The sequence below is a fragment of the Cannabis sativa genome, chromosome 5, assembly GCF_029168945.1.
Source record: "Cannabis sativa cultivar Pink pepper isolate KNU-18-1 chromosome 5, ASM2916894v1, whole genome shotgun sequence".
Taxonomy (NCBI): Eukaryota; Viridiplantae; Streptophyta; class Magnoliopsida; order Rosales; family Cannabaceae; genus Cannabis; species Cannabis sativa.
The window spans coordinates 1,783,652-1,855,740 of record NC_083605.1 but is presented as its reverse complement, the minus strand read 5'-3'; the positions used below and the strand labels follow the sequence as shown (position 1 = coordinate 1,855,740).

The following is a 72,089-nucleotide window of genomic DNA, read 5'->3' as shown; positions in this document are numbered from 1 at the left end:
GTTGAGCAACCAAAAGGATTCGAAGATCCTCAATTTCCAGACCATGTATACAAACTTGAAAAAGCTTTGTATGGTCTGAAACAAGCTCCTCGAGCTTGGTATGAAAGGTTGACTCAATTTTTACTTTCTCATGGCTATCACAGAGGTAGTGTGGATAAAACTCTTTTCATCAAACATATAAAATCCGATTTTATCATTGCTCAAATTTATGTTGATGATATAGTTTTTGGTTCTACATCTAACCATGAAGTGTAGGTATTTGTTGATCAAATGAAAAGTGAATTTGAAATGAGCATGGTTGGTGAGCTTAACTTCTTTCTGGGTCTACAAGTGAGACAAATGGAAGGAGGTACATTTGTATCTCAAAGCAAGTATGCTAAGAACCTTGTCAAGAAATTTGGCCTTGAATCGGCTAAGCAGGTAAGTACTCCTATGAGCACCACTCTGAAATTAACAAAAGATGAGAATGGAGTAAAGGTAGACACTACACTCTATCGTAGCATGATTGGAAGTCTCTTGTATTTAACTGCTAGTCGTCCTGATATATGTTACAGTGTGGGAGTGTGTGCTAGATATCAAAGTAATCCTATGGAATCTCATGTATCAGCTGTAAAAAGGATTATTAGATATGTTAATAGCACTCCTGATTATGGAATTTGGTACTCGAAAGATACCAATTCAAATCTTGCTTGTTTTAGTGATGCAGATTGGGCAGGAAATGTTGATGATCGAAAGAGCACAAGTGGAGGGTGCTTCTTTCTTGGGAATAATCTAGTATCTTGGCATAGCAAGAAACAGAATTCCATCTCCTTATCCACTGCCGAAGCTGAGTACATAGCTGCTGGCAGTTGTTGCACTCAACTATTGTGGTTGAAACAAATGCTGATTGATTATGGGTTTGATTTGGGTGTTTTGACTATTTTTTGTGACAATACTAGTGCCATAAATATTTCCAAAAATCCTGTTCAACACTCTAGAACAAAACACATTGATATAAGACACCACTTTATTAGGGAACTTGTTGAAAATAAATCATTGCAATTAGAATATGTTGATACTGAAAAACAATTAGCTGATATTTTCACAAAGGCCCTAGATGCAAGTCGCTTTGACTCCCTCAGAAAGTCTTTGGGAGTTTGCATTGTTTAATTTTATCTGTTCATCATTCGTGTACAATAGTGTTGTGTGATTCTTCTTTAGCTCTTAATCTTCTATCATTGTATTTTGACAAAACATGTTTATGCTTTTGGAATATAATTAGTTAGGATCTCTGTCTGATCATACTTGTGATGATGTGTTAAAAGATTCTTGTTACTCTTTATTTGTGTCTGGGATTAAAAAATGTTATTATACAGAGTTGAGCAATTTTTGTTTCATTCTTGTCAGGCCCCTTGCTGGAATAGAGCTACCCATACTGAGGTGTGAAAGCCATCTGATGAGTAAGCTGGAACATTGTAATTAGCAACTATGATGAGGATGCACTACCATAGAAAAGGGCTACCTTCAGTATGGTGTGAAAGCATCCAGTTGCGGGATCAATTTGAAAAAGGCGAAAATGAAAAATCTTGCCAAGGACAATGATCCTATTTTCACTGCACACACTTATGTCTGACAAGTGTGTTCAACTCTGTAAGTCTCCTCTATTAAAATTAAATTAATAATCCTGGTTCACAATTCTCAGTAACATGCATATCTTTTTCCTCAACATCAATTAAGTATGATCATTTCATGAGATTCTAATTAGTTATTTTCCTTGAAAGCATAACATGTAATCTACTTTGTCAATTGTCAATGATATTTGATTTCTCTGCTTGATTCGAATCACATATACTCACTGTACACATTATTTTATTTTCGGTTTTATTTTTAATATAAAAAAAATAAAAAAATAATAAAAAGAGGGAGACGTGTGACTTGCTTCATGGGTCAAGGAAAATCTTGTGCATATATGGTAAGTATCAACATTCATTCTTTCTTTGATTTATTATGATATTTTTCCAAGTAAAGATTAATCTTTATATGGTAATGTGTCTTTATTCTTGAAAGATTGCTTTATTTTTGGAAAAATTTGTTGGCATTTCTAGTTTCCTTTTATTTGATTTTTTTTTAAAAAAAAAAAAAGGAAAGGGAAAAGGAGTTGTGAAGTGGGCGGTTTCCTCTTTTAGTTCATGGGCTGGCGGTTACCATTTGAATTTTCAAAATTGGTTTCCTCTTTCTTATTTTGATTCCATGGTTATATAAACCAAATTTTGTCACTTATTTCACCACCTACCCGAACCCTCTTTCTTGTTTCTCTATCAGACACTATTCATCTTCTCTTTCAGTTTCAAAATGGTGAGAACCAAGAATCTAGGGCACTCTAAAAAATTAGAAGAAACCGTTCCAACTCCTTCTAGTGCTCCCCGCCGCCTCGCTCCTTCTCCTGCTGTAGCAAAGCCTGGAGATTCATCGCTTCCCCAGCGTGAATCTCAAGCCGTGAAGTCAAAACGTCCACCCAAGCAAGTAGCTCGCAAATCGGTAAGGCCCTATCGAACCTGGACTTCATCTTCTGAATCCTCGAAGGAATCTCCTCCTCCATTGGTTGTTCCTCCTCCTGCTGCATCAATGGCTGGCACCACTCCAACAGGCCCTTCCACTCGAACTCGAGCCCAGCAAGCCTCGGCTGAGAAAGAACTTCAAGCCTCTCAATCTCGAGAGAAGACTGCTCCTCCAGCCAAGAAGAAACTCAAGACTAATCCTCCCTCGGCTTCCTCGAGTTCCAGTTCAGAAGAAGAGGATCCAATGGAAGTCTCTTCGTACAACCGCATCTCCGCATACCGAGAAGGACGGTGAAGACACGAACTCGAGCGAACCTCCTCGTTCAAAACCGCTTCGCGGCAAAGGCCTCCGCCGCCGCTAAAGGCAAGCAGCCCATGGAAGATCCTCCATCTGGTAATATCCCTTCTTCTATCTCTGGCTGTCCAACTTTTTACTATCGAGACAATGAGCGTGACTGGAATCTTTATGCAACTCGTAAGTTTGAAAGTGAGAGGAATTATGATTTGCATGCCCATCGTGTATATGGTATTGTAAAGTTCATTCAATTTCATCAATGGGAACACACTCTCACTGGTTTTATTGGATTCATTGCTAACATTATTAAAGAGTTTTATGCTAATCTTACTGATGATTTCCTTGATGAGAACTCTAGACTGTATAGAAGAGTGTATGTTAGGGGTCACTGGTTCTCATTTTCTGAAAAGGACATTGCTCTGTGCTCGCAATTGCACCGAGAATGTATCCAATGTCTTGTGATGTCCATGGATCGTGACTTGATGCACTCTGAACTCACTGGTGCTCGTTCAGAATTGAAACCAGGGGAGAGTCTTCGAATTACTCACCTCACTTTTGCTCATGCTTCCCTTATGCGGTTTGCACTAAGCAATTGGGTTCCAAATTCGAACAAGACCGTGGTGTCTCAAGAAGTGGCTACACTCCTATACCGCATCACCTCTGGAACTTCCATTGATCTAGCCTCTCATATTCTCAACCAGATTGTCTCCTTTCGAAGAGGTAAAAAGCCAACCTTCAAACTTGTATTTTCAAATCTCATCTATAAGGTTTTATCCTCTCAGAAGAATGTGGCCCAAGCACATGAAACCCTTGAGCCTCCCATCACTGGCCCTACATTCCAACCTTCTGAATATTTTGATGGTGTGTTCCAAAAACGGCCAAAGGCTGGTGCTGCTGCTGCTTCTGCTGGTGCAAGTTCAGGCTCTGCTGCTGCAGAGCTCCTGGAAGTCAAGTCTGAACTTCAGAATGTGTACACCCGTCTTGAAGCCATGGCTGATGTCCAGCATGACATGTCCAGGCAACTGTCCACCTTGATTAAACTCTCCAAAAATTAAAGTGTTATAGTTTGTTTCTTTTTCATTAAACTTTGGTTAATTTTTTGTTCTTTGTTTACTTTGGCACTCCGATAAACAAAAAGGGGGAGAGATATTATTTTTTTGTTGTTGCCCAACTCTGGACCCTTTTTTTCAGGGGGAGTTGTGGTTTGTTAGTACTTGTGAACTTAATGTTTAAAGTTAGCATGTTATTTGTTTTTATTGTGATATTCGATTATGTTACTCAGGGGGAGTAGTATATTTTGCTCTTGCTAACTTTGCATTGCAGGTACTTTATGGTAAAAATTATTTTGTTCATCTAAAGTGCCAAAGGGGGAGATTGTAAAGTCCTTTTTTGGCAAGTTAGGTGACAAAATAATTTTTCCTTTTTATGGTAAGATTGCTATGTATTTATTTTCGAAATCTTACCTCTTTTATTCGGTTATTAGCTGCCATTTTCCTTGTTTGGAAAGTTGCACTTTCAAATTTGAACTTTCCTTTGTTGAAAACTTCTCAAAAGAGAAGGAATTCTCTTTTGGAAAGTTGTCTTTTTTAGGGAAACCTTGTTTATTGCCTTTTCCTTATTGATTTCGATTGTATCTTGATACAATCAGAATATCTAATCTGTTTTTGGCAGGAATCAAGCATTGAAAGAAGATCGGACCCGATTTTAGTAAGTTTCCCGTTTCTGGGCAGATTTGCTTCGTTAGCAACCGAATCTGATGTAGCAGATCGTGTTTCTTTTGGAAAGTTTTTGTACAGCTGCTAATTCGAACTTGTGGTTGCCTCTTTGGTTTCTATGATCTATAAATAGAGCCTAGAGAGCAACCATTCGAATTACCTCTTCCATTATTCATTTTTTTGCATTTATCTTTTGTGTGAAGAGAGTGTTTCTTTGTTTTGTGAGAGCCTAGTTGTTCACCTAGGTTCTAGTTGTTCTATTTCTGTTCTTACTCTATCCTAGAGGTTGTGAAGAACTACTTGACTGAACAAGAGATTGGTCTTCGGGAGAAGACTTGTTTAAGCCTTACTTCGGGAGGAAGTAAGCACTTGGTCTTCGGGAGAAGACTTGCTAAAGCCTTACTTCGGGAGGAAGTAAGCACTCACACTTCAAAGACGAAGGGAGTTCGGGCTTGAAGGTGTTTCAAGAAGTCAGATTCATAAAGTGGATTACAAAGGATTGCGGCAATACTTTAGAGGGAGTCTAAACTTGTTTAAGTCAATTGTCTTTGTAATTTTGATACTTTATTAATTGATTTCATTCTCTGGGCGTGGCCCCGTGGACTAGGAGTGTTCGGGAGAACACTGATACCACGTATAAATCTCTTGTGTCAAGTTATTTATTTTTCTGCAAATATTTTATATTCTGCCTGTTCCGTTTTGCTGTAGCAGAATTACTTTCTGCTGCTGCAAACGCTTACAGTTTTTATAATTTCGTATATACAACTGACATTTGCAAAAACACGGTTTTTCATAAGTCTTTGTTTTTCTGATGATCTCATGTTGTTTAGCAAAGACAACAAGCAATATGTTCAGGTGCTTAAAGAGATTCTTGATGAATTCAGTTCTACAATTGGTCTCTTTGTTAACACCAACAAATCCCAAATCTATTTTGGAGGGGTTGGGGGAGAAGAGAAACAAAAGATTTTAAGGGAGATGGCTCTCACGGAGGGCACTTTCCCTCTAAAGCACCATGGGGTTCCTTTAAGGCCTACCAAATGGAAAGCTGAAGATTGTGGAGGAATCATAAAGAATATTAAGTAGAGACTTTTCACTTGGGGAAGTAGACATCTATCCTTTGCAGGTAGAGCTCAATTGATTCATTCAGTATTACTTGGACTTCGTAATTACTGGATGAGCATATTCATACTTTTGCACCGTATTACAAATGAGATTGAAAAGCTTTGCAGAGGTTTTCTTTGGGGTCTAAATGGAAATATATAGAAGCAAGATACATGTGGCTTCTTGGAAAAAGTGTGTCTCCCAAAAATATATGGGAGTTTGGGATTCAAAGATGGAATCAAATAGAATCAAGCTATTCTTGCTAAATACATTTGGGCCATTTTAGCCAAAAGAAATATTCTATGGGTGAATGGATCAATAATGTGTATTTAAAGAATACTTTCATTTGGTCCTATGATCTTAAGCTTGATTCAAGTTGGTATTGGAACAAATTATGTCGCTTGAAGGATAAGTTCTCGAACAAGGACATAATGGTAGCTGGAGCAGGTGGGAAGTTTAGAACAAACTGGTTGTATAACAGCTTAATTCCTCAGCAGCAGTTCCACTACAACAGTAGCATGTGGAGTTCTTTGAACGTGCCCAAGCATCGGTTCATGCTTTGGCAAGTTGTGAACATTCAACTCTTGACTCGTGATAAGCTCGAGCAATTTTACATTGAGTTAGATACTAAAGAGTGTCATGTGTGCGGTTTGACAGATGATTCTCAGCAGCATCTTTTCTTTAGTTGTTGTCTGTCGAGAAGAGTTGCAGACCTGGTTTTTGAGTGGCTTGGCAGCAGGTATTGGCCTACAGATTTTGAAAGATGGCGAGGTTGGCAAGCCTGGAAGTCAACGAGCAGGAAGCAAAGGATTAATGTTGCTATTTTGGCTGCTGTGATTTATAGCTTATGGATCAATAGGAATAGATGCATATACAACTATTATTCTTATTCGGTTAGAGCAATTGTAAATGAAGTGAAGAGAGTTGTCTTGTATAGATTACAATACTTCAAAAATAAAAATAAAAAAATTGAAAGATTATGAGAGAGTATACATAGAGAGGATTTGAAAGTAAGTCGGTAGTGGTCCCTTTGTTTTGATTGGATTGTTGGTTGTAATTGTTTGTGATTAATGAAGCAATTTTTTCTTGATAAAAAAAAATCTTAAAAACTATAAAAATATTTAAAATTTACAGTCGTATTTTTGCATTTTTTATTGTTATTTTTGTGTATTTCTAAAAATAATCATTTTTCTTTATTTATTTATTTACTCCATATACTATTTTTTTCTTAAATTTATGGTATGAGTTGCTCCGGTGGTTACTTTAGTAGTTTTTATGTATATGTGGATTTTGGTTGCGATTTAAGTTGCTCCGTTAGTTATTATGGGGTTTATATTTGAAATTTCTTCAAAAAAAAAAAAAAAACTATTTTAAAATGTAAAAATGAAACAAAAAAAAAACCATTATTTTTATTACTTAAAGAATTTTCTTTCTTTTTCTTTTTTTTTGGTTTCATACCTTAATGTTGCTTCTTATTAGTCAACGTTTATTAGTTTTTTAATATTCGATCTAGTACTTCTTCATTGAATTATATTATTTACTTGTAATAGGATTAAATATTAATTAATACAGTAGAAAAACAACACACAATTATAATAATATACTTAACAATTTATTTATTTTGTTTCGAAACAACAACCACAATTAAAATAAATAACACTATATATAATATCAATTAAAGGTCATCATAAAAGTATTTCTTGAAAGGTTGAACATGTTCCACAAGAAGACAAATGAAAATCAATAGAGACACATTTTCATGATCACTACATTTATTCCTAAGTATCAAAACACCACCATCAATTTCATCATAACCAGGCCCAAAATGGATCTCTTTTCCCCAACCAAAATCAATACCCTCAAACGACAAGTTCATCCAATTTGTCACACTCATAATAGGATTCCCAATATATTTCCCACCTCCATTAGTTGAAGATTTATAAGAGTATTGAAACTTGGTCAAATCTTGTTCACCTTTTAGAAACTCAGTTGCTGACAATATATAATTGTTTGTAACCATATCAATTACGGAGCGTATTTTACTCGCTCCGTAACTTAACGGTTGAGATAATAACTCTCCCGCTTTACAGCTCGCCATTACGTTGAGAGCTCCGTTACCAAAGTAAGAAATTGGTAACGGAGGTTGAAGACGTTGACGAGAGTCAATTGCCACGAGACAAGCTGTGAGTTGTTCGTTTAAGTGCTTTCTTGCCTTAATCGAACATCTCCAAATATGAGATGTTAAGGCCTCGTAACACGTGTAAGGTCGCGATGATGATTTTTTGATCATCTGACCATTGTGATCATTATTCGCCTTGTTCTTAAGTTTCTGGACTTGTTCTTTTGTAAGCTTTAAAATGAACACTGTTGTTTCCATCTTCTTAAGCTCTTCGGCGTTAGGTTGTTTCAACAAAAACGGCATACTACAAAAGTCGTTTGAGTGATCAAACTGTAGCGGGTTTGAACCACAACAATTTGATCCAACTCCAAAGGCCTTTTTGTCAAAAAAAGGTACCTTTTGTAACGGCAAGCCTTGTGCGACTCGAGCCCACTCGGTCATGAAATTGGCGCCGCTTAGTCCATCCACCAAGACATGTGAGGTGGTAAACCCTAGGCTTAGACCGCCACAACTTAATTTGGTAAGTTGTACAAGACAAATAGGGCGTTCGTGGATTGGGAGAGACTCGTTTATGTAGGGAATAAGATAACGATTAAACTCAGGAGTTGGAGTAAAGTGATCTTTCTCGAAATGAGAAAGATCAACATTCAGCTCGGCTGCAACGAAAAGAGCCCCATCTTCGTTGCAATCGAGCTGGAAACGACCGTTGCTTAAGCTGTGCAAGCGCCCAGCTAGTGGATAGAAGTAGACTAGAGTGTGGCTCAAGGAATCGATTAGGGTTTGCGTAACGGTTTGGAATGGGGTTGAGGTTGGGGCGTAGAAATAGATAACATTTGTGTAAGTTGTGTATCCGATATGATCCCATTCCGACAAGGATTGATTCCCTTTCCAAGTTGGTTTTGCAGGACTCACCATTAGCTTTTGCTTTATTTTCAACTCCATTGGATTTGGAATAATGATAGTTAAGATTTGTGAGAAAAGCTTATTAGGGTATACGTATATTTATATTAATGATAGTTACGTATTCATAAAATTTGAAATAGTCAACTATATCAGATGAAAAAAAAAATAGAGGAGCGGGTGGTTTGAATCATAATTTTATATGTTTAAACTATCAAACTTTCTTTTTGAAAAAAATATGTGAATTGTATTTTATTAATTAAGATTAACTAATATATTTACTTAAAATTTTGTATTGTATTAATTATACGGCCATAATTTCTAATACAATATTAATTGTATTATTTAAAACATAAAAAATTATTTGTATTAGCTTGTAGTCTTGTACTATAATATTTAGAAATTGTTCGAGTTGGGTCGGGCCTAGCACAGTCGGGATTCAGGGTCTGGAACCAGGATTGAGTCTGGGGTTTGGCTCGGGGTCGAGGTGAGAGCCTGAGTCCGAATCAGGTACTATTTTATATAATTTTAAAAAATAAAGGATCTAAATTTATTATTTAACAAAACAGATCGATAATATCTACTCGATAATTTTTGCAAAACACATATATAATCCATAATGGTGGATGATATTTTCTATTTTAAATTTGTTTCCATTCCACTTTCTTTGATTTGTTACTATATATACTTTTTTAAAAGGTTTTCTTGTAAAGATGGAAATAACATGAATTAGGAGTTACTTCTTTGAATATTTAAGTTTATTGTCTAGTTGCTTTGTATTTCTTATTCTCATGTCCAACACAACATTTCAAAAACTAAAAAGATAAGTTGTCTTCTTTTATTAATAGACAAATTTTTGGGCGTTCCATATATATAATTTAGGAAATTTTTGTTTTAGATTGAAGAGTTTTTTGTTAGACCTCTTATATGTTTCAGAGTCTAGAAAGTTTTTTAGTTTAATTCTTTTTATAACCGTGTATGTTGTAACTATTTAGGAGCACTTGTAAATTTTTAAAAAATTCTAAATAATTATAATGTAAAATATGTAAACTATTTAGAATTTTTTAAAAATTTACAAGTGGTCCTAAATAACTATAATATACACGATCATCAAAAAAAAAAAATTGGACTAAACTTTTTTCCTAAATACCGAAACAAATAGAAAATTTACCAAAACACCTTCTTAAAAAGGTGTACTGTAGACTTACCCTATAATTTATTTCTACTTGAATTGTATGTTTATATATTGCTGGATTTTTATGTTTCTCAAGTTTTATTTTCTAGTTTTTAAATGATAGCACTCTTTTGTTGGTTATAGATTGGCAACAAGTCTTTTAAATAGATTAAAGTCAATAGATTAAGTCTTTTAAATAGTTTTTTTAATGATATTCTTGATGGGATGTTTCGGTAGGTCTCTTATCTATTTCAGTATTTATGAGAGTTTTTTAATCTAATTTTTTCTTTTCATAATATGTTATAGCTATTTAAATCACTTGTAAATTTTTAGAAAATTCTGAGTAGTTTACAATATCAAAAATAAGATTTACATATTTTGTTGAACACGCGACTGTTTTTTCTTATACTTGTAGTAAGTAATTGGTTAAACTTTATTTTTGGCACTGTGAACTATTCAAAAAAATTTAAAATTTACAAATAGTCTTAAATAGCTACAACGTATGCGATCATAAAATAATAAGACTAAAAAACTATATCCTAAATGTCAAAACAAATAAGAAGTCTACTAAAAAATTTTATTTTAATAAGTTTTCAAAATGTATAAGTTTTTAAAATAATTTTATGGATGTGTCTTGTCGTATGACATGGTATGAGTGTTTGATTTTCTCTGGTCTGAGTGTACGAATGTCTTAGCTGGTTTATGTTTGTTTGTGTACTGTGTCGATCAAAGAAGTTATTCTAGTATTGGTGGTCTTTTAACTGTTTTCTATTGGCTATACTACTGTCTAGCTTTTGTGTCTGTTGTCCTGAAAAATGAATACCGATTCCAACTTGGAAGACCAATATGCAGCCCTGAACATTGAAGAAGATGAGGAAGAGGGATTACTCTTTGAAGGGGAACATGATGAGGCCTTTGAGATAGACGATAGATGGTGTTTGGTGGGACGTTTTCTCACCCACAGATCGATTGATTTTCAAGCGATGCAAAATAAAATGGCACAACTATGGCAACCGGGGAGAGGAATGTATGTGAAAGAATTAGAAAACAATTTGTATTTGTTTCAATTTTACCATGAAGTGGACATTGAACGAGTTAAGGAAGGAAGCCCATGGACTTTTGACCGAGTTCCTTTGTTATTTGAGCGACTCAAACAAGGCGAAAATCCCAGATCAGTACCACTTAATCGAATTGATTTCTGGGTACAGCTTCACAATTTGACAACGGGTTTTATGTCGGAAACAGTGATTCGGGGACTGGGTAGTTATCTTGGGGAATATGTCAAATCGGATCCTAACAATTTTGTTGGTGTATGGAGGGACTATCTGCGGATTCGGGTAAAAATCAATGTCACTCAACCACTAAAAAGGAAAAAGAAGTTGATTAAACAGGGAGGAGTAAGTTGCCACGCTCTGTTCAAGTACGAGGACCTTCCAACCTTCTGCTTCATCTGTGGAGTTCTTGGACACTCCGAGAGGTTTTGCGATCGTCTCTTTGATACTCCCTATGATCAGTTAGATAAGCCTTATGGCCTAGAGATGAAAGCACCCCCGAGACGAAGGAATTACGCTGCTGGTGCGAGATGGTTGAAACCAGGAATTGCCACGAAGACCGGCGGTGCTTCTTCCTCCGGCCACTCTACTGTATCCAATTCCATTAATGCTGTATCTTCGACAGCCAAACAAAGCAGCAAATCAGGGTACGGTCAACATGGAATAAATCAAGCACAAAATGTGGGATTCAATCAAAACAAATCAATTAGTGCAGCCAATCAAGCTACAAGAAATATGGAAGAGAATTTCCCACTATTGAAGGAGAGGCCGAATAAGGAAAGTGTGGGAAAAGAGCAATTTCGAACTGAAGAAGGGGGAACTGATATGGCAAATCCAATTAATAATGAGGAGGCTCTTCTTATTATAGAAAATAAGAGAAGGAGAATGGGCTTTGCCAATCAAAGTGGGCTTTTGGTTATGGAAAACGTGGGACATGTGACAAATGTGGAAAATACCACTGGGCCTACCGATTTAATAGATGTGGATATGGACGCTGAAGCAAATGGTAGTACAAAAAACTTGTTTGGGGCGGGTTCTGGATCACAGACCCGCCAGGAATTATGAATGTGTTAAGTTGGAATTGCCGTGGGCTTGGGAACCAGCGGGCTTTTCAATTCCTTAAGGAGATTGTGTCTCAAAAGAAACCCAATTTTATTTTTCTTTGTGAAACAAAAAGTGACAAAAGTAAAATGCAAAGAGTGGGTCGTGCTTTGGGCTTTGAAGGGATGTTCATTGTGGAAGCCCAAGGAAGTGCTGGGGGCTTGGCTATGCTCTGGCGGTTTCAAACAGAGGGTCGACTGCTTGGTTACTCAACTAACCATATCGACATCATAGTTTCTTCACCAGAGAGAGACGAGTGGAGGCTAACGGGGGTTTATGGGGAACCAGTTCGAAACAGAAGGCATTTAACTTGGGATCTCCTTCGATTCCTATCAAGAGACTCTAATCTCCCATGGTGTGTAATCGGGGACTTAAACAATGTGATGAGACAAGAAGATAAAAGAGGAGGTCGACGTTACCCGCACCAGTTGATAACTGGTTTCCAACAAGCATTGACGGACTGTAATTTACAAGACATGGAATTGACGGGTTATCCATTCACATGGGAGAAAGGCCGAGGCACTCAAAACTGGGTCGAGGTGCGGCTTGACAGAGCGTTGATCAACCCAACTTTTTCCCAGGTTTTTCCTCTTGTTGTTCTCACTAATTTAGAATTATCATCTTCTGACCATTGCCCAATTCTATTGGAACCCGACATTGTTCAACAATTCACTCCTGGCCGTACCTTTAAATTTGAAAATGCCTGGTTCAAAGAGCCGTTGTGCTTTGAGATTATCCGAGACTGCTGGGCTGCTTCAGTCGACAATAATTTAGCAACAAAAATAAAGAAGTGTGCCGATGTGCTTGGTCCATGGGGAAAAGAAATCACAGGTAGTTTTAAACTGAGAATTAGAAAGTGTAAAGTTGAACTTGCCAACCTGAAAAACAAGAGAGATTCTCACTCGGTTCAGAGATATAGTGAAGTAAAAAAACAATTGTTTAAAGTGCTTGACCAAAGAGAAGCTTTCTGGAAACAACGTTCAAAACAGTTATGGTTGAAAGAGGGGGATCAAAACAGTAGCTATTTCCACAAAACAGCTACTACTCGAAAAAGGCATAATCAGATTGATCGATTACAAGATGGCCATGGTAATTGGGTAGATTGGGAGAATGGATTACCAATGGAAATTACTAGTTATTTTAATAGTCTTTTCCAATCGGCAGGAGGTACTTTTCAAGAGATCATTGATTGTGTTAACACCTCCATTCCTGAAATAGCTCATGAAGAATTCCGCCAACCAGTTACAGAAGAAGAGGTCAAAAGAGCAGTGTTTCAAATGCACCCCGACAAAAGCCCAGGCCCAGACGGAATGACACCAGCTTTTTACCAAAAAAGTTGGTCAATTGTAGGCAAGGATGTAACTCAAATGGTTCACAATTTTCTTGCTACTGGTGAGTTTGAAGAGGGCTGCGCTGATGCTAACATTGTCCTAATCCCGAAGAACAAGAAGCCCGAGAACATGACCCAACTTCGGCCAATTGCTCTGTGTAATGTGTCCTATAAAATCATAACTAAGGTTGTGGTTAATCGCATGAAGCCTTTCATGGACAGAGTAGTGTCGGAGAATCAAAGCGCCTTCATACCAGGTAGACTCATTTCAGATAATGTGCTTATTTCTTTTGAAGTCTTACATTACTTGAAGAGAAAGCGGAAAGGGAAAGATGGTTTCATGGCGTTAAAGCTTGACATGAGCAAAGCCTACGACAGAATAGAATGGAATTTCCTTGAAGCCATGCTCCGTAAGCTAGGCTTTGAAAACTGGTGGACTAGGCGTCTAGTGAAATGTGTTTCTTCAGCATGCTATACAGTGATTCATGGTAAACACGAAATTGGCCCCATCATTCCTTCAAGAGGCATTAGACAGGGAGATCCATTATCCCCCTATCTTTTTATCCTATGTGCTGAGGGCCTTTCAGCGATCCTTCGAAGATACGAAGCACGTGGTTTACTTCATGGTTGCAAAGTTGCAAATGGTGCCCCCCGGATATCGCATATGTTATTTGCGGATGACAGTTATCTTTATTGTAAGGCAACTATGGAAGAAACTACAAGAGTACAAGAGGTGTTGAGTAAATTTGAAGAGGCTTCAGGTCAGAAAGTTAACTATTCTAAGTCTTCTATTTTCTTCAGCACTAACACAACCTTGGCAACTCGTAACAATATTAGCCAAAGACTCGGCATGACTATAGCAGGGACGAATAGTCTATATCTTGGACTTCCCAGCACTATATCTCGTAACAAGACAGCCGTTTTTGGTTACTTAAAAGAGCGTGTTCGAAAACGAATTGAAGGTTGGGAAACAAAATTCCTTTCTCGGGCAGGAAAGGAGATTTTAATAAAAACCGTGGCTCAGTCTCTACCAAGCTATGCTATGAGCGTGTTCCTAATTCCAATCGACATTACTCGTGAGATGGAGAAAATTATGACAAAGTTTTGGTGGCAATCTTCTAACAAGTCAGGGAAAGGGATCCATTGGCTTTCTTGGGACCGATTATGTACTCACAAGAAACAAGGGGGTATGGGTTTTCGTCACCTTCGCGACTTTAACTTGTCTCTTCTTGGCAAGCAAGGTTGGCGACTCCTAGTGCAACCTGACTCTCTCGTGGCCAAGATTTTTAAGGCTCGCTACTACCCCAACAACTCTTATCTTGATGCCTCTCTAGGTAACAATCCTAGTTTTGTTTGGCGTAGTGTATGGGAAGCTCAACAACTTGTAAGGAAAGGGCTTCGTTGGTGTGTAGGGGATGGAACCGAAATCAATGTTCTTCACGAACCATGGCTGCCTTGCTCTGATAATCCTTATGTCTCTACTTCTCATCCTAGTTTAATTGATGCTAAAGTCCATAGCCTAATGAAGATGAATGACACAGGTTGGGATATGGAAATTTTAGAAGATTTATTTGAGGAAAGAGATAGAAGATTGATAGTGCAAATTCCCTTGCAACAATCGGCTGCTAAAGATACATTGACATGGGCATATGAAGCTTCGGGTATATACTCAGTCAAAAGTGCCTACAAGCTCCTCCAACAAGTTAATGGAAGATGGGATAATGATGTAGATGCTGCATCAACTTTCTGGACTACTATGTGGCGTCTAAAAATCCCTCCAAAAGTGAAGAATACTCTATGGCGTGCGGGTAAGAACTGCCTTCCTACTCTTTGTATGCTGCAAACAAAGAGAGTTAATGTTAACTCTCTCTGCCCGATTTGTAGAGAGGAAGAAGAGACTATATTACATGCCTTGGTCACTTGCTCACACATAAAACCGGTTTGGGATCGAGTTGGGATTGGTACAAATATCACCCCCGATATCACTCTTTTTCTTGACTGGTGCATTCGGGTTTTTACTGGTGCCGATTCAAGTAAAAGATGTCTAATTGCAACACTTTGTTGGGCGATTTGGAGTACACGAAATGATTTTGTTTGGCAAAAAAAGGTGGTAAATGCTGACGGAATTGTAGTGTTAGCTAGAGGTTATCTTGATCAATGGACAAATGCTCAAAGCACTCTCATTGAGTCATCATGGTCTGGTTTTCAGACGGGTGATGTGGTTGAGCAATGGTCCGCTCCAAGCGAAAATAGTATCAAGATCAATGTTGACGCTGCTCTTTTTGAAGATGGAACCAGCCACGGGATCGGTATGGTAGCTCGCGACCATCACGGTTTCCTAATCGAAGGCCGAACTGAACACTTCCAAGGGGCTGCTACTCCGGAAATCGCTGAAGCAATCGGGGTCCGAGAAGCCTTGAGTTGGATTAAGCAGAAAAACTGGCAGCAAGCTAGCATTGAAACAGATTGTCTCATGGTGGTTCAAGCAATTCGAAGTTCAACTAAAATGTTATCTTTGTTTGGACAAATCATTGATGAGTGTAAACGACTCTCCTCGGAATTAAAGCATGTTTCTATTTTCTTTGTTAAACGATCAGCTAATGTGGTAGCTCACAACTTTGCACGAGCTTCTATATTATTTCCTGGTTGTCTTTTTGGTATGGAGTCTGTTCCTACCGATTTGTTACATTGTCTTGTAACTGAGATTGTTGGTTAATAAAATTATTATTTTCCTTTCAAAAAAAAAAAAAAACTACCATTTAAGGGGTCTACTACAGAAATTTCTTAAGCTTTATTAGTTTATTTCTTTTTTAACATTTTAAAGTTACCACCACAAGAGGGGAAAAAAAACGAACAACTCTCTTTGAGTATTTTTAATGAAAATACAAAGAAATAATCAAAGTTAAAATATATATATAGTTGACTTAATGAAAAATATTCTCAATACCATTATATATATTTAATAAAATTATTAAATTTTGGGTTTATGAATTGGAACACAATACCAAAAATTAATGTAAATATATCTTACAGTTTTTTTTTTTAATATATAGCATATAAGTTTTACATTTTTTACTGGAAATTAATGTTTAGAGTATGAGTAAAAAATAATACCATTAATTAAGAATTTTCTTATATTTCATATTCAAATTAATATATAATGATATATGTAGTTGTTTTAATCTCATCATCAGTACTTACATGAACAATTAATTTTATTTTGTTAGCTAGAATGTAAACAATCAATTAATTAGTAATTAAAATAATAAAATGAGGTGGTGTTTGGTTTGTTAGAAAGGAATGGTAAGTGTAATGGTAATAATATGTAATAGAATAAAAATTGTAATAGAAATTGATTGTTATGTTTGGTTTGTTGTTAGAGTTAATGTTGAAATATATAGTAAATTGACAAAATTATATAGAATTGTTGGGCACGGTCATACCTATTGCCCTTTAATTTATTCTTATTATTATTAATATTTATTTATTTATTTATTTTTAATCTTTTTTTAGTAGATTGTTTTATTCTTATCATATTTTATGAAGTATGTCTTCTTCAATCAAAGTATTATTGTAATATTTAAGTATCAGTAGTCATACTAGGGTGATTCTACAATGCACCCCTTTAAAATAGATGTATTGATGCACCCTTAACTTATTTCGGCATTCAGAAAAAAAATTTAGTCTAATTTTTTTTCATATTCATGTACGTTATAGCTATTTAAGATATCCTACAAATTTTTGAAAAATTCGAAATAATTTATAATATAGAAAATAATGTTCAAACATTCGATTTTACACGAGTATAAAATAAAATAGTCACGCGTGCAATACACTGTTTGAACATAGTATTCGGCGTGTTAAACTTTTCCAAATTTCTTAAAATTTTGCAGGATATCTTAAATAACTATAACGTGCATGACCATAAGAAAAACTTTGACTAAAAAATTATTTTGGATGCTGAAACAGATAGGGGTGTATCAATATATCCATTTTAAGGGGGTGCATTGTAGAATTTTCTATTAGGGCCCGTTTGGTACGCAGGACTGGATTGGATTAGACAGGCTAATTTGTCCAATCCAGTGTTTGGGCATGTTAGAAGTCTAGATAACTAATCCAGTTAACCTCATCTGTCTAGGATTATTTATCTCATCCAGCAGGGTGGGATAAATAATCACATGCATGTGAGATTTTTTTTTATCGTTTTTTTAATTTAAATTTTATTAATATATTTTAAATTTAATAAGAATTTAAAGGAAATAATTATCACACATTTTTTTATACATTTTTTTTATTAAAAACTTATTCATTAAAATTAGTGAAAATGTATAATTTTGAATTATTATACATAAGTTTTTAAAATTTAAAATATTATTAATTAAATAATAGTTACTTAAATTGATTCTAAGAAAAAAAATATGACAATAAAATTATATATTACTTTTAAATTACTAAAAAATTTATATAAATATTTTAAGAAATTAATATTTATATTAAATTAGTGATTAAATTAGTGTTTAAAATAAGCAGTTTTATATTATTCAAGTATTTTTATTTTACTATTTTTATTATTTATTAAATAAAAAATATGACAAAATATTTTATTATATATTTATGATATATTCTTAATTATATATGATATATTATTTTTTTTTTTTTGCGACGAATTATTTATTTATATTTATTTATAATTATATATTTTAATTTTAATTTATTATTATATATTTTTATTTAATTTAAGTTTTTTTTTTCTAAAAGCAAATAAATAAAATAGTCCAGTCTATTCTTAAACCAAAAACATGATTACTTTCAGCATAATCCAATCTTGTCCAGTCCAGTCCAATCATTTGCAATCTAATCCAGTCCAATCCTGCGTACCAAACGGGCCCTTAAGGTATTATTGTATAGTAGTAAACCACTGATATTTATCGCAAAAAGAAATAGAAATATAAAAAAACAAGAACAAAAATAAGAATAAGACTAGAATAAAATCAAATTTAAAATGAATAAAATAAAATTGATAAAAAATTATTAAATTTTTTAACATGTTGCATTGGAAATTTGAAATAATCTTTTATTCCACTTTAAATAAAATAGTCATTCTACTATAAAATGGTGAAAAAGTAAGAGAATTTACAAAAAAATACTAGAATTTGAGTTAATTTTAACAAAAATACTGTCACACGGAATTTTTTTTAAAAATATTGTCATTTTATAAAACAACAAAATAAAACAATTAAAAATAATAGTGGAACAACTAAAAAACAACATTAGAAGAACAGTGAAAACTTAACACAGTATACAGTATAAAAAATACACAGTATTTTTTTAAAAAAGAAAATATAGTATTTAAAAAAAAAAAAAATTGTCCCACAGTAAAAAAGAGAAAAAATGAAAAATTTTAGTATGTAGTGTAAAAACCCGAAAAAAACAATATATATTTGCAACTAAACAAATGATGACGTTTACTTAAGGATATAGTGGGAATCAATTATATGGTATTGATGCATGCAATTGTTTAATCAATTATATAGTATTGATTCACATAAAGTGAAAAACTAATGGAGTCCACATAAATTAGGAGAAAAATAAAGTAAAATTATTCCTACTTTTATAAGGAATAGTAAAACTAATAAATATGAAAGTTGATTTTTTTTTTCCTTTCATTTCATCCAACCAAAAACCACCTAAATCAAACTTAACTTTCCTATTGATTCAGCCATTTTGTTTTCCTTCATTCAACTACCTAGACCTAGTATATTCAAATTAAGATTCATTAGTTCTAGTTGATTAATTAATTAGCAAATGATATGTTTATTTAATCCAAGTAGTACTAACATACATAATGTATGTATATTATATATATATATATATAAATATTATTTTTTTCAAAAAAAACATAGATAGCATCATTTTCAATAGTGCAACGTTCGGCTTGAGCTAAGTACTATGATTATATATTTAATATATACTGATGAGTACTATGTAAAACACACGATTATATACAAGCAAAATTCATATTATTAATTAAATAAGTTACCTGTAATAATGTTAGAATAATTATTGTATGGACTAATATAATTTGAAACATTATTTCATCATGCATGCATAACCATTAATTAAAAGTGTATCAATTGCTTATAACAATTATAATAAGATTATGATTTTATTATATATATTATATACCCACTTTAGTTTATATGTTTTAATTTTTATTATTATTTTCATATTCAAAAATTAAGAAGGTACAAACACATGCTGAAAGAAATGAATAGTCAGAACTTTGGTGATGTGAATATTAAGATTCACTTACTATAGTTCTCTATGTTTTTAGTTCACTGCTACTGTTATAACAGTTATTTTCCTTTCCGTTATTCTTGTTAGTTTATGTCAGTAGGTTGTTAGCTTTATTGGTCTGTTCTAGTCTTAGGCTTAGTCGGTTAAGTTCAGGTCCTCTGTTCTATATATATATCCTATGCTTTTGTAATCAATTCATTCAACTTAATACAAAGATGAAATTCATTACTTTCTCTCTTCCGCAATATGGTATCAGAGCGGGAAAGAAATACTTTCCCTGAACGATCCTGATCTTGCTCTTCTTCTCCGGTAACGGCATCGTGTTTTCCTCCGTCTTCTCCGATACCCTGTTACTGCGTTCTGCCTCTCTGTTCTTGGTTTTCCCTCCATGTCAAGCGAAACTCAAGCTGAAATTTCAATGGAAGGTGAAGATCAAACAACCAGAACAACACAAAGCCCATCTGCTTCCATTGAACATGGAAATCAAGACTTGCAATTCATCAACTCAAAGAACCCTCTCGAAGATCCCACGAATCCGTATTTTCTTCACCATGGCGACAATCCAGGTAACGTTCTTGTCTCTCAACTCCTCACTGGACAAGATAATTACGTTTCTTGGAGTAGAGCTATGCAACTTTCAATTTCTGTTAAAAATAAAATTGGTTTTCTTGATGGTTCTATTTCAAAACCATCTCCCTCTTATTACACCATGTATAATGCATGGATAAGAAATAACAACATTGTCATTTCTTGGATCCTAAATTCTGTCTCAAAGGAAATTTCTTCAAGCATTCTATATGATGAATCGGCTGCCAACATATGGAATGATCTTAAAGTTCGATTCCATCAAAGGAATGGACCTCATATTTACAATCTTAGGAAGGGTTTAATGAACCTTAAACAAGATGCATTGACCATTGGTATGTACTTTACCAAATTGAAGACAATTTGGGAAGAATTGTCTAACTATAGACCGAATTGCACCTGCAATGGTTGCACCTGTGGAGGAGTTAAGAAACTTCAAGAACATTATCATATGGAATATATCATGTCCTTTTTGATGGGTTTGTCTGACAATTTCTCTCAAGTTCGTGAAAGCATCCTTTTAATGGATCCTCTTCCTGATGTTAATCGGGTCTTCCATCTTGTTACCCAAGAAGAAAATCAAAAAGGTAGTCTTGCTGCTGGAAATGATCTCAACACCAGCCATGCTTTCGTTTTTCAAGGTGACAAAACCAGCAAAGGTGATAATCAAGGCCAGAAATCTCAAGGATCCAAGAAAGGAAGACCTTTCTGCACTCATTGTAACATCCATGGACACACCATTGAGAGATGCTACAAGATTCATGGCTACCCACCAGGATATAACAAACCCAACAAGCCTAAAGATGCTGTGGCTAACCAAGTTCAAACCAGTGGGGAAACAAGTGTTAAAGCTGAGGATACCCACACTCTCCTACCCCAACTAAGTGCAACCCAATATCAACAATTGCTCAACCTTCTTGCCAATCAAAATGGTAACTTGTCTATTGCAGAACCCTGCACATCAACAGACAATTCTGGTATGATCCTAACTTGTATTTCTTCCAAATTCTTTGACACTTCTTGGATTTTGGACTCTGGTGCCACTAGGCACATATGTAATAATATGAAGTTGTTTCAAAGCATCAGTCACACTTCCACTACAAGACTCATTTTACCTAATAATGAATCCTTGTTAATTAATCAACATGGTACTGTTCCCATATCCAAAAATCTGATTCTTGAGAATGTATTGTATGTGCCCAATTTCAAGTTCAATATCATCTCTGTGAGTAGATTAACCAGTAATGAATTTATTGAGGTTAAATTCTCTACTAACAGTTTTTACATTCAGGAAAATCAACACAAGATTGTGATTGGCAAAGGTAGAGAAAACAATGGACTTTATGTCTTGGATAACTCTCCTGCTGCAACCTGCAATGCCACGGTTACTGCTGATATATGGCACTCCCGATTGGGACATCCTTCACACAAGCGATTAGCTTTACTTTGCAATAAACTTCATTGTAATATTGATAATATTCACAAACTTTCTCCTTGTTTTGTATGTCCTATGGCTAAACAAAAAAAGCTTCCCTTTTCCAAACATAATGATTTTGCCAAATCTAAATTTGATCTTATTCATTGTGATACTTGGGGGCCTTACCATATTCCATCCCACTTAAATCATAAATATTTTCTCACCTTAGTTGATGACAACACTAGATTCACTTGGATTTTTTTAATGAAACAAAAATCTGATGTTCTTCAAATAATACCAGATTTTCTATCTTATGTTCAAACCCAATTCAATTGCACTTTTAAACGTTTTCGATCCGACAATGCGCCTGAATTAGTCTTTAAAGATCTTTTTGCTAAATTTGGTATTATACATGATTTTACTTGTGTAGAAACACCTGAACAAAATGCTATTGCAGAAAGAAAGCACCAACATCTTCTAAACGTAGCTCGAGCTCTCTATTTTCAAGCCAAAATTCCTATACAGTTTTGGAGTGATTGTGTTGTGACAGCGGCTTATCTCATCAACCGCACACCTACACCACAACTTGCAAACAAGTGTCCTTATGAAATAATGTTCAATGAACAGCCCAAGTATGAGAATTTGAGGAACTTTGGTTGCCTTGCCTTTGCAAGCACCCTTACTGCTCATAGAAACAAATTCACCCCAAGGGCCCGTACATGTGTCTTTATGGGATATCCACAAGGTATCAAAGGGTATAGGCTTTATGATGTTAACAGTAAGGAGTTTTTCATCTCAAGAAATGTAATTTTTCATGAAAATATATACCCTTTTCACAAGCTTAACACCACTAAAGATTTAGTTGATCCCTTCTCTAACATGGTTTTACCATCTAAACATGTTTTTGACACTATTATTAATGACTTTCCTACTGTCTCTTCTACTCCTTCTAGCACTAATATCACTCCCCAGGATAATTACTCACACCAGGAGACAAGTATGCAAGATGATCCCCCTCTCACCGAAGATGCCAATACAGATGACAACTCCACAGATGCAACACAACCTGCTATTAGACGCACCAGCAGAATATCAAGACCTCCTCCATACCTCTGTGATTATGAGTGCAATTCTGTGTTACAAGACAAAACTTCTACTCCACATAATCTACATAAATTTCTATCTTATGACAAATTGTCTAAGTCTCACAAAGCTTTTATTTCTGTCATTACAGCCCTATATGAACCAGCCACTTACAACCAAGCATCTCAATACAAAATATGGAACCAAGCAATGAACAACGAATTATTGGCCTTTCTCAAAAACAAAACTTGGACCTATGTAAAATTACCAGCCAATAAGAAAGCTATTGGGTGTCGATGGGTATATAAAATCAAACTCAACAGCGATGGATCTATAGAAAGACACAAAGCCAGATTCGTTGCTCAAGGCTACACTCAACAAGAAGGCTTGGATTTTTTCGATACTTTTTCCCCGGTGGCTAAAATGGTTACTCTCAAACTCTTGCTGGCTATTTCCACCATCAAGAAATGGCACACCTTGCAACTAGATGTTAATAACGCATTTCTAAACGGAGATCTACACGAAGAAGTCTATATGCAGCTCCCAAAAGGATTGATTTTACCTCCTGAATTTGCTACGGATACTGACATTGTATGCAAATTAAACAAGTCCATTTATGGACTCAAACAGTCATCACGACAGTGGTATCGCAAACTTTCTGATGCTTTAATTCATGAAGGCTTTACTCAATCGCAAGCTGATTATACCTTGTTCACTAAAGGCACTCAAGACAACTTCATTGCTCTCCTTGTGTATGTCGATGATATAATCATCACTGGCCCCAACTTGGATTTGTTACAACAGTTACAATGCACTCTCAACAACAAATTCTCTCTCAAAGCTCTTGGTCCTCTCAAATACTTCCTCGGCTTCGAAATAGCTCGTGCATCAGAGGGATTAATCCTATCTCAACGAAAATACACTCTCCAACTTCTTGAAGACAATGGATATCTTGGTAGTAAACCAACAAAAACCCCTATGGATCCAAGGGTAAAACTAGATGATCAACAAGGGGAACCACTCACGGATCCCTCTCCTTATCGACAGCTCGTTGGAAAACTTCTCTATTTGACGTTATCACGGCCAGATTTAACATTTGATGTCAATTGTCTTAGCCAATTCATGTCTTCACCAAGAACACCACATCTCCAAGCCGCACACCATCTACTAAGATATTTAAAAGGGAGCCCTGGTCAAGGACTTCTTTACTCTACTTCCTCTTCCCTTCAACTAAGAGGTTTCTCTGATTCCGATTGGGCCTCCTGCCCCGTTACTAGACGCTCCACCACCGGCTTCTGCATATTCATTGGCGATTGCTTAATATCTTGGCGAACAAAGAAACAACCAACTATATCACGCAGTTCTGCTGAAGCAGAATATCGGGCACTAGCAGCAACGGGAAGTGAAATCACTTGGCTTCAATACCTTCTTCAAGATTTTCAAATTCCTCAAGAGCAACCAGCTTTCATATACTGCGACAATCAATCTGCTATCCACATAGCCAACAACCCGACCTTCCACGAACGAACTAAACATATAGAACTTGACTGCCATTTCATTAGAGACGAGATTAACCGCTCCAAAATACGCCTCAGTCCAGTCAACAGCAACTTGCAACTCGCAGATGTGTTTACTAAACCCCTTGCTTCCACGATTTTAACTTCTCATATAAGCAAAATGTCTGTACATGATGTGTACAGTCCATCTTGAAGGGGGGGTATTAAGATTCACTTACTATAGTTCTCTATGTTTTTAGTTCACTGCTACTGTTATAACAGTTATTTTCCTTTCCGTTATTCTTGTTAGTTTATGTCAGTAGGTTGTTAGCTTTATTGGTCTGTTCTAGTCTTAGGCTTAGTCGGTTAAGTTCAGGTCCTCTGTTCTATATATATATCCTATGCTTTTGTAATCAATTCATTCAACTTAATACAAAGATGAAATTCATTACTTTCTCTCTTCCGCAATAGTGAATGATCGAGATCAGATGAGTTACAAGCTCATGGTTGATTTCCAAGAGGAATTGAGCAAGGATCCATTAAATGTTGTATTAATGGAGAAGGAAATATTGCAATGTAGAGAAGTTTATAAAGAGGCTCATATTGCTTTGGTTTATTTCATTTTTACAACAAAAAGCCAAGGTGCATTGGCTTAAGGAATTAAGGCTAGAAGAAAACAGAACCTTTTATCATGTAATTATAAGAGCAAGAAGGAACACAAATAAAATCTACTCGGTTATGGACACAGAAGGCAAATGATTTGATAGGGCCAAAAGAGGTTACTGATGAATACAAGGAAGAAAATGATGAAAAGTATTGTGAATCTTGGCCCCTTGATTTCGAAATCTCAAATTAAGAGATTGATGGAGATTTACACTAGAAAAGATGTGAAGAGATAAATTTTTGACATTCCCAGCAACAAAGCTCTAGGTCCAGATGGATTTGGGAGTTTCTTCTTCAAGATAATTGGAAAATTGCGGGGGAGGATATGTGTTCTACTATCCTCTCTTTTCTATATTTGGGGAAATTATATCACTAATGTATATTTTTGAAAATAGAACTTATTTTCTACTAATAATATACAAATATAAGTGAGCATCATACTATTACATGTTGCAATGTTGTGTAAAAAGTAGCCACGAAGTTGATTTGCTCAAGACTAAGGGAGGTGCTTCTAGAATTAATTTATTAGAATCAGAGTGGCTTTGTACAAGGAAGATTCATTGCATATACTGTGATGGTCTGCCAGGATTTGGTTAGACATTATGGAGTAGTAATTCTCTGCTGAATCGTATGATTAAATTAGATCTAAGAAAAGCTTATGATACAATCGAGTGGAGCTTCATGCTTTCAAATTCCTTGTGAAATTCATTCAGCTGGTAATGATTTGTATCAAAACTCGAAGATTTAGTTTGATGATGAATGGTCAATTCCATGGCTTTTCGAAAGTAAAAGAGATCTTCAATAAGGTGATTCATTGTCTCATCTTTTGTTAGTTTTTGGAATGTAATAATTATCAAGGAAAACGAAGAAAGTGGGACAAAGAGAGGAGTTTAAGTTTCATGAACGATGTCGGGATTTGAAATTAAATCACCTTTATTTTGCGGATGATGTATTATTATTTTGCAAAGATGATTTTAGATCCATTTACTTACTGCTTTAGAGGTTGTAACTATTTTCTCAAACTTCAGGATTGCAACCGAGTAAGGCAAAATTAGCAATCTATTATTTTAGAATGGAGCAAAGTGAAGTTCAAAGGGTGTTAGATGCTTCCAATTTTATTTAAAGTCGGCTGCCATATATTCAAATATATATATATGGGGATTTTGATATGTTCAAAGAGACTCAGATTCAAATATATGGAATGTTCAGAGATTATAGAGAATATGGTATCTAGAATATTACACTTATTAATTTTGTGCTAGTATCAATCCATTCTTATTGGGCTCAAATTATACTTATGTCTAAGCAAATAAACTCTAATTGTAGATCCATTCTATGGTAAGGAGTGGCAGATTATACTTATTTATGTAAGCCAAAAAAGAAGTTGGCCTAGGTTGTAAGAATTGATTGTATCCTGAAACTTTACAAATTAGTAGTTGCTTGCAATTCTGTTGGCTCTGCAAGTGGCCCGTCAGCGTAATGTTTCAAAGATCAAAGTCCATTCGGACTCTAAGGTTGTTGTCATGGCTCTCAACATCGGTTGTTTGCCTTTCGCCTGGGGCACTTACCCTGTGTTTGAATCCTGTCTATGTCTGTGTGTTGAGAATCATGGGGTTCCAACTCAAAACCAATTGGCTATGAGTGGAGTAGCCCATGTTCTTATATATGGCTCAATACTTTTACATTTAATCTATGTGGGACAATGTTCTCCAATACTGTGTAAGTGTTTGATCTTGTTGTTTTTTGTTTTTGTCCGCGGACTGAGAATATTGTGGTTGATGCTTTAGCGGGTTGGGCGAGATGCTCTAAATCATGTTCTCAAGGTTTGCTAAGGGACATTGCCCCCTCTGTGGCAATGAGTTTGTTCTAGTTTGTTTGGTTTCTTTCAATAAAATGACTTATTTAACAAAAAAAAAAGAAAGAAAAGAAAGAAAAGATGAAACAAGTACGCTCTAAACAACAATTCCTCTCTACCCATTATAAAATTAGCAAAAGTTACAACTGGCTCAATTCGAGTCAAGAGATTGTGAATTGGAGTGGCCAAGTGTGGGGGCGTTTTAACGTTCCTTAACATTGCTTCATAGTGTGTCTTGTTGTTAAGGATCATTTCCAAACTAGAGAAGGTTGCTACGAGAATTATTTCTTGAGATAATTTTTGCCTAGGGTTTTGGTGAACATGGGGAAGACATAAATCAGTATCACCTATTTTTTGAATGCCACTATAGCCAGTGTTGCTTGGAAAGTATTAAAAGTTGGTTGTGCTGGTTTGCTAATGGAAGTCGATTAAAAGGGCTGCTGAGAGGGATCTCTTGAGCTTGACATTCAACTTTTAAGAAGCAAATTTTAGTCATGGTGATAGCCTCGTTGGTGTACCATCTATGGAGGAATCTAAATGGGGTCTTATGGTAAGGTTTTTCTACCATAAGATTCTATTTTGATTCCAAAGAAATGAAGAATTTTTTAGGATGTGTTTAGAAAGCTATTGTGTAATTGAATTTGTATATAATTGGAGATAATTACACAATTTGACATGTTTAACCATGTAATTATACTGTAACTAACTGTGTAATTTGAGGTAATTGAAGGGTTCTAATTACACTCACTAATTTTTATGACCCTCATGAGAATTTAGGTGGCGTTTGGTTGGGAGGAATAAAAATATAGGAATAGGAATGAGAATGGGAATTAGAATAGGAATGAAATAAAATAAAATTTAAAATGCATAAAAAATTGATAAAAAAAATTTATTATATTTTTTCAAATCTTGTATTGGAATGGTCTTTCCTTCCATTTCAAAATGGAATAGTCATTCTACCAAAATGATGGAAAGGTCATTCCATCGGAATGGTATTCCAATGATTTTAAATGGCCAAACAAATGAATGGAACCAAAATTATTTCTTTTCCATTTTATTCAATTTGATTACCCCCAACCAAACGTCACCTAAATTCTTATGGGGGCCATAAAAATTAGTGTAATTACTAAAAACTTTTTATTTTAAAATTAGTTACTAAAAAATATTGCTTTCTTATATAATTATTAAACATTTTTGTCAAATAAAAAAATAAAAATAAATATGTAATTACTACATCATATCTAACCACCTATTATATTTTAAAATATAATATAATTATTACCTTAATAACTACCCAATTATTTACAAATACACTCTTATTTTGCTAATAAAAAAAAGGCAAGAATAAACATGATTTAGATTGGAAGACAAAACTTTAGTTTAATATTTGTATAGAATATAAAACTCAGGCCAAGTTGGGTGCTGATTAGGTTGTAATTAAAAAGGGAGGTTGAAGATATATCTTGTTGACTCGAAAGACAGTAAAAAATTTCTATATATAAAAAGTCCATTGATTAATTTGCATGCATAATGAAATTTATTAGTTCGGCCAGCTATATAAAGAAATATTATGCATATATTAATATGAAAGAAGATAAGCACGCTTGCCACGTCATGGGCACATCTACTTTCTAATTATAATAATCTTATATAATTATGATATAATTTAAGCACGTTATTTTTTTATTATAATCATAAACAAATCTACATTTTACCATTTCAAAAAGAAAGAAAACGGTTGTTGATAAGTAATAAATATATTTACTATGTATGTATTACTAACTCTTATATTTTCTCCATCTCTATCAAATGAAAATTACCTAATTATTAATTAACTCTTAATTAAAAATATATGGTACTTTATTTTCTTAAGAATGATGTGAGATAGCTCCAAAAATATTAAAGATAAATTTTCTTCATATTATAATATTTTAGACTGTTTTTTAATATATTTAAATAAAATTTATCATTTTGATTTAATATTACTATATATTAAAAAGTGTGTTAATTAATTTTATGTATTTATCTTATACATGTGTGTTTTACTCATGGCCGGTCATGATGGAGTGCAAAGTAGGCTACTGCACAGGGCCCAAAAAAAATAAAGGGCCTAATATATTTTTTTCTTTAATGCCTAATATTTTTTGTTAATGAACCTAACTTTAGAAAGAGCTAACAATTTGTCATTGGTCATTTCTATCCCAATGCCTAAAGCTCATTTTCAATTCTATTAATGCTTTTAAGTAAAAAAAAAAAAAATCTACTATCTGCTATTTATTATTTTTTTCAAATTTTTTATATTCTTTTTTTCTTATATTTTTTTTTTTTTGTTCTATTGGAATCAATAACAATTTTTATAAATAGTTGGAATTTGTTGGTGTTTTGTAAAATATATAACTGAATGATAATATTTAAAAATATTATTTATAAATTACATTTTTTTGTAGGGGCCCAAATTTTAAATTAGAATAGGGCCTCCAAAATGTTTAAGACGACCCTGATTTTACTTCACTTAGTCTAAAAATTAAGGTTTATTAAAATTCTCTTTCTTAATTGCTTTACTATATTGATACTCATACACTTTTTTGTGTTAGATACTGAGAAACTCTACTCAAAAATTTCTTTTCTATCATTCAAGTTTTATTGTCTAGCTAGGGGCATTTTTTTCTTATATGTAAATCACAATATTAAGTTAATATTGTAACCCATAAAATATTAGTTTAACATGTCCTTAGGATAGACAATAAGCTTATTTAGATTGAAAGAATCTCTTCACTTTTGTATTTGGATTTTTTCTCTAACTTATAATGGTGATCTTTACAAAATAAAAGATATATCATATTATATAGGGGTGTTCATAAAATACCTAATTAAATCCAATCCGTACAATTTAATACAATCCAGTTTGCAAAATGGGAATATTTACACTTGTGCGGATCGAATTAGATTAGAAAATTTAAAATCTTAAATGTTATGTAAAAGTAACTAATTGAATCTAATCCATATATATATATATTTATATATATTTAAAATAATTATATATAATTAATTTTTTAATGTAGAAAAATAATAATTTAAAAATATGATATAAATGTATTTTAAAACTTAATACATCAAACTTATATTTTATTCTTATTTATATAAAAAATATAATTTAAAATAAAATTAAATATTTTTATATATATAGTTTTAGGCTATCTAAAGTCTTTATTGTTGAACAATGATTTATTTAATAGTTTTAAGTTTTCTAAAATTTAATTTATTGGCACTAAACATACAAATAATAATTTTGAGAATGTACATACATATGCTTATAATTTATTATTAGACTGTTATTTATGTATTTATTTTTTGTTTGGACTCTTAAATTGTACTAGATTAATATTATGTTAGTGTTATATATATCAACAAATTGTTTGAAGAAATTAACACAATGTAACTGCATGAATATTTGTAATGATTTTGTATAACTCAAAATTTTTTATGCAACAAAAAAAAAATAGGGACAAAACTCTACAATAATCATAATTTAGGAAGGATAAATCCTAGTTATTTTTTATCATTTAACATAACGAAAGTCCAATAATTTTTGCAAAATAAGTACAAATATTTACCAAAAAAAAGACAATTATAAAAAAAATGATTGCAAATTAATTATTAAAAAAATCAATTTACATACCATTTTATCATGAATTATCTCTAATTAACCGCAATAAAGACCGTAGACTTTTCTTATTATTATTATTTTGATAAAAAAGAGAAAAGACAAAATTATACACTAATTACCATTTTGGCATTTCCCATGCATTATATATATAAAAAGAAAATATTTTTTATACAAAAAGAAGATAAGCACATTTGCCACGTCATTCATCTTCACCGATATATATCATTCTTAATTCATTATCCCAAAATTAACTGTATAAATTAAATTCATTTTAATTAACCAAATCAAAAAAAAAAAAATGGAAGAGCTGAAGCCGAGTCCACCCAACTCATCTCCACTAACCCCATTAGGCTTTCTAGAAAGAGCCGCCACCGTATACGCCGACTCAACCTCAATCATATACGACGCCGTTTCATACACCTGGTCTCAAACTAACGACCGTTGTCTCCGTCTAGCCTCGTCAATCGCCTCACTCGGAATTAAAAAAGGCCACGTCATCTCCGTCCTCGCTCCAAACGTTCCCCAAATGTACGAGCTCCACTTCGCCGTTCCCATGGCTGGGGCCGTCCTTAACGCCGTCAATCTCCGTCTCGATGCACGAACCGTCTCCGTTCTCCTTCAACACAGCGAATCCAAACTCGTCTTCGTTGATCATCTCTCTCGCGATCTGATCCTCGAAGTTATCGCGTTGTTTCCGAAGGGATCGCCGATTCCTCGCCTCGTTTTCATGGCGGATGATTCGGGTTCGGATTCGGATTTGGAAATTGGGGAAGAATTCTTTTGTAGTTATAATGATTTGATTGAAAGAGGGGATCCGGGTTTTGAGTGGATCCGACCCGAAAGTGAATGGGACCCGATGATATTAAATTACACGTCTGGAACGACGTCGTCTCCTAAAGGTGTTGTGCATAGTCATAGAGGAATATTTATTATGACAATTGATTCCCACATCGATTGGGGAGTTCCTAAACAGCCAGTTTATTTATGGACTCTTGCTATGTTCCATGCTAACGGGTGGAGCTACCCGTGGGTCATGGCGGCGGTCGGCGGCACGAATATTTGCTTGCGCAAATTCGACGCGGCTGTAATTTACGACAAGATTAAAAAACACGGCGTCACGCACATGTGCGGCGCTCCCGTCGTTCTCAACATGATTTCCAACGCCCCGGGATCTGAACCGCTTGAAAAACCGGTTCAGGTCATGACCGCCGGAGCGCCGCCGCCTGCGGCGGTGCTGTTCCGGATTGAGTCTTTGGGGTTTGTGGTCAGCCACGGTTACGGGCTGACCGAAACTGCGGGACTAGTAGTGTCTTGCGCTTGGAAAAAGGAGTGGAATCGCCTTCCCGCGACGGAGAAAGCGAGGCTTAAGTCTAGGCAAGGTGTTGGGACGGTGGCGCTGACGAAACTCGATGTGATTAATCCGGTGACCGGTGTCGCCGTGAAACGAGACGGGTTAAGTTTGGGGGAAGTTGTTCTTAGAGGCGGTTCGGTTATGTTAGGGTACTTGAAAGACCCGAAAGCGACCGCGAAAGCGATGACTCGCGACGGGTGGTTCTTCACCGGCGACGTTGGCGTTATGCATCCCGATGGGTATTTGGAGATTAAAGATCGGTCTAAAGACGTGATTATTAGCGGCGGAGAGAATTTGAGCAGTGTGGAGGTGGAATCGGTTTTATACGGTCATCCGGCGGTTTTGGAGGCGGCGGTTGTGGCCCGACCCGACGAGTTTTGGGGTGAAACGCCGTGTGCTTTTGTGAGCTTAAAAGAAGGATTGGAGAAAAAGCCAACAGAGAAAGAGATTATTGAGTATTGTCGTAGTAAGTTACCTCATTTCATGGTTCCTAAAACGGTGGCGTTTAAGGATGAGCTTCCTAAGACTTCAACTGGGAAAGTTCAGAAGTTTGTACTGAGAGATTTGGCCAAAGCTATGGGAAGTGGAAGGAGTCGGAGCCGTATGTGACACGTGGATCGCACGTGCCTTTATGATCGGTTTGTTCGTTAGTACTATAAACAGTAAACTTATGTTACTTGTGGACAAGAGTTAGAGTTACGTTACGTACTCATATTTGTTTTTTTTTTTATTGAATATTACGTGCATGACAGATATATATATAAATAAAATTGGTTTTTCTTTGAAAGGAAATAAAATTGGTTTTTATTTTGAATAGAGTTGATAAAATTTTACTACCCAATTACTGCCAAACTATTATGTACTATTTGATTGTGCATGGTGAATTTTGTGTTTTGTTTGTTACATGCATGTGAGTATATATATGTTAGAGATATTACACAATAATTATCAAAGATTAATAAAGAGATTAAATAAATCTTACTATATAAGAAAAGTAAAAGAATAAAATTAGGAATATATTATATAAAACGAGAGAACTCTCACTCATAATAAGATTAACATACATATATAAATATATAAGTGAAGAATGTGTGTAAGAAGAGAGAACTCTCACTCATAATAAAAATAGCTTTGGATATTATTGGGTTTTCTAACAAAGTGTTGATAGAAAATTAGAGGTTAATCATCACTTTAGATTTTTTTTATATAGTGTTTAGGATATTATCATTTAAAATTCTAATTCCAAACAACTATAACTCTTGTAGTTTTTAAAATTTTTAAATTAAGATGTGGTTACACATAGTACCACTTAACTCATACTAATATATATAACTTGCTCTAGTATATGTAGAGAATGAATAGTGTATTCTCTAATTTAAATAATATATAAATAATATTTTATTTATGTATATTGTATATATGTTCAAAAATTATTATTTTAATAGTGTAGAAAATAATAATAATATTAATTTAATGATGTAGAGAAAAATATATAAAAAGAAAAATAATGTATGGTATAATTTAAAGTTGTATTGTAACATAAAAATGTTAAATTTAATGATATATTTTAAATGATAGAGTAAAGAAGCTGCTGAAAGTATTCTTACAATTATTTTCTTAAAGCATTGAAGTGATTTCAACAACAACAACAATAATAATAATAATAAAAGTTAGATCATACTCACTACACTCACTACGAGGTATATATAATAACTAAAATGTAAAATAAAATAGCTAAGAGTTTAAAATTAAGCTCCATCAATTGTTTTAAATTCTTGGTTATACATCTTTCCAAATTCTAAAAAACTCTTCTCTACGTGTAGCTTGATGAATAGTAAGTAAATATATTTTATATTTGTATTGTTTTAATTAATTTTTTATTTTTCTTTTGTATTTAAAGTGAGTTTTTTTTTATTAGTAAAATATATGTAAAAATATAATATTTAAATGATATAGAAAAAAAATATAAATAAGTTAATGCATGGTGTAATGTTAAATGTGTAAAGTAAAATAAAAAAAAAATTATTAATTATTTCTTGTTTATCAAGACACTTTTAAAAATTACTTTAAATTTTATTGAAAATTTCTTGAGACTACCTAATTTGGAGGCTATATTTTGCCACAAAAGAAATTATTAATAAAGATTATTTTGGAAACTAACATTAAAAAAATAATAATAAAAGATAATCTATTTCTTCACTATGTTTTTTTTTTTTTGTTATATTTGATAAATGTATATAAATTAAAATTATTAATTTTGAAATCATGAAACAAAAATTGTATAATGGAATGAAACCATATATAGAATATATACAAGGATCACTATACTATAGGATAATGATTCATTAGGTATTAAAAATTATTTTATGTAAAATTATTTTTTTTAATATTTATTCTTGTTTCATCCATATTAAATTAATGTTATTTTATTTATTATTTTTACATATAATTATTTTTAAAAAAATATTATCATTTTTCTTGTCACTATTCTTTTCTTCTAACCCCTCACTCTCTCTCTCTAAAAGTTCTTAAAGTTGCTCATAAAATACAACTTTTTAGAATTTTTAAAGAGAGAGTAAGGAAGAAAAAAAAAAAAAAAGAGAAGTGACTAGTTAGAAGAATAATAGTATTTTTTACAAATAATTATGAAAAAAATATTAAATATCAACATAAAATTAATTCGTTTATAATATCAAGTATTATCCTATATTATATATAATCATTTTGAATATCTCTACAATAATATATATTAAAGAAAATAATTTTACATAAATTCATTTTGAATACCTGTGAAGTATTATCCTCTAATATCCTATACTATAATCATTAATAATGTTCAAAACAAAAGTACTAAATATACAAATTAGGTGAGAAAGAATAAGTCAACAAAAAAATAGCAAAAACACTACCCCCGCCAATGGAAAAAAAAAACCATACAGTACTTATATAATTAAACAAAATATATATTAAAAATGAGTTTTTTCTTTTTTTTGAGAAAAACTAATTAAAAATAAAAAAATTGAACAAAAAATAGATATTAGCATTAATTATAGTACCTTTGGTAACACTTTTATTTTTTAATTTTTTAATCACAAAATAAAAGTAAAAATTTTGTTTTTGAAAACAAAAATAAGTTATGTAACTACTTTTGTTTTTCAATTTTAAAACAGAAAAAATAAAAGTGTGTTCTGTAAAGTTCATTTTCATTTTTATTTTTTATTTTATTTAAGTTTGGTCTAGGTCCGGGGTCAAATCCGGGTTCGATCAGAGGCCGCGTTCAGCACCAGGGTCGTGGGGGGATTTTAGTTCGGGTCTGGTCGGAGTCCAAAATATTGATTAAGAAAAAAAATTATTTAAAAATATATTAAAACTGACTTTTTTTTTTATTTTTAAAATTTTGATTCTCAATTAAAAAATTAAAAAGTAAAAACTGTTTTATATAAAACATGTTTTTGAAAATATTTTCACTTTTGTAATTTTAGAAACAGAAAATTAGTTAAAAAAAATATTACCAAATGCCACATGCTTATCCATATATACCTTTACTTAGAAATATGAGATAAATTGAGACATACATATTCTTTATATTAATTAATAAAAAATACCCTCCTATTATATTTTATTAAAATCTACCAATATTTATGAGTGAGTTGTTTAATATACACTTGTTCTCTCTTAAGTGTAGCATTTAATTTACACTAACTTAATGGGTATAACATCGTATATAAAAGTGAATATATCTTAAAAAATATTAATATAAAGATAAAAATTAAAACAGATAAAATAAAATGGGTATACAATACAATTTCTTAAATTGATAAAATAAAACAAAAAAAACTTAATTAAATATATATATATATATATATAAGACAAGCTATATCCACATGTCAAATCCATTTATAGTAGATATGGAATGTGATCATGATAAGATGGTGTGGGGTGGAGACTCAATTGAAGAAGCTAGAACAAATATTAAATTGGAGGAAAACTTATTAAATTAAAACTTTTTTTTTAAATTTCTTTCTTTTTTTTGTGTAAAAATATATAAAATATTATGTTTATATTTTATTTTTTTAACAAAAGTACTTCAATTAAAATTATCATATATTTATAAGTAGAAATTACACTAAATATGAGAAAATTTTAAGAGTTTATTTTTGTATGGCATAAATAAATAAAGCTAAAGGGTTATGGATTTTTTGTTTTTGTACATTTATATGGGTTTTTTTTATACCATATTTTTATAAAAAAAGATGGAAATCTCATATTTGTAAACAATAATAAGTTTTTCCGGAAAAGTCACCGGAACCGAAAAAGTCGCCGAAAAAGTTATCGACGCCAGAAAAGTCACCGGAAAAATCAATGTCGCCGAAAAAGTCTTCGTCGTCGGAAAAGTCACCGTCGCTGAAAAAAGTTATTGAAAAAGTCACCAGAAGTAGATGTCTCAAATATAAACAAAAATAAAACCGGTTATAATTGAAATATAACCGATTTTGTGACACGAAGAATAAAAATAAATAAAACAGAATAACTCAAACTAATTATAATTAAATTAGAACTGTTTATAACTAAAATAGAACCAATTATATAACATAATGAATACAAACAAGTAACACACAATAATTCAAACCGAGTACAATTAAAAAATAAAAGGGAAATCAGTTCCTAAAGCACTGAAACATAAATTAAAAACAAAACTAATTCTACAATAAAAAAACCTCATAACACATAATACCTTATAAAACTGATTATATTTTTGTAAAAAAAATGGAAATCAATTTCAAAAAATATCGAGACATAAATAAGAAAAGAACAAGTTCCATAACAAAATAAATAAACACAAATAATAACACACAATAATTCAAATATTATATAAAGAAACCGTTTATATTTATCAACTAGTTAAAAATTTAAGACAAAAAAACTGGTTTCGTAAAGCAACTAAGATAAAAACTCACACACAAAAACCAGTTAAATAAAATAGCTTAAACAAAAACATACATTCAACATGCTCCAACCCACCAAATAATTACACACATACCATATATACCTCAAAAATACTCATTCATTATGTTTATATAACTGGTTTTATTCTAGTTATAACCGGTTTGAGTTATTTCGTGTTATTTGTTTTTATTAATTATAACATTGCTATAAAACTAGTTCATTATATTACTGTTATGAAACCGATTCTATTTTAATTATAACTGGTTTAAGTTATTTTGTGTTATTTGTTTTTATTCACTATGTTACAGAACTGGTTATATTTTAATTATAACCGCTTTGCGTTATTTTGTGTTATTTATTTTTATTTATTATGTTATAGAACCGGTTCTATTTTTATTATATCCGAGACATTTCCCCACTTTTTTTTAAAAAAAAAAATATAACTGGTTTTATGAGGTATTATGTGTTATGAAGTATTTTATTGTGAAACTAGTTTTGTTTTTAATTTATATTTCAGTGTTTTAGGAACTGATTTCTTCTTTGTTTTTAATTGTAATCGGTTTGAGTTATTGCATGTTACTTGTTTGTATTTATTATGTTATATAGTCGGTTCTATTTTAGTTATATCAGGTTTGAGTTATTTCGTGTTATTTGTTTTTATTCATTATAACACTATTATAGAACCGATTCTATTTTAATTATAACTAGTTTGAGTTATTTTATGTTATTTATATTTAATGGTTCTGTAACATAATATAACCGGTTATATTTTTAGTTATATCTTAGACATTTTATTCTGGTGACTTTTCTTGTGATTTTGCCGGCGACGGTGACTTTTCCGGCAACAGTGACTTTTCCGATAACTTTTTCAGCGATTTTCCCAGCGACGTTGATTTTTTTGATGACTTTTCCAGTGACTTTTCCAGTGCCGGTGACTTTCGGGCAAAACTTATTGTTGTTTTACAAGGAAAATTTACATGGTATACTCACTTTTGCCATTTTCTTACAAAAATATTGTCAAGCAGAATTTTTTACTTTTTTACTATATTTTTTATAAGTTTCATACTGCAGTATACTATGTTAAGTTTCACTGGTATTTTGTAGCTGTTCTACTATTGTTTTGAGTTGTTCTGCTTTGTGTTTTACTGGTGTTTTATAAAGACACAGTATTTTTGAAAAAAATTCCGTGTGACAGTATTTTTTTAAAAATTCACTCAAATTCCAGTATTTTTGTAAGTTTCATTTTTACAAATATGGAATTTCCACTTTTTTTACAAAAATATAGCATAAGAAAAATCCATATAAATGTAAAGAAAATTTTTTTTTTAAAAAAAAAACTCATAACCCTATACTATTATTTATTTATACCAAGTAAATTATACCCTCAATTTTCATATTTAAGAAAATTCCCCTGTTAGAGTTGCTTTTATTTTGTTTCGGCCCAATACCGGCCCAATGGGCTTCTATTTTACTGTGTATATAACCCTGTACAAGCCCTACATACACATTACATATATTCATTTTTTATAGTAGCCACTGTCGCTGAATATAATGAAAATAAGAGAGGTCTTTTCTCTCTATAAAAAATATAAATGTACTATCTTAAAAATAAATTAAGTATTTTTCAAAAAAAAAAAATCAAAATTAAAAAAATATATAGTATTTTTAAAACATAAATTTGAGACTTTTTTATTAAAATATTTTTTGGGCTTGGATGTGGCCCTACTGCCCCACCCTTGAACCGACGAACATTCAAAATGATTAGACATAAAAACAAATTTGGTTACTAATCATTACAAACTTTAGTTAGGCTAATTAGTAATTTTTTCCCTCTAACTTTGACATGTACCACATCATGCTTTTTTGGCCGTTAAAAATTTTCCTAAACTATTAAAATTATTTTTTTTTTTTTGAAATTAAATAAACTATTGAGATTGTTAAATTTAGGAATTTTTGTCTAATTTTAGTAAAAAATTCTAATATGGATGAAAGTTCAAGAGGCATAATTTAGTACATATCAAAATTTAAGGGACATGATTTGGTAAATATCAAAGTCCAGGGAGCGTTTAGTACATAAACAATCACTGAAACAGTAAAATTGAATAAAATTAGACAAAAATCCTTAAATCTAACAATCTCAATACTTCGAGAAAAATTTTTAACGACCAAAAAAATTCAGAGACATGATTTGATACATGTCAAAGTTAGAAAAAGTTACTAATTAACCCTTTAGTTACTTAAAGAATACGAAAGCTGTCACATATTCAAACGTTTTAGTTACTAGGTTCAAACAATAAGATGTTAGAGGTTCGAAGGAATGTTTGGATTGCATTAGACACAGTGAAGGTGTTTCTTTTTGCTAGCACATGACCCTAAGTTGTCTTTGCTTAGCTACCCTCATATGGCTTGCTACACACTGGTTGGCCCTCATCCCCATTAGGTTGCTTGGAGCCGATTTTGTTTTTTCTTTTTCATTTTTCGAAACTAGGATTGTCACCCAAACCTAAAATATTTGACTCGAACCGCGGACGTTGTCGAGCAAACTATATGCCTGACCATTTGAGATACTCTAGGGTGCATTTGAAGGTGTTGATTAATATGAAAATGCTTGTAATGTGTTTAATAGTAATAAACATTATAATTACAGGTAAATATATTAATATCTAAAACAGACCTAACATAACAATCTTCACAAAATAAATTGGTCTTGACTTCTGCAAAATGCCACTGATCTATGAAACTGTTAAACTAAGTATTGATATAACTATATCTAATCATAATTCAATGGAGGAAGGTCACTGCACAGCTCCCATAAACAATTTCTGAATTTCAAAAGAAAATTTTCTATTTCCTACTCTGCCAAAGCTCTTCACATGTCTTTCACATTTTTACTGTTGCAAAAAAAATAACAAATCATTGATTAGCAAAGTAATTAAGTATAAGAAATTTCAACAAAAGTCACACACTTTACAAAGATATATACATATATGTATGTATATAGAATTCAGCAAGATCACACTATCAATACAAAGAACACAATCTTTTGTTATCGAGTTTCTCATATTCTAGTTTACCACACGTGTTCAAATAACTTCAAACCTATTACGGTATGTAGCACTATACAAGATTAGATCACACTATCAATACTAAGAATAAATTTGTCATATACATTCAGCAATGATCATTAGCAGATGGTTATAGTTGCCTAATCACACAAAATCAATTAACATTAAGAACAGAACTACAAAAACAGAAACTTGAGCCAATTATAGATCAAACATAATCAAAACTCAAATACCTTAATTAGAAGCCGAAACCCAAGTACGATTGATCCAATTTTGACGCGGTCTCAAATCCTCATGCTCGAAAACAATTTCTTCACATGAATTCTCAAAGTAAACCTTGTACCTTCCTCTTGACAATACTTTTGATATAGCACCTTCCCACCAACCATCATTATAATAGGCATCAACTTCTTCATTTAGGCTAAAAGAATCAGCCATAATAATTTCGGGAGGAACTGGTCTTATGTTTCTTCTCTCAGCCTCCTCACACAAATACTTCTCACCAGTCTCTGTCTTTATAGTCTTGTACTGAATATAGTACTTGTCATTCTCCATAATTCTGATAATACTAGCTGTATACCATGAACCTTCTAGTCCCTCTTCCTCGTTCCTGATCTCGACTAGAGATCCTACCTCAAATTCCTCCATTGTTTTTGCACCATTAGAATCTGACACAGGGGTCTGATATGTAAACCACAAGTGATTGAATGAGTAAGTGTAGTATGATGTAATCAATCAATAGAGGCTAATTCAAGGTCATCATAAATCAAACAAATTTCTCATTTTGTAAGAAGTGTTAAGAGATTTGAGATTTCCTTATTTCTCTTTTTAGTGATGAAAAACTTAAAATCTATAGAGAAATTTGAAGCTAATAAACCAACAGAAACAAAAACACTAATCTCTTTTTCTGGGGTTTGAAGTTAAGTTAGAGCAACAAAAACAGTAACATTAGAATCATAAAAGAACAGTAATTTACAAGCAAAGACATGTTTTCACACACTACCAGATCAGCAACAACAAGAATAACAACAAAAGCTTAGGTTTCGTTTGGTATCAAATTAAAATTTCACATTCTATTATATAAAACTATGAACACAATCTAAACTCGCCTACCAAACGAACCCTAAAAGATTAAAGATTGAATTTTTAAAAGCACCATAGTATGAAAATCACAAATAATTATACCTGAACAAGAGGAGGAACCCAATGATCATCAACCCAATCACGATGAGGTCTCAAATTACAATATTGGACCTCGATCTCATCGTTCTCGTACAAGGAAACAGCGAAATTCAAACAATCTTTAGAGACATTGGTGATCAATCCCTCCCACCACTTACCATTATAGTAAGCATCGACTTCTTGATCCAACTTAAATTCCCTAAATTCGATCTCTTTGGGGGGCGATGGCCTTATCAGAGACACATCAAACTCTCTCCTCAAGGACTTTAGGGTTTTGTATTTGACAAAAAAACTGGTGGGGTATGATCCCCTGCCGATGATTGTTGCCGGAATGAAGCCGCCATCTGGGGTTCCGACCTCGACATCGGAGCCTATGGTTAAGTAAGATTCTCCTCCATTAATGGAAGCCATTAAAGATTTGATCTTTTTACAGAAGAAAACAGTTGCCTCTTTTTTTCCCAAGGTTAGAGAAGAGAAGAGAGACCCTTTGAATTGAAAACGAGAGCTTTCAAGAGAGACCCAAAAACGTAATATTTACACACATCTTTATAAATTCCAATTATTTACACTTTCTATTTAAATCATTTTTATTTGGCTAATTAGCAATTTTTCCCCCCGAACTTTGATATATACCAAATCATGCCCCCTAAATTTTTTTGGTCGTTAAAAATTCCCCATGAACTATTGAGATTGTTAAATTTAAGGACTTTTGTCTAATTTCATTCAATTTTACTGTTTCAAGTACTAAATCATGCTCCCCAGACTTTGATATATACCAAATCATGCCCCTCAAACTTTTATATGTATTAAATCATGCCCCCTGAACTTTCACCCATGTTAGAATTTTTTTACTAAAATCAGATAAAAGTCCTTAAATTTAACAATCTTAATAGTTCAGGGGGAATTTTTAACAGCCAAAAAAGTTCAGGGGGCATGATTTAGTACATGTCAAAATTCGGGGGGAAAAATTACTAATTAGCCTTTTTATTTTATATAAATATATATATCTTTTTTTTAAGGGTTTTCTTATTTTTCACTTTAAAATATATATATTTTTTTTATTTTTACTAAATTTCACACAAAAATTCTTATAACAACTAACTGAACTACTTAAATCGCAATCGAAATCAGTATAACAAGTCAGATTATACCTATTTGCACAAATACCTCGGCGATTACCGCTCGTTAATACATAGAGCCCAATAAGCATATCTTGAATTGGTACGGAAATGGGATCCCCAATAACTAGAGACAACAAATTTGTATGAAAAAACATAAGTAAACGAGCCTCTGTTTGAGCCTCTAAAGATAAAGGTACATGAACAGCTATTTGATCCCCATCAAAGTCTGCATTGAATCCCTTACAAACTAATGGATATAGAAATAATAATAAGGCAACATACGGGTTAACAAAATTTGGGAAATGGGGTTTTTTAGTTGGAAGAAATTTCCTCTAATTTAATAATTAATGTATTGTTTGACTCGAAATTTATTATTATATTAAAAAAATATAAAATTTTAATTTTTAATTTACAACTTAATTTTGTCTTAGAGAAAAAAGTTTTTTTTTACGAGCTAACAGTGTACTTAGAGACTTCTACACACCACGCCAGGGCCCATTACCCGGCCCACAGGCCCAACTTACAATATACATTGGTCCATATCGAACCATCAGGATAAACTTGATGGCCTATGCTGCTAGGCCCAATCAACAAGGCTTGTTCCAATAATAGTTTTATAAATACTCAAAAATAACAAAAAAATAATGATGAACAGAAACTATAAAATTCAATTGTACAATATTATTTTAAACCTTTATAGTGTCACAAATATAGTTTTTTTTTTATGGAAATATAGTGTCGCAAATATAGTTAAAAGATGATAAAAAATAATATTTGTGACTAAAAAAATAATTTTTAGTGACAACACAATAAATTAATTAGTAACTAAATAATAATTAGTTATAGATTTTAGTCATAAAATTTTATAATTATGACTAAACATATTTTTAGTTACAATATTTAGTTGTGACCTTTTAATTTAAAAATTTAAGAACTGTGACAAATAGTTCATTGTGACTAAAATATTATTTATCACAAATTGTGACAAAAAAGTACATTCAGTCACAAATTATTTTTGTTTGTGACTAAAAATCTAAATTTTTTGTAATGTGAATTTTTGATGAACCCAATTTTCCTTTTTCCAAAACTAAAACAATTGCTATATAAATCTAACCATTTGATCTACTCCTCTCTTGATCTAATATATATGAACCAAGTTCAAAACTTTATCTAAGTTAATCAAATAGTCACTCGGCCAAGGGCAACGGCTACTTGGCATTATAAAAAATCTTACTTTTAGTCACATTAAAATTTGTGATTAATTATAAATCGCCATTCGTACGTTGTGACTAAAAGTCCGTGACCAAAAGTATTAGTCACAAAAATCACAATTTATTGTGACTAAATGTGTTTTTAGCCACAATACTTGTTGTGACTACTAAAACTAAATTAGTGACAACTTGTGTCTAAATACTATGTTTAGTCACAAGTAAAAAATAATATTGTGACTAAAAAGTTATCACTAAAAGTGGTATTTTTTTGTGGCCACACAAAGGATGAGATGCGAAAGGGAGTATGACCACGCTTCTTGCATGATCTATTGACGAGAGGGTATGAGTAGAGGCGACACCTCACCTTGTAGCTCCTAACATCTCGACAAAGGGTATACAACAACCACCACTTCTGCAACTCGGGACTACTTGACACGTACCAGACAAAGGTACAAATTAAGCGCAAGACCACCTTCTGCACCTGCAACTCGTAGCACCAGGGCATCAGTTTATCCCTTGAGAACCACAAGTGTATCTCAGGATAAGTACCTCATGTTAGATAAATTAACAATTAACCCAAGATCTATTTGTATATAACATAGAACACAATAGTAGTATATGATAATTGAGTATGTGTACCTGATTGATCCATAGCAATTATCTCTGTTTGATCCACAGCAGTTACTCCAATTCGATAGTGCAATACTATCAACTAAGTCTTCCTCCCTAGATCTCTAAATCAGAAGCAGTTTATTTTCTCTGATTATCAAAAGGTATCCAATTGTGATGAGACAATATGTATTTATAGAGTTAGGGAGGGGACTTAGCTACAAAACCCTAGTTGGGCTGGGCCTGCTCATCAAAGGCTTCAGTCAACTAGAAAAGCCCACACTTCTGCTTCACCTAGACTTTACTCACAGATGCTAAGCCCATTAACAATTGATCACCAACAACATGGGCTAACACAGCAAAGAACTATCCAATCAACCCAAGTTTTAATAAAACCAATAAAATTTAATGTAAGCCCAAATAAAAGTCTAACATTCTCCCACTTGGGCTACATTGATTTTAATACATATATATTATATATCAAAATAATTTTGTTTGAAAACGACTCATGGGTTGAACAACAGGAAAACATTTGTGGCCACTTTAAAAACTGATAGTTCTCTGATAGCATCTCAACATACCGGTCCAATTTAACCTTTGATAATGAACTATGACAGTCATATTGCTTTTAGCTCAACAAAAGACATTCATAATCACAAATACCAAAGTATTAAATCGACATGGTCAATAAGTCTAGTAGTGTGGTAAGGAATTATGTTCAACATGTGATCAATATAAAATAACATAATATCCTTATCAGTCCTCAATTTCACTGATACCGTGATGCTTAATAAATAAGCCAGTGAAATTAAACATACACCACTTAAAATAAGTTAGTGTCACTAAATATGCTTAAAGAATTAAGCCAACAACATATCATTGTCATTAAGCAAATATACTTAAAATACAATGATCACAACAAGATATGAACTACATGCTTTCAATTCAATCATTCTCGAGAATATAACAAAACCTAATTGAAAACATATCCATTCAATAATAAAAAATATTGAAACATAAAATGTAGTTCATAACTTTATTCAGAAAATTATAAATAATAATTTCTAAAAACAAACAGAAAACAAAACTCCCACTAACCCAAAAGATCAAAAGATTCTAAAATGCCCATATTAACAACATGTTTATTAAACAGCACGACACTTAACCCTTTGGTTAGAGGATCAGCTAACATCGACTCGGTCTTGCAATTTTCAATAACAATGTCTCCTTTCTTGACCAAGTCTCTGACAGTGAGATACTTTATTTCCATATGTTTAGAAGCACTACTAATCTTGTTATTCTTTGAAAAGAAAACAGCAGCATTATTATCACAATAGATTAGCATAGGTGTGGAAATAGAATCAACCACTCGTATCTCCGAAATAAAATTCTTCAGCCACAAAGCTTGCAAAGATGCCCCATAACATGCAACAAACTCAGCATACATAGTAGATGACGTGATCAAAGTCTGTTTGACACTCTTCCAAGAAATAGCAGCACCTGCCAAGGTGAAAATATAGCCAGAAGTTGATTTTAAATCATCTACACAACCACCAAAATCTGAATCTGAATAACCAACAACTCGAAGATTGTCAACCTGCTTATACACAAGCATAAAACTCTTCGTTCTTTGCAAATATCTCAAAACTTTCTTGGCTGCAACCCAATGATCAAGGCCAGGATCAGATAAATATCTCCCAAGAACATTTACTACGAAAGCTATGTCAGGTCGAGTGCAAACCTGAGCATACATCAAACTCCCTACTACACTTGCATAAGGGATGTTCTTCATTGCTCCTCTTTCCAAGTCGTTCTTAGGACATTGCTGCTTAGTGAACTTGTCCCCTTTCAGAATAGGAACAGAATTGGCTTTACATAAATCCATGTTGAACCTTTTGAGCACACGATTAATGTAAGCTTCTTGAGATAAGCCAAGAACTTTTCGATTCTTATCATGATGAATCTCAATCTCCAAAACTAAAGATGCCTCTCCGAGATCTTTCATATCAAAATTGGTAGACAGAAAACTTTTGGTCTCATTTAGTAATGACAAATCACTGCTGGCAAGTAAAATATCATCTACATAAAGAACAAGAAAAAATATGATGACTCCCACTGATCTTCATATAAATACACTAGTCAAACTTGTTCTCGATGAAACCCAACAGTGTCACAACCTTATCAAACTTCAAGTACCACTGGCGAGATGCCTGTTTGAGACCATAAATGGATCGTTTCAATTTGCAAACCAAATTGTCATTTCCATTTTCCTCGAAGCCTTCAGGTTGAGACATAAAAAAAATTGCTCACTCAATTCTCCATTCAGATCGAACAACAGTTTTAACAATCATTTGATGTAACTCTGAATCAAAATACGCAACTAAGGCCATAATAATTCTGAATGAATCTTTAGTAGAAACAAGTGAGAAAGTTTCAGTGTAATCAATACCTTCTCTTTGAGTAAAGCCTTTAGCCACTAAACACGCTTTAAACCTTTCAATCTGTCCATTTTTATCCCTTTTAGTTTTTAAAATCCACTTACAACCTATTGGTTTGAAACCATCAGGTAATAGAACTAACTTTCACATATACATTATTTTTGTCCATGAACTTAATCTCATCATCCATAGCTTCTATCCATTTTGAAGAGTGTGGACAATTAAGTGCTTCACTATAAGTAAGAGTTTCCACAAAATGACCAAGATCACATTCACCTTCTCCAAGGTAAATAAATTTATCATCACACCTTATATAAGAGGTACTTCTGGAATAACCTCTATTTGTTGACCATCATTTTGAATGACATATTCCACAATTGGAATTTCTTCAATAACAGGATTTTCATTAACAACAGGAGCTTCTTCATTAATAGGTCCTTCATCAATAGTAGGACCCTCGTCATCTTGGATAGTAGGAGCAATATATTCATCAGCAATGGGAGCGTTATCAACTAGAGTAAGAATAAGACTGCTATTATTATCATCTCTTGAAAAAGACATAGGAATAAAAATTCCTTTAGATGACTCCCCCATTTCAAGAGATGGTGAATGAATATTTTCAGCAACATCAAAATTTAGCAGTCTGAGATTCAACAATTCGCGTACCACGAGTAGGACAGGAAAAGCGATAGCCTTTTGAGCGCATTGGATAACCAATGAAATAACAACGATTTGTTCTCGAATCTAACTTTTCAAATTAGGATCATAAATCTTTACTTTAGCTGGACAACCCCATACACAAAGATGATTAAGACTAGGCTTCCTCTCAATCCACAACTCAAAAGGATTTTGGGAACAGATTTACTGGGAACACGATTTAAAATATAAGTTGCAGTCATGAGTGCTTCACCCCATAAAAACTCTGGAAGATTTGTTCTACTTATCATGTTTCTGATCATATCCATGAGAGTGCGATTTCTCCTTTCAGCAACGCCATTTTTCTCAGTGAACCTGACATATTGTATTGAGAAACTACACAATTTTCTGGAAAATATTCAGCAAAAGGCCTCATGTGTTGTTTAGATTCTGTATAACGACCATAATATTCTCCTCCACGATCAGAATGAACAACTTTGATGACTCTTCCTAATTGTTTCTCAACCTCATTTCGAAAAATTTTGAGTTTATCAAGGGCGTCAGATTTTTCTTTAATTAAATAGGTGAATCCATAACGAGAAAAATCATCAATAAAAGTGATAAAATACTTATTTATGCACAACGTGGTGGAATAAGGACCACTGATGTCTGTGTGGATAATTTCCAATAAAGATTGACTGCGGTTTGCAGTCTTCTTTCTTGTTTTAGTCAATTTTCCACCAGTACAATCAGCACAAGTATCACAACCAGAAACATCAACAGGAGAAAGAATTTTAGCTAGAAGTAATCGATCAATTCTTTCTTTAGAAATATGACCCGATTTATCGTGCCATAATAATAAGGATGTTATCTTAATATAAGATTTCTTATCCACAATATTCACAGCATTGAAAAAGGAAGCTAAGGAAATCAATGATAATTTGAAAAGAATATCAGAGTAAAAACAGTTTCCAATTATTCGGAGTCAAACATAATGTTAACACTATAATTGGTAAAACGAAAAGAAAATCATTGTTTAACTAAACGCGGAAGCGAAACTGAATTACTTTAAAAGTAAGAATCAAGAAAGTACTGTTCAAGACAATCTGAACACTAAACTGTAATTCAAGAATAAATATGCTAACATAGATAACATCATCGCTAACATAAGTGCCACTTTAAGCTTTGACTCCTTCTCACTTATCTTCTTGAAATCCCTTAGCCTCTGGTTGTTGTTGTTTCTCTTCATATTTTCTTTATCCTTTGTTGGGCTTGAGTTGAGAAACAAAGTGAGAAGACTCATTCTTTTCATTTTGTTAGCTTGCTTGTTTCAGCTACACACTGAGAAATTAGATCACTAAAACTCCATGTTTTATTATAAGTGTTGTAGGCTGTCTTGATAAGATTGAAAGAGGCAGGAAGTGCATGAAGAGCTCGATGAATAATGAAAGAGTCAGGAAGAGGAATATTATGATCTTTTAACTTGGACTGAACATTCACCAATTTCAGAATAAAATCACGCACTCCTTTTAATTCATCATACTTAATGGTTGTCATTTCATCCATAAGATGTCCAGCTTCAGCGTTTTCACCAGTGTCGTATAATTTTTCTACAGCATTGAAAAACTCTTTGGCATTTGTAGTGTCTGGCAAACCACTCAATAGATGTTCAGGAATGGATCTTTTCATAGTAAGAAGACTAAGTCGACTTGACTTTTCCCATTGTGCATGATGAGTTCTCTCGGCAGCTGTACTGGAGTCAGTAAGATCAGCAGGTTTTTCTTCTCGTAGGCACAAGTCCAAATCCATTATGCCTAAAGTAAATTCAACATCTCGTTTCCATGTCTTGTAGTTGGAAGCATTCAAAATATGGATGGAAGCATTATTGTTGTTCACAGAAAAGGAGACTGAAAAAAAATTCAAAAATTAAAACTTGAATAAGCAATAATGAGCAATGTATTAGAAAATATTGTAGAATCAACTGGTCATTATAAACTCCCCTTTGGGGTGAGAATATAACACACACATGATCTACCTTCATGAAGTTAACAACAAAGGAAAAAATACATATCATTTAAGAATTTTATTACCTTTGGGCAAATAAATTTCTTAAAAATATGTATTAATTCAAGCAAAAAATAATAATAAATTTATATATTTAAATTATTACCTTTGGGCAAATAATTAAAATATATACATTTAATATTAACTCACTTCATGGAATGTGAACTAATATATGTAAATACTACCTTTGGGCAAGTAATTACACATATAGTCAACCAAAAATATAATATTTTCTTCAACATGTGAAATTTGGTGATAAAACAATCATTGAAAATTAATAATTTTCAACCAAATTTCCAAAAGAGATATATAATTGCTTTTATTATATTGATAATAAAAAAAAATAAAGTGTCCACCATAACACATTATTTTTATATCAAATAATCAAGTTTTATAACTTTAGAACAACAAATAATCATAAGATGTGAATATAAGAAAATTGGTGGAGACTACATAGTCAAGATAAATTAAACAAGAGAGTGACTATGTTTTATGGAACGAGAAGAAACTCAAAAAATTTTCTATGATTGACAAATTTCGAAAAATTATCAAAAAATATTTTTAATAATTTTTTAACTACATAATTATCATTAAAATAATAATAATTATTAAACGGAGTCAAAAAATTAATTAAAAATCATAGAAAAATCAGAAATTAAATTCTAATAACGCTGAAAAAAAAAATCGTCGAAAACGGACCTCCCAGTCGGCCCCACGCGCCCCCACGCGCCGCCTGCGCGAGTGGGCTTCGCGGCTGGGCTGGTTCTTCTTCCTCCAGCCGGTTCCTGCAAGCGGGTCACGCGACCCGGTTCGGCCCAGTCGGGTCTGGTCGTGTTTTCCGGCCAAAAACTCGATGAAAACACCGGAATTTGGATGGGTTTTGCTCGGGATTGAATTTCTAATTGATCTATGCTACTAATTTCGGGTATTAAAGGTTAAATCTCTAGATTTCAAGACAATACCAATCCGAAAATTGAAGAACACAACAAAAAAAAATTGTAATGCTAATCTTAGTTTAAATCCGAAATTAATTATGTAGGAACATTCTTAAACAATTGATAATGAGTTATCTATAATCAATTTTAGATCAAAAACAATAAAATCAAAATACACAAAATATAATTTCATATTATAATCATATAAACCCTAAAACTTTAAATTTAAAATTCTCTTAATATACACAATGATTTCATGCATATAATATATCAATTGATAGAGAATTTAAAGATCAATAAAATCCCTAAAGTTTTAAGATTTATAAACAAAAAATTACACATAAAATAATAACGAAATTGATATGAAATTATGGATAATTAACATATACAAATTAATTATACTAATTATAGGTTCTAAATCATATACAATAGGCAATCTGATACCACATGTTAGATAAATTAACAATTAACCCAAGATCTATTTGTATATAACATAGAACACAATAGTAGTATATGATAATTGAGTATGTGTACCTGATTGATCCATAGCAATTATCTCTGTTTGATCCACAGCAGTTACTCCAATTCGATAGTGCAATACTATCAACTAAGTCTTCCTCCCTAGATCTCTAAATCAGAAGCAGTTTATTTTCTCTGATTATCAAAAGGTATCCAATTGTGATGAGACAATATGTATTTATAGAATTAGGGAGGGGACTTAGCTACAAAATCCTAGTTGGGCTGGGCCTGCTCATCAAAGGCTTCAGTCAACTAGAAAAGCCCACACTTCTGCTTCACCTAGACTTTACTCACAGATGCTAAGCCCATTAACAATTGATCACCAACAACATGGGCTAACACAGCAAAGAACTATCCAATCAACCCAAGTTTTAATAAAACCAATAAAATTTAATGTAAGCCCAAATAAAAGTCTAACACCTCATTCTCTGATGTGAGGGGTGGTTGGCATCATTATAACACATGACTTAAAGAAATACAAACATTTCTCTTTCTCCATTATTATTCTGAACATTTCTATACGTTTTCATATTTCATCTCAATTCTAAGTGTTGTGTTTAAATTTTGATTTTATTGATCAGATTTCACCTTTAACAACTAGCACTATTTGAATTGGTTGGCTAGTCTTCGTATAACTTGATAGTTTACTCAATTATAAAGGTTGCAAAGCTGGATCAAATATTGTTTGCAATAAAATTCTTACCCACTTAAAAAAAATATTGTATTATTTAAATAATATATATATCTTAACGTCATATATAGTATACTAAGTTAATTAAGCTAAATAATTGGAGCATTAAACTACTTCTTCATTAATTATCTCTGAAAAAAAAAAAAAAGAAAACCTATCTACCTCTTCAGTGGAGAAAAATACATGTTATATATACATGCACATGCAGAAGTAGTACGTAGTAGGACCACATGGGAAATATAAGATAAAAAGAGAATATATAGAGAGAGAATAATATAATTTAACAAAAAGCAACCAAACAAACCCTCCACATGCATATCAATGAAACTAAATTCCCACTTCCATATATTGGCAGTGGAGACACTTGGATCCATTATATTCCACACTTTAAAAAAACTATATGATGACTAAATACTATGACCTCATTCATGATGATGTAAGCACTAAAATCAGTACTATACATGTATATATATAGAGATATCCAACACTTTCTAGACGTGTCGGTTTTGTAATTGACACGTATATGAGATTTAATACTTAATTGAACCAATAACGATATAAACACGTATAGAAGGTGCTAGGCCCTACTGGTACTTTTTAGCATTTCCGTTGTGACTAAATGTGTTTTTAGTAACAATACTTGTTGTGACTAATATTAAATTAGTGACAACTTGTATCTAAATCTTATGTTCTAGTCACAAGTAACTTTTTGTTATGGCTAAAAATCAAATTTAATCACAAAAAATTTATGTTGTGACTAAAAAAATATCACTAAAAGTAACTATTTTTATAGTGTCGGTTGTCAATAAAACCTCTATTGACTAACTAATCAAATATTTCAAATAGTTAATACACGTGATTGAAGATAAATCGAAAGTAATTGTGTTATTAGGCTTTAGTGGTGCCCAACACCTTCTGTCGCCTCACGATTAGTTAGTAATATTTTCTGTAGTTAGTAATTAAACCCATATCGATATTACATCAAGGAAGATATAAACACCAATGATACTTTTTAGCAATTCTCAATAATTAAAGAGATATATATATATAGTTGGTGACATTACAAACTAATCAATAATGTGTATGTAATAAAGAATTTCTAATATTATATTTGGGTTTCACATAATTTAATTTAAAATAATTATTACGAAATAGAGTAATTTGCGCCATAAATACTTAAGTTCAACTCTCAGTTATAAATAAATACCTAAGTTAATTTTTAGCGATAATTCTGCAACTTCTGTAAGTTCCTGGTTGTTAAGTGTTAAGTAAATTATCACGTGACAATCCTTAATTGGTCAAGTCATTAAATTTTTATTTTTTTAAAAAAATAATTTAAATATACCAATAAAAAATGGCACGTGGATAATGACTTAAAATTTAATGGTTATGTACCTATAGAGTTCCAGAAATATAGCTGAGATATTATTACTGTCAAAAATTAAAATTAAGTATTTATTAACAACTGAAAGTTTAAACTATTTATAAAGTGTCGACAATACCCTAATAACAGCAATACTAATGTGCTCTGATTATAAGGCTCGAGGAAGAAGAATATGTAAGGCCCATTAATCTTTTTTGTGAAAATTACATTATATATCTACTTTACTTTATTTGTTTTTATTTTTATTTTTAATTTTAAATTCTTTAAGATATATATACTTTTATAGATAATGTGCACTGACAAAAGTAATATTTTTTTTATAATGATTGGACAACCCAATCACAAAAGTGAGTATATTTTAATGAAATAAAATATAAAAATATTTTTTATTAATAAATACAAAACTATCCCTTTTTCTTTTCTACCAAAAGCAATACATAATATATTCAACAATATAACTTTTATTTCACATAATATTTTCTAACAATACAAGAGCATACATATATATTAGACTTTGTTGGATGAAATTAAACACACAAACACAAAGGCATTGTACTCCGGCTGTAGACCATATAAAAGATAGGTTAAATGCTCCTGCGAAGATATGGGTTCACCAACGGAGGCCAGAGTACTTGCAGAGTGTTTTGAGTTTCTGCAAATATGCAGAGGCAGTGAGCCTGTCCTTCTTCAAATTCTATAAGGCAGTTCGAAAATCTGAGCTTCTGTCAATCGAAGCAGCAGAGTAAGTTCTTTCAAGAGAAACCCGAATTTCTGCAGCCGTGTTGAAGCCCACTATCTATCCGAGCATGGAATCGGAGATAGAGGCATAAAGCCAACTCATGAGCAGCCGGTTGTAGCGATGCCAAGCTGTAAACTCAGGATCGGTCTGATTTGATGTTGGGTCTGCGAATTGTGAAGGGCAAGCAATGGTACCATCAATGTAACCGTCAAGACCATTTGCAATGATAATATTTTGTATTTGCATTCTCCAAACTAGATAATTGGATTTCACTGAGATGGTTTGGTTGAAGGAAGAAAAGTTTTGAAAGGCAGAGGAGAAGAGGAGGGTGTGGCGGCGACATTACTAAGATTTTGTGGGTTTATGATTGTAGGGTTTTGAATGGGGTTTCGAGTATTTTCATTCTATTTGTGGGGTAGAACTAGTACACTCTATTGATGTCATGGGGAGCCGATTGGCTCTAATACCATGTCTTGGAGAGAACTTGCTCTGCTAGGGTTTCGTGGTTTCAGGTTTGAGAGGCTGAGTGTGTGAGTTAGGATTTCTAGACTCTTCTTGGAGAGTCTTTAAGCCAGGGATCAATACGACACAAGTTTTGGTGTCGTGGGGTTTAAACGTTGCCGTTTTTGTCTAATCTTAAGTTAGACAGAGGAAAGGTCGGTTTTGACTTTGTATACTGATATTATGTGTTTTGTTGGTGTAGGTTAAAGTGGTAAAAATCCTACAATACACATGCAGAAGTACTAGTACGTAGTAGGACCACATGGGAAATATAAGATAAAAAGAGAATATATAATATTGAGAGAATAATAATAATTTAACAGAAAAGCAACCAAACAAACTCTCCACATGCATCAATGAAATTAAATTCCCACTTCCATTGGCATTGGAAACACTTGGATTCATTATATTCCACTTTAAAAAAACTATATGATGACTAAAACCTATGACCTCGTTTATGATGATGTAAGACAATAAAATCAGTACTATACATGTATATATACATAGAGGTACTTAATACTTTCTACACTTATTATTTTTATAATTAACATGTATACGAGACTCGACACTTAATTAAATCAATAATGATATTAACACGTAAAGGGGTGTTGTGCACCAGTGCCTTTTAGTATATCTGATATATATCATAGAGAAATGCTATAAAACACTAGTAGTGCCTAGCACTCTCCTTGGTGTTACATCGCTATCGTTGCAATTAAGTATATCAAGTCCTATATATAATTTAATATAATAAATTTAAGTGAATTTTACTAACTAATCACAAAGAGATGCGTCTAGAAAATGTTAGGTACCATTGATTGTCCTTTTTAACTCTAAGGTGTTTAATATAAATGTGACTCCCTAAATTAGTTAGTAATTTTTTATTTTATTTATTAAATCAATTTATATATATATATATATGATCTAATATTAAAATACACTAATAATAATTTGGAGTTAAACCAAAATTAGATAGTACGCCAAATAGCAAACAATACAAAAGATTTGATATCTAAGTAGTATATGTATTTTGGTGACCTAGTTCCTTTTTTTTTTTTTGATGGTGTTGACTATTCATGATCTAATGTAACTCTTCTAGATTTAATTTAATAATTTTGTAAATATTTTTATAAAATCCAATATAATATAAGAGTAATCAATTTTTAAATCTCTATTTACTAGAAAAATTCTCATTATTTCAATGTGGTACTATAAAAAAATTTATTTTTAGTCACTAAGTAAATATAAAATAGTTGTAACTAATTATAAATCATCATTCTTATGTTGTGACTAGAAGGTTCATGACTAAAAATATTAGTCACAAAAATTACAATTTATTGTGACTAAATGTGTTTCTAGTCACAATATTTGTTGTGACTAAAACTAAATTAGTGACAACTTGTATCTAAATATAATATTTTAGTCACAAGTAACTTTTTGTTGTAGCTAAAAATCTTATTTAGTTACAAAAAATTTATGTTGTGATTAAAAATATCACTAAAGGTAACTATTTTTTGTAGTGTCGGTTGTCAATAAAACCTCTATTGACAAACTAATCAAATATTTTAAATAATTAATACACATGATTGAAGATAAATGTTATTGAGCTCTAGTGGTGCCTAACATCTTCTGCAGATGGCGCCTCACAATTAGTTAGTGATATTTTCTGAAAGTTATTTTATTAAGTTATATGAGACTCGATACTTAATTAAACCAATATCGGTATTACACCGAGGAAGATATCAGCCACCAATAATACTTTTTAGCAATTCTTAATAATGTGTATGTAATAATATGAATTTCCAATATTATATTTGGGTTTCACATAATTTAATTCAATAATTATTATGAAATATAGTAATTTGCGGCATAAATATTTAAGTTTAACTCTTAGTTGCAAATAAATATCTAAGTTTAATTTTTAGCGGCAATAATACTTAAGTTATAATTCTAGAACTTCTATAGGTATCTGACTGTTAAGTGTTAAGTAAATTGCCATGTGGTAATCCTTAATTGGTCATGAAGTCATTAAATTTTTATTTTTATTTTTATATTCTTTAAGATATTTGTCAGTAACATTTGATTGGACAACCCACTCACAAAAGTGAGTACATTTGAATGAAATAATATAAATATATTTTTTATTAATAAGTACAAAATTATCAATTTTTTTCCTACCAAAATCAGTACATAATTTATTCAACAATATAACTTTTATTTCACATAATATTTTCAAACAATACAAGACCATACATATATATTCGACTTTCTTGGATAAAATTAAACACACAAACACAAGTACTCTTTTATTCTAGTTGATTAGACACACAAACACATATTTTTAAAAACACTAAGAGTACATATAATATAATATAATAATATGAATATTTATTTTGTTTTCTGATGTTGTTGTATATGTTCTAGTTTTTTAAGTTTTCTAGCACAATAAGCCTCAACAGCAGTTTTTGCTAAATTTTCAACACTGATAGGTTTGTTAGCCAAACTTTTGTAAACAACCTTAGCTGTTGTTTGAACCGACGAAGCTTGTTCACTTGATCGTTTCCCAGTCATGCAATAAGTTGCAAAGGACTCACAATTGTTCTTCATAAGATCATATTGTCCAAACTTATTATTATTATTCTCTTCTGTGGCTCTTTGGATGACCACATTGGGCGGGTCACGTGGCGCGACGCTGCACGTGCCACTCCTTTTCGCGAAGAAATGGGCTGGTGACACTTGGTATTCGAATCGAAACACTCTATGGTGACCATTGAGGAAGCAATCTAAGCATGTTTTGATCACTCCTCGATGTTTTTTTCTGTTGAAACCACACACTTCGCAACAATCATCATCATCATCATCATCATCATCATCATCATTATCATCATATGTTTGTTGATAGTGGATTACCATATTATCTCCTACATATATTCCTGCATTTATCAACAAAATATAATTGTTATTAATAATGTAATAACTAAATTAGATGATAACATATAAGGAAGTTTTGTGTTAATAATCATGATTTTTTTTTTTGGTGTTTATCATAGTTATATTAAGTTTACAACAAATTTATAATAAAAAAATATTCATTAATTTATATATTAGAGTTCAAAATTATTAATTTTTTTTCTTGTATTTTTAAAGTATTCTATAAAAACAAAAAAAAATATTCAAACAACATTAAAATAACAACATGAAAATAATATTTAAATAACAACACATTAATGAGAGTACAATATAAAAATACATCAAAAAATTATATTTTTTGTAAATAAAATTATAAAAATATTTAAAAATTCCTACAACTATAATTTTTGATTTTTTTTTTATATTTTTTTTGTATTTGTGAAATAATTCCAAGAAAAAATATCTCTAATTATTTCTAAGTTTTGATCATAGAATTTGGTGTGACAAATAAAAAAATAGATTTAGTAATGGTAAAAATTTCTAAATAATATCTCTATATATATATAAATACAAACCGTGATGGGAGTAAAGGTGCAAAGTCCTATAACAGTAAATATGGTCTCCTGGTTTGAGCTTTCTCTTATTAATACTGTTAGAAACCAACCCCATCTCTCTCTCTCTCTATATATATATATATAGTATTTTTCTATAGTGAGAGACTCTTGTAATCGGATGAGCTCGTATTTATAGTCAAATTCACAGAACACATGCACATGCAGGGTGAAAAGTTGTTTATAATATTTATGTATATGTGTGTGGTATATTATATACATAATGCATGGTATTATATTTATTTATTTATGTTCTGAATAATTAATACTATTTTAGACCCTATATTCTGCAAAAATTATTAATTGTACACTTTGTTTTGTTAAATGATAAAATAGACTATATATTTTTCAAAATGATAAAAATAGGATATGAGCTTAATTTTTAACAATTTTATTTTTTAATATATAATAAACTTTAAAATAATTTTTAACATGAACAGATACAGAAAATGTAATCAGTTTGTTATTACATCTTTAGATCAGATTATTGTTAAGTTTTATTTTGACAAAAAATCAGTTTATGGTTCTATTTGTATAATTTTAGAAAATACTAAGTCTATTTTTTATCATTTAACAAAACAAAAAATCTAATTAATAACTTTTATAAAATAGAGTATATATCCAAAAATAGTATTTACCTTTGAAAGTGACATGATATAAATTGAATAATTGTTAGGTTGGTAACAAAGTTATATAAATATATATTTATATATGTATGTATAATATTAAGTGCATATATAATTATATATATATGCAGCATGCTGAAAATGAAGACATAACTACTAACTAATTAATACGAATTATATTCTTGAAAAGTACTAGTAAAGAGTAGGGTCCCAATTATAGAAGGACAAAGAATAAATTAATATGTTAATATATCAATAGAAAGGGTATAAAGAATAAACATGTTAAGATATGTAGTAAAGATTGGATAATATTATTCTGAAATAAAATATCTTATTAACTACTCCACTTGTTGTATTTGAAATACTAACTAGGGAATTATATTTGTGTTTTCTCCTTTAACCATATGTGGATAAGTACGTATAAGTTTCATAGAATTAACAAGGTTCATATATTGGCTAGGTCCAGAAGCAAAGAATGAGATTCGGCCCGTTTGCTGTCGCTCGAGAAGCATGGCTTCGAACCCACAATCACTAAATGGTCTTAAGAGAGAAGACCATCTCACCAGTCGAGAACACCAGGGCAGTCGACTAGATCCCAACTCCCTAGCCCAAAAAATACAAGCAGGAAGTCAAGGACCATGTCAATCCAGTACCCTTGGCAAGGCATTTGAGAATGAAGTACCCTACTAGGACCCAACATCTTTCTGGTAGCAGCCTCCTTACGGTCCGAGCTTGTTTTCCAGAATGGTTTTGGTAAAATCTCCACGTGGCACCGTTCTGAATCAGTGTAGAAGTTGCACATCAACATTCCATTCATAGAGGCCTTGGAACAAAGCCAATTTACCTAGAGTTCATGAAAGGTATTCTATCCAAGAAAAAGAAGTTAGAAGAATAAGAGATATGGTAGCACTTACTGAGGAGTGCAGTGCAATCCTGCAAAAGAAACTACCACTCAAGCTTAAAGATAGTTAGGTGGTTTCAATATTTCATGCTCAATAAGGGATTCAATGGAAACAAAAGCTCTATGTGATCTGGGAGTGAGTATTAACTTAATGCCCATGTCTGTGTTTAAAAGACTAAGATTAGGAGAAGCCAAGCCCACAAAGTGACTCTACAAATGGCCAACCATTCTTTGACTCATCCTCGAGGTCTAATTGAAGATATTTTGGTGAAGGTTAGTAAGTTTATCTTCCCTGCTGATTTTTTAATACTTGACATGAAGGAAGATGAGAATATTCCCATCATTTTGGAAAGATCATTCTTAGCCATGGGGAGAACGTTAATTGATGTATAAAAGGAAAAGTTAAAGTTGCGTGTTCAAAAGGAAGAAGAGACTTTCAATGTCTTTACCGCAACTTAAATTCCTATATATTGTTGAGTGGAAGTTGTAAAGGATAATCGAGAAGTAACGACCAACAAGAAGAAAGGGATGTCCAAAGAACGATTTTGAACTTTTCGATGACGTATGAAAAGACTGATGTGCAGGAATTGGGAAGGTGACTCTCATTCTAGGGATAGTTTTGAAATTTGCAACATTGGAGGACATTTTTTGTCATTTGGTACAAGGACCCTTATGGATGCAAGATGTGGACTGTATCCTAGTTGAATTTTGCAACACCACCACCACCACCGCCATACTTATGTGACACTCAGGTAAGTTTCATTTTCTCTCTCTTTAATATCACATTAGGGACAATGTATTAACTATCTGGGGGGATGGACTTAAATTTTTATTTTTAGTCTTCGTTTTTAAAAAAAAAAAAAAAATTGATCTTTAGTTTTTAGTTTTTTAGTTGTTTCTTTTATTGTTTTGAGTCAATTTGCTTAATGTGATTCAATTTGAAAGTAGGTATCTAGCATAGTTTGAAAATTTTATTTATTTTTTTTTAAAAAAAAAAAAAAATCTGTGTGCTTAGTGAGATTACATTCTTGACTAATTTTAATTTTGTGATTTAAAAGAGCATGGAATCATATTAGGTCATTTTCTGACAATTAAATTAGTTTATGTATGCTAATTGTGATATGTGGAAAGTTATTTAAAAAATTCGAGAACTTTCTTGCTTGCTATTTGAGGCGAAATAATAAATTATGCATGACTAGAAAAGTGATTTTGACATTCTTTAGATCGATTGTGTCTTTCAAGCCGCCCCTGTAATTTTATCCTAGTTACCATTTTTGAGTCTTAACCTATTCTTTGTTTCTACACATTTTGAGCCTAAACAAGACAAACCCATGAATATAAAAAAAAAAAAAAAAAAAAAAAAACCCTGATATGCTTAGGCTCAACTCAGGAGTGCTATTCATGTTCTTTGATTTATTAGTTAAGCCTACTTTTGGGTCAGGGCGATACGTACATTTTGGGAACATGATAGTATGATTGAGTGGGAGTGCTGAACATAAATATGGAATCTATAACCTATTTGGTGTATAGAAGTCAAGTGATGATTCCCTTCGAGCTTAGCTAAATAGAAGTAAATGGATGAGCTCTTGTTTAAGTGACTAATTCTTAGATCACTAAACATCATTTACAGATAGCTAAGTGTTTTAAGGGGCAAAATACGTTGAGGGGTGAAAACGGTAAAATTATCCCATCTCGATGTAAATCATCTATATAGAGGATCTTTGATCACAATAAGATTATAACAATGGTTAAATGAGATAGCATATCTATATCGTGGAACATATAATATGCTTTATATAAGTCTGAGAGTGCAATTCTAAGTTCTAAGAGTGGACTCAACGAGGAATTAATAAGTAGGGATTTACTTAGTAAATTCGGTTCACTTATTGGAAGCTCAGCATATAGATCCATGGTCCCCATTCTAGTTGAGACTATACTACTTGTAAGACTCAATAATTGATTTGTGATTAATCAATTATAATTCTAAAGTTAGACTATGTCTAATTTGTGAATTTTCACTAAGCAGGGGTGAAATTGTAAAGAAAAGAGATTCTAGGTTTATTTATTAATTAAGAGACTCTATGTGTCTAATTAATGATTAAATTAAATGAAAATATTATTTAATAATCTATTTTAGTTATTAAATAATTAGTTTTGGCATTTAAAAGGTTAGAATTGGAAAATTGGCGTTTTTGAGAAAATAGAAATAAAAATTGTGAAAACTGCAAAAACCAAGTGAGGCCCAATAAACACCTTGGCCGGCCACTTAAGCAGCTTATTTCAATTGATATTTTCATTATTTTAATGCCAAATAATTACTAACCTAAACCTAGTAGTTGCCTATAAATAGAAAGTGATGGCTCAGTCAAATAATAATATGTTTTTCACAAGTTTTCAAGCCTTCTGTCAGAAAATTATTTTTTCAGAAAAACTGAGCCTTCCACTTCTCTCTCTATAGCCGACCCTATACCTCTCTCTTTTCCTCTTCATAATTTCGAACCTTAGTGATAGAGTAGTGCCCACACACAACAAGTGGTACCTCAATCATAGATTGGAAGACTGTGAAGGACCACACACAACAAGTGGTACCTCAATCATAGATTGGAAGACTGTGAAGGACCACACACAAAGAGAAGGACATTCGGGCTCAGATCTTGATAATACTCTGCGACAGAAAGGATACAAGGGTTAGAGATCTGAGTGGAAGGAGACATTATTCCGATGCAACCAATGTAAGATTTTCTTAACTTTATATGTGTTTATTTATCGTTTTAGAAAGTTCATATTTAGGGTGTTAAACAACATACTTGTGAGTAGATCTAAGATCCTGGTAAAATAAATTCCAACAGTTACATCATCTATAATTTAGAAGTCCACACATACTCTGGGAGAGTTATAGAAAATATATGATCATAGATAGTATATGGTGATATTTTAAAAGTGATAACAATAATCTTATGAGGTATATTATCACTAAAAGAATTATGGATCATATGTGAATAGGGGAGACATATTCATGTTGCACTCTTTTCCCCTTAGTTCAGGTTTTGTTCCACTGGGTTTTCCTGGCAAGATTTTTAACGAGGCAACTTCCAATAATTATGAATATGAAATAAATATTGCACTATTTTTCTTTAGTTCAGGTTTTGTCCTACTGGGTTTTCCTGACAAGGTTTTTAATGAGAAAAGTTTAAATCATGTTAACATACTTGGATTTTATGAAGCAAGTAGAGAAAGTGTGGGAGTGAGATCATTGACATAGCATAGTAGGGAAACATATGGATTGCACTCTAAAAAGAAGTATCAACCCAAGCAATTCTCTATGAAGATAATACTGCTTACATTGTTCAGCTAAAAGGAGAGTGCATTGAAGGAGATAGAATTAGAACACATTTCACCAAATTCTTCTTTATACGTTTCAAGAAAATACATATTGGTGTTCAACAAATTCAATCAAGTAACAATCTTGCAAACTTATTCACAAAGTTATTACCAACATCAACATTTGAGAAGACGTCAGACAAGATCGAAATTCGTCGATTATAAGATCTCCACGAATGCCTAAATGAGGGAAGTTAGTTTACACTATACTATTTTGATCAAGTTTTTCAGTAAGATTTTTAATGAGACAGTTATTATGAACATCCAAGGGGGAGTATTATAAATATTAATAATTATGTGGATGTCCAAATCTTTTATTTACTACCATTAATTGTAATCAACATTCCTTTTTTCTTAGTTTCTTAATATATATTTTACTCTTGTATTTGTATAAATAGGGGTTCACCCCATTGGAATAAACAACTGAGAAATTCACATTCAGTTTCTCTTTCTCTCTTCATCTTCTTCTTCTTCTTCGTTTCTTCATACCTATTTTATATTATTCTATATTATTTTATAACAGTTTTTTTTTTACATTTTTACGGAATTCTACATAGAAACTCTCATAGCAACTAACGAAGCAACTTAAGCTAAATCGCAATCAAAATCCTTAACTCACATAGAAATTACTGGAATAATCTAAACTGTAAATTTTTTTTAAAAAAAAAAAAAAAAGTTAAAAAATAGTATATGTAGTAATTTCCCTAAAAAGTATTCTCGTAAATACTTAAAAATGACAAAAATAAATAAATAAATAAAGATTTTGAATTATTTTCAAAAATACACCAAAATAATTTAAAAAAAAACAAAATTATAACTGTAAATTTTAAATGGGTTAATTGCGGCAAAACCCCCAAAACTTTCATTTTGCTTGCATATAACCCCCAAAAACTAAATTTGGGTGCTAAAACCCCCCAAAACCCGCATTCTGTTAGCAATTAGTCATTTTCATCCATTTTATGCAGTTAACTGCCATGTTGGACTGCCCGCGCGTACATAAAATTTATTCACGTGGACACAGTTAACACATGGCACAATTTAATTGGCCCACATAATTAATTATTAAAAAAATTAATTTAATTAAAAATAAATCACAAATTAATAAAATTAATAATCTTGTCAACAAAATCCTTAACTCAGAAATTAATATTTATTCTACACAAAAGAAAAAATTTATCTTGTCAAATGCAATTGATGACGGTATTAATTCCTGGACACAGACTACTTCAAATAATTTAATAACTTAAATAACTCAATAACTTTACAATTCTATTAATAACCAAAAACTAAAATTCTCTAATAACTAATGCCGTCATAAAAAAATTTACCTTGATTAATAATAAAGTTTAGTAAGAGAATTTAAAAACTAATATAATAAGGCAATACAACAAAAACTAACACCACCACCAACCACTACAAAACATCTTATTTTTAGTCACAACAAAACTTGTGATTAAAAGTAAAAAAATTGTGACTAATTATAAATCATGATTCTTATGTTATGACTAAAAGGTCCGTGGCTAAAAGTATTAGTCACAAAAATTACAATTTATTGTGACTAAATGTATTTTTAGTCACAATACTTGTTGTGACTAAAATTAAATTAGTGATAACTTGTAACTAAATACTATGTTTTAGTCACATGTAACACTAATTTTGTTCTGACTAAAAAGTTGTTACTAAAAGTAGGAGTTTTTTTGTAGTGAACAACAACAACAACAATAACAACGTATAATAATAATATTATATTTTCAAAAAATAACAATATAACTCTCATTATTTTAACTAATATGATAATAGTACTTTCAAAATAATAATAATCAACGTTAAATACTTTAATAAAAAATAATAAAAGTAAAATAATTGCTAAAAACCCGACAACAATTTAATTAAAAGTAATAATAATAATAATAAAAATTAGAAACCGATGTCACTAATCACCTTTTTAACAAATAAAAACTAAATAATAATTAAAAAGTAGTATATATAACTCACAAACCAATAAATTTTAAATATTTTTATGATTTTTAATATTTTATTTACATATAATACGGTCTGCAATGTTTTCATATTATTTTTATGTTATTTTTATTTTACTTTAATGTAGTTTTCTTTTTTAATATTGTTTTTACATCGCAAAATTGTAAAAAATATATATACTTGAAAGTAAAAGTGTAAGTTTTTTTTTTATCAAAAATAGTATATTGTATAAATTTCTACAACAATGTACTGCATATATTTTACTCTTATTTTCAAGAGATAGTAAAATGAACTGAGACAGATAAGGAGATCCATTTTCAAAACATAGTCAATTAGAATGTGGCAGGCAGTATCAACAAAACAAGATAATTTGTGGACCAAGTGGTTTGTAATGTTTACTTGGGATAAAGGAAGATTGGTGGGCTTACCCCAATGATAATTAGTTGGTATTGGGTACATTATAAAAATCTTACTTTTAGTCACAATAAAACTTGTGATTAAAATTGTGACTAATTATAAATTATTATTCCTATGTTGTGACTAAATGGTCCGTGGCTAAAGGTATTAGTCACAAAAATTACAATTTATTGTAACTAAATGTATTTTTAGTCATAATACTTATTGTGACTAAAACTAAATTTGTGACAACTTATAACAAAACAATATGTTTTAGTCACAAGTAACATTTTGTTGTGACTAAAGTCACATTTATTTACAATAAAATTATGTTGTGACTAAAAGTAACAATTTTTTGTAGTGGTAGTTGACAGCAAGGAGAGATTCAAAGATCTTACAAAAGGAGAAAATTACTTTGTATACTCATTTTACTTTACCTCTGTTTTAATTTTTATCTTTATTTCTATATTCTTTAAGATATACTCACTTTTAAAGATGATGTCCTTATTATACCCTTAGATTAATGTAAATTATGTACCAGATTTAAGTGGAGAGTGAGGGTATTGGACAACCCACTCACAAAAGTATGTATATTTTAATATGAGAGTATTTTAAAATGAATGGATAAAAAAAAGTATATATCAACTTATCCCTATAAATAAATATGTTAAGTCATAGTTCATGTACAATTAAGCTAATTTATTAATTGTTAGAGCACTAAACTCATTATGTATGTATGTTTTAATATGAGAGTATTTTAAAATGAATGGATAAAAAAAAGTATATATCAACTTATCCCTATAAATAAATATGTTAATTAAGTCATAGTTCATGTACAATTAAGCTAATTTATTAATTGTTGGAGCACTAAACTCATTATGAAGAAAAATAAAAAACTACCTCTCTTTTAGTGGAAAAAAATTAATACGTTTAATTTTCCACGTAAATCTTTTGGAAATTGATTAGTAGATAACCATGCACATGCATGCAGGGAGTACCGAATACGTAGTAGGACAATGATAAATGTGACTTTCCATAACACTACTAAAAAGTATTATGATAAATGAAACAAAAATAGATTTGGATCGAACATCCAATCCAATTCAATATTTATGTCATTTTTACGAGGATTGTACATATCTGATCTAATGATCGGATCTAAAAGTATAACACTTTCCATAGGAATTAATGTTGTATAGAAAATTTTAGGCCATTTTTATTACGGTTGGTTGGCCATCTGATTCAATCCAATATTTTTCTTCTAATCCAATTTATTTCAATTAATAATTAAATTTATAAAATCATCATCCAGTCCAATCTAATTACTAACTGGATTTTTTTCTGGTAAATTGGTAAAAGTATATTAATCACAGTCAGTCTACAAAGCTATAAAATTACTTACAAACCCACTCTCTATCTTTTTCTACTCAATTTCTTTAGGTTCATTAATTTGATCTAACCTATTGCAAACAAAATGCATAATCCTTCTATGAACCACCTGAACTGTAGGTAAAGAGTAGTGATCTCATACAACTTTATTTCTACTATGACAAATGCAATTAATCAAAGCATTAATGACACATAAACTTTTTTCCCATGAGAAGCTTTACACTTTTGAATCCATTTCATAACGTGTGACAACTCTATTTTGTCAATACCAGCTAGCATTAATAGGGAAATTATAATCCCACCAATCTTGGTGCTTGAGATACACTTCTTTCACCCATTTGACCCAAAAGTTTTTTTTATGGTTACAACTCGAACATGCTTTCCGTTAATTGTACTAAAATTCCAAAAAGAGCAATGTCTTTGAACCTAAAACCACCATCTTTTCTTGGTTTACAAGTATCTCCCCAAGAGACATTACCAAGACCATCACAAGAATCAACTCCCTTCCACAAATAAGCTCGGCTTAGATAATTTTTTGGATCACAGCTTTTGGAAAAATAATTATCTTGGACCAATAAAAGCTTATAGATAAAATAGTTGAATTGATAAGCACAATCCTCCCACCATATGAAAAATTTCTAGAACTCTAAGTACGAATTCAGCTAGTCATCTTTTCAACAAGGTTCTCACAATCACTCTTGGAGATTCTTTTGGCACAAATTTTCATCCCAAGATACTTGAAAGGCAGGGTACTCTTTTGGAAACCAGACATATCAACAATTCTATCAAGAGTAATAGAATCCATACCTGCTCCATAAACTGCTGACTTCCCATGGTTAGCTTTGAGACCAGAAGAACTAGAGAACAACTTGAAGCCTCTTACTAAAAGAGTGGCTGACTTGAAGTCTCTTTTACAGAAAAGTAACAAGTCATCTGCAAAGCAAAGATGTGTTAGGCTCAAACTTTGACATCTAAGGTGAAATTTGAAATCCGACAACTTCTCAATTTTGGCTATAATCCTGGAGAGATTTCATACCAATAACAAAGAGGAGAGAGGACATTGGGTCACCTTGCCTAAGCCCCCTTTGAGATTGCAAGTAACCATGTAAGGTTCCATTAATCATAAAAGAGAACCGAGGGGTTGTAACGCAAATCATAATGAGATCCACAAACTTTTAAGGGGATTTTAAGGCATCTAGCATTTCTCAAAGAAATTCTCAATCAAAAGTATCATAAGCTTTTTGCAAATCTATTTTCAACATACAAGCAAACTAAGTAGACTTAGCAGCCTTCCTGTCATACCCTCTTACCATATCCTGACAAATCATGATAATATGAATAGTTTTTTGCCTTTAACAAAACTACTTTGATTCTCTGAGACGAGATCTGGCAAAATTTCTTTGAGTCTATTTCATATCATTTTAGTGGAAATTTTATAAATTATATTGCAACAAGCAATAGGTCTATAATCACTAACAGATTCAAGGCTAATCAACTTAGGAATCAGAATAATGATAGTTGAATTTATTTCTTTCAACAAGTTTCCAGTGTTTAAAAAGGACAAAATAGCTTCAGAGACATCCTATAATGACCCAAGTATCTTTGAAGAAGGCGCTGCTGAAACTATCTGACCCAGCAATAGGTCATTTGGAATGGAAAAAAGGTCATGCTTCACTTTCGTTGTATTGAACTCTTTTAGCAACCAAATGAACTGTTGATCCGTAACAACCAGACTATAATGCACAATTTTCTTATTTATTGGAGTTTTATTAATCACTCGAGACCCCGACAAGTTCTTATAAAAATCAATGAAGGCTTTAACCACTTTATCTTTCTCATCAACACCCTACAACTAGCCCCATCTTTAATCAAATAGATTGTATTCGGCATTTTCCTTTTTCGAATACTTGCATGAAAAAGCTTAGTTTTTTAATCACCATCTTTTAGTATGCAAGCCTGGCTTTTTGACTCAAAAAGAAATGGTAGTTCTTGTGAATCTCTTGATATCTCGCCCGAGAAGCATGTTCTTGTTGTAATAACTTAAAATTTCCTGGATGTCGCTTCAAAGAAGTTTAATTACTAGTGAGCTCCATGTAAGTCTCACTATCTTGAACTTCAATATTATCTCTACCCTTCATGTTAAACTCTCTAAGGGCATTTTTCATCCTTTTTAATCTATATACCAACTTGTACATAGGAGTCACGTATTGGGACTAGCAGTTTTTAACAACATCCTGAAAATGATCCAAGTTGCGCCAAAAATAAATACACATGAAAGGTTTCCTGGTATTATTTATTATTGGATGCACCGAAAGCAACATGGGAGTATGATTAAAGTCCCCCTCTGGAAGAAAAGTGACTTCAGTTGTTTCAAATCTAGAGATCAAAATATTGTTTGTAAGAACACAATCAAGTTTTGAAAATTTTATGCCACTGCCACCTTGTTTATTACTCGTAGTGAAAATTATCATTGAACTTAATTAACATCCTTTAGACCATAAAAGTTAAGACAATTTTGAAAAGGCACCATTTCTTTGGCATTTCCTTTATAATTTAGCATCTCCTCCATTGATAAAGCTGAGTTAAAATCGCCACAAACTATCAAAGGATCTTTATTATTTGCTGTCATATTATTCAGATCATTTCAAAGTCCTTGCCGACTCTTGTTGTCATTAAATGCATACACAACAGTGACAGCAGAACCATTCCCTTTTTTCAGGTTCACATAACAATGGATCCATTGACTTGTTCCTCCTTTAATGTCCACATAAAAACTGTTAGGACTCCAAGCAATTACGATTCTTTCATTTGGATGATGAGAAATATTAGAAGCAAAACACCAATCTTGAAACATATTAAGATATAAAGCTTTCAATTTGGAAACTTTAACCTTTATTTCGAGAAGACCAACAAAACTAATATTCTTGTGATGGATCATTCACGTGACCTTTTTGTTTATTAATTTTGTAGATCTATCGAACAATCCAAAAGAAGAGCTTATCCATTTATTGGTGGAGGGTCTCTCCCTCCATCAATAATAGACTTCATGTCACTACTACAAAAATTACTAGTCCCGTCAGTCCTCAAATCGTTATTTTTTGGAAGATCATCGCTAATAAAATTGCGTGTTTAAAATTGTCAGCTATAGTGGACTATTCCTAACAGTTTTAAACACTCGTTAAAAATAGGTGACAGTTTAAAACAGTTATAAAATTGTAATGGTTTCATTTTTAAAAAGGAATAGGTGATGCTTTTACAATGTGGCCAATTGTATAGCCGACAGTTTAAAACAGTTGGCTATACAATTGGCATAAATTCACCGCCTATTGTGAGATATTATAAAACACAATATCAGATCTCATATTCCTTACACTCTCGGCTCTTTCTCTCTCGCCAAACAAAAAGAAACCATCATTCGGAGTAGGAGTGTGCATAAATCGATCCAATCCAATGAGAACCAACCGATCCAATTACAACCGACCACTAAACATTGGATATCCAATTGTGATTGGATCGAATTGGATGTTATTTTTAAATATCCAATTGGATCGGATCGGATGGTGGATGTGGTGTCTAAAAATCCAATACATCCAACATCCAATCAAATTAATTAGTATTTTCATTTAGTTTGGATGAGTAATTAGATTTTATATTGTTTTACGTAAAATCTCTATGTATATATAAAAATTAACATTAAAATTTTACTCTTTTTTTCTTGGATTGGATGGATCCAGTCTAATCCAGCACATATTGGACCTAAAATATTGGATGGATCCGATCTGATCCAAAAAATACTAGGTTTAAAATATTGAATAAACCCAAATTAAACCATTAAATGTATATAATTGGATCGGATATGGATAGGCCTAAAAACATTAGATGCGGTCCAATGAACACCCCTAATTCGGAGCCCTCTTTGTCTCTCACTCTCTCTCTCAGTTCGTTCAAGCTCCTCAACTGGCCACACTTTCCTCTTCCATCAGTCCATTCGAGCTCCACCACCACGGTCGGCATCTACCCCGTGGCCGCCCATCAATGATTGTCGTCATCGACTGCTCCTCCATCCATCTCTTTCAAGGTTATTTTGTTCTTTGATTTTATATTTGATTCAACTATAGAATGATTAGTAGTTCTAATTTCTTGTATTTTGCTATGGATATTATTTACTGAGTTTATGTATTCTATTTTTGGGCTTAAATTAGGGTTTACATTTATAGTTTATTGTATGTCTTGTATTGACAAAATTTCTACTATTACTTGGTGGTTTCCCCTTTGCTCTCTTGAACTTTTGTTTTGGGTTAAAAATTGTTTATATGTGATCGAAACCTTCGAATTCACTTTGAATTTGAATAACTTAATGTTATTAGTAGATCAATCTATTCTCCACCACAAATCTTAGGTATAGATGATCATCAATTCCCGTGATAGAGAAAGTTGATAAACATAACTTCGCAGTGTTCAACTCTGATGAGAGAAAAAAGTCACCCTATGTTTTAAAAATGTCGTCTATACTATAGGGAACAACTTTCAATCATAGCCTATAGTATAGGCGAGGGTTTTCCATTGTTGCCTATTCTACCAATTTTGCGACAGTCAAATAGGCGACAATCATAGAGATCGGCGACAATACATTAGCCGACTATTTAAAACTGTCGAAAAAATCCAATTTTTTAGTAGTGTGTTACATAACACCTTCCCAACTTGTACCTCTTTCACTGTTATCTCCTCTGAAGCTTCAAACACATTGTTAGTTTCCACTTTAGAAGGAGCTTCAATGCTAACTTTCTTCCTTTAATTGTTTGGAAACCTTGTTCATCTACTTTCATATTCTCCTCGTTTGCATTAGTAACCAAAGCTTTAGGTGCCAAAGTTTTTTCAGATTTTCTATTTTTCTTTTTCCTGGAAACCTCTGTTATGTGCTCTATTCCTTTGCAAGTTTCACATTTATTAGGTTTCCACTCATAAGCAACATGTACACCAACTTTCCTTTTTTATTCTCAAAGCTAAGATTATTATGAAAGCCTTTGGAAATGTCCATTTCAACCAAGACCCGAGCGAATTGAAGCCTATATAGTTCATAGTTGCTTGATCTTGCTTTAGCATTTTGCCAATCATACTGACTATTTTCACCATAGTCTGTTCTGCCGAATACTTCAGTTCAAGTTGTCTCAATTGAACCCATAAAGGAAATTTTCACACTTTCTCTCTTGTGAACTTTGAATCAGGGTCCCAAGCCTTCATAATCAAAGATTTTCTATCAACGAATTGATATCCTCCATTCAGAATGGCATCTCTTGCCTTAACTATGTGAAATCGAACCAGAAAAACCCTCATGAGTTAGCAAACTCACTCTATCTATTCCCTATTTCTCCCAAATATGTCTGAAGAAACCATCCATTACATTAATTGGCAGATTTGAACCCAGAACATAGCACACAATAAAAGAGTTCTAGTAATGTATTTCATCAACTATATCTTCATCATAGATCTTAGCACATTTGCCTATTTCACCCAACGTTTCTTTTTCAAAATGCTGAACAGAGAATTAGGGATGAGACTCACCTCATTTTGATTTCGCATGACCACTCATAACTTCAGAGAAAGTGACTCTCAACTCTAATTTTTGGAGCAATTCCATTTCAGATGATTTAGGAGGACAAATCCTAACTCCAACATCTCCAATTATTGATTGCACTACATCAGTCATTCCATCAGGAAAATAATCCCCAATTGCATCTTCAAACTCAAAATCAGAACCCCCAACACTTGATCCATCAATTTAGTCTTCTATGCACGTTCAGAAGAAGTTGGTCATCTTTTCTTTCGAATCTCATTCCCTTTTTTCTCCTTATGAATTGAAGATTTAGTTGCTAATCTTGCCTTCTTCATTGTCGATTTTTGCTTCTTAGTCGTCTGAGCTTTGACTCGGGGCCTCCCCAATTACAAGCACAGTTTTTAATATTAATTCAAAAACATAAAAATAATAAAAAGCTATATATAAATATTTATTTAAGTTTAATACTATATAAATATATCATCCTTACAAGTTTAATACAACCAAAATTTAAAATAACTAAAACAACAATATCAAGTTATAAAATAGAACAAATCATCA

At 32.0% G+C, this 72,089-nt stretch overlaps 5 protein-coding genes across 6 annotated transcripts; 2 read left to right on the top strand and 3 right to left on the bottom strand.

Annotated features, from left to right (window-relative positions):
- Positions 1 to 7,323: 7,323 nt before the first annotated feature.
- LOC115716541 (spermidine hydroxycinnamoyl transferase-like) lies at positions 7,324 to 8,718 on the bottom strand. The gene has a single exon (XM_030645353.2). The coding sequence runs from the start codon at positions 8,707 to 8,709 to the stop codon at positions 7,324 to 7,326; it is 1,386 nt and encodes a 461-aa protein (XP_030501213.2). The 5' UTR covers positions 8,710 to 8,718.
- Positions 8,719 to 10,656: 1,938 nt separating this feature from the next.
- On the top strand, positions 10,657 to 11,958 carry LOC133038045 (uncharacterized). The gene has a single exon (XM_061116028.1). It carries the CDS (start codon positions 10,657 to 10,659, stop codon positions 11,956 to 11,958), a length of 1,302 nt encoding a protein of 433 aa, XP_060972011.1.
- An 18,468-nt stretch (positions 11,959 to 30,426) lies between these two features.
- LOC115716315 (2-methylpropanoate--CoA ligase CCL4) lies at positions 30,427 to 32,552 on the top strand. The gene has a single exon (XM_030645075.2). The coding sequence runs from the start codon at positions 30,686 to 30,688 to the stop codon at positions 32,345 to 32,347; it is 1,662 nt and encodes a 553-aa protein (XP_030500935.2). The 5' UTR covers positions 30,427 to 30,685; the 3' UTR covers positions 32,348 to 32,552.
- A 6,710-nt stretch (positions 32,553 to 39,262) lies between these two features.
- On the bottom strand, positions 39,263 to 41,504 carry LOC115717183 (protein AGENET DOMAIN (AGD)-CONTAINING P1). 2 transcript variants are annotated; one of them, XM_030646140.2, is made up of 3 exons: positions 40,936 to 41,504; positions 39,984 to 40,431; positions 39,263 to 39,576 (listed from the first exon to the last, which is right to left on the bottom strand). In XM_030646140.2, exons 1-2 carry the CDS (start codon positions 41,341 to 41,343, stop codon positions 39,985 to 39,987), a joined length of 855 nt encoding a protein of 284 aa, XP_030502000.2. In that variant the 5' UTR covers positions 41,344 to 41,504; the 3' UTR covers positions 39,263 to 39,576; position 39,984. The 2 variants fall into 2 exon arrangements, with proteins under 2 accessions (XP_030502000.2, XP_060971186.1); XM_061115203.1 differs by lacking the exon at positions 39,263 to 39,576 and having other exon boundaries at positions 39,727 to 40,431; positions 40,936 to 41,501.
- Positions 41,505 to 55,974: 14,470 nt separating this feature from the next.
- On the bottom strand, positions 55,975 to 57,403 carry LOC115716771 (protein LEAD-SENSITIVE 1). Its single transcript, XM_030645669.2, has 2 exons — positions 57,266 to 57,403; positions 55,975 to 56,713 (listed from the first exon to the last, which is right to left on the bottom strand). The coding sequence occupies exons 1-2, from the start codon at positions 57,357 to 57,359 to the stop codon at positions 56,169 to 56,171; spliced, it is 639 nt and encodes a 212-aa protein (XP_030501529.2). The 5' UTR covers positions 57,360 to 57,403; the 3' UTR covers positions 55,975 to 56,168.
- Positions 57,404 to 72,089: the final 14,686 nt, after the last annotated feature.

What these genes read in the sequence shown, in the direction of transcription:
- LOC115716541 (XM_030645353.2), bottom strand. Translation starts at nt 8,709, where the DNA reads ATGGAGTTGAAAATAAAGCAAAAGCTAATGGTGAGTCCTGCAAAACCA.
- LOC133038045 (XM_061116028.1), top strand. Translation starts at nt 10,657, where the DNA reads ATGAATACCGATTCCAACTTGGAAGACCAATATGCAGCCCTGAACATT.
- LOC115716315 (XM_030645075.2), top strand. Translation starts at nt 30,686, where the DNA reads ATGGAAGAGCTGAAGCCGAGTCCACCCAACTCATCTCCACTAACCCCA.
- LOC115717183 (XM_030646140.2), bottom strand. Translation starts at nt 41,343, where the DNA reads ATGGCTTCCATTAATGGAGGAGAATCTTACTTAACCATAGGCTCCGAT. An exon ending in GGGTTCCTCCTCTTGTTCAG is followed by an intron (nt 40,432 to 40,935) that starts GTATAATTATTT and finishes TTTACATATCAG; the next exon opens with ACCCCTGTGTCAGATTCTAA.
- LOC115716771 (XM_030645669.2), bottom strand. Translation starts at nt 57,359, where the DNA reads ATGGGGTTGGTTTCTAACAGTATTAATAAGAGAAAGCTCAAACCAGGA. An exon ending in GCACCTTTACTCCCATCACG is followed by an intron (nt 56,714 to 57,265) that starts GTTTGTATTTAT and finishes TGATAAATGCAG; the next exon opens with GAATATATGTAGGAGATAAT.